Source organism: Melozone crissalis, unplaced genomic scaffold (assembly GCF_028551555.1).
Source record: "Melozone crissalis strain CALT ecotype California unplaced genomic scaffold, PUWL_Pcris_2 ptg000092l_1, whole genome shotgun sequence".
Lineage (NCBI taxonomy): Eukaryota > Metazoa > Chordata > Aves > Passeriformes > Passerellidae > Melozone > Melozone crissalis.
In genome coordinates this window covers 2,364,083-2,425,030 of record NW_026535869.1, presented here as the reverse complement: position 1 = coordinate 2,425,030, position 60,948 = coordinate 2,364,083, and the positions used below count along the sequence as shown (strand labels likewise).

Sequence of the window (60,948 nt, the reverse complement as noted above, 5' to 3'; positions counted from 1 at the left end):
TCTGGGCTCATCTCTGAGCTCCCCAGCAGCAGCAACACCCCGGCTGCTCCTCGGCGTCGCATTTTCTGGGCTGGGGATTTATTCCATGTGAAGCTGGAAGAAGTGAGAAAGGGCTGGAAATATGCAGGATGTGCAAGGCTGTGTGGATTAGTGGGCAGAGCATGGAGCAGCAATTACCAGGCAGGTTCTCTGCTCCTGCTTGGCTCAGAGTTGTTGTGAGAAGCAGGGCCAGTGAATCATGGGCTGGTTGAGCTAATTCTCCCTGACTCCCCATGACTTCATCACTCGCTGCTGTTTGAAAACCTGCTCTGGAGCCTGTCTAAAGGAGTGCCCCGGGGTTGGCTTAACTGTTTCTGTTCTATTTAGTTTGAAGTGGACCCAGTTTCTTTCACTTTTTCGTCCTGGGGAGATTGGTTTCCTGTCACTATAGGACACGAAACAAAACGACGCGAACTCGCTGCTCCTTTCACGGTAAAAAAGGGACTTTTAATTTCTGACTCCAACATTTATAGATTTCCAAAAGTGACAGTGGAATGACAAAGACATTGGACAAACCAACAGTCCAGCAAATTTCTCCTCCTCCATAAAAGAATACAAAACAATCAGTTATTTACATAAAGTGTATGAGAAAGTTCATTACAACAATGTAAACATCAGAAGGCTTAGAAAAACTTAAAAAATCAGGGCGACAGGTTTTCCAACACCAACCATGTGCAGCAATGTTGCAGAGTGGAAGTGTTTTAATAAAACATCTAAACTTTTTGGTAAGTTCACAGGAAAATGAAATTCTAAAGAACCAACAGTAGCATCATGAGGTATTCATAAAAAAGAGCAAGGATTTAGAGAGGTCACAACCATGAAAAATAAGATGTGAAAGAGGAAAAATAAGAGAAAGCCAAAAGGCTGCACAGATATTTCAGGAGGGAAAAACCTTTCCTTTTGCTGAAAAATTTGCCAGCTCCCCAGTGCATGCCTCAGTTTCCCTAATTGCTACCTGGGGTTACCAGCCCAGACCTATTTTGCAAAGGTGTTGTCAGGTTTAATTTGCGAACCTTTGAAAAGCTCTGCCGAGTCCTGGAGATGAAAGGCCCTGCAGATGCCACCCGTGGGTGTGTGCTCTGAGTCACAGGCACAGCCAGGGCCCTGGCTGCTGGGACAGGGGACACTTGTCCTGAGCAAAAATCCCAAGGGATGCTCCTGCAAAAAATGAACTCATGCTGGAGGCAGCAGGAGCCACCTCTGGGAGGGGCAGAGATAAGGAGATGGCCAGGCTGGGCTGTGTTTTTGGCTCCTAAATTGCCTGGAAAATGTGTGTGTGCACAAATTGGCACCTGGAATGTGAGGTCCCCAACACAAGGAGGACATGGAAGTGTTGAAGCAGGCCCAGAGTGAAGAATTTCTTCCAAACATCTGTTCCAGCCCTGCCCTCCTTTATTTAGTGTAAAACCACTGTCCTGTTGTTATCTATCCATCCAAAAAAACCCTTTCTCCTCTTTTTATAAACCCTCTTGACACTGGGAAGCCACAGGGAGGTGTCCCTGGAGCCTTCATGCAGAGTTGGTGTGAGATGGTTCATAAAGGGGCTGGAGATGGGCTGAGAGGTGGGAATGTTGGGAATGGAGAAGAGAAGGTTGTGTGGAGACCTCAGAGCACCTGGAATATGAGGTCCCCAACACAAGGAGGATGTGGAAGTGTTGGAGCAGGTCCAGAAGAGGCCACGAGGTTGACAAAAGGGCTGGAGACAGGCTGAGAGGTGGGAATGCTCAGGCTGGAGAAGAGAAGGTTGTGTGGAGACCTCAGGATCTGGAGAGGAAGCTGGAGAGGGACTCTGGATCAAGAACTGGAAAATGGGAAATGGATTCAAACTGCAAGAAGGGTAATTTGGGTTGGATGTTGGGCAGGAATTGTTCCCTGTGAGGGTGGGCAGGTCCTGGCACAGGGTGCCCAGAGCTGATGTGGTGGATCCCTGGCAGTGCCCAAAGCCAGGTTGGAGCACCTGGGACAATGGGAGATGTCCCTGCCCATGGCACTGGATGGGCTTCAAGGTCCCTTCCAACCAATCCCATGATTCTGGGATTTATCTGCATTTACATCAGTAAAACCAAGATCTAAAAACTCAATCCTTAACCTTTTATCTGCCTTACCCACCCCAAAATCTTCTCAAAGCATCAGGAAAACAAACCAAGGCCACCTTTGTCCAAGCTAGACCTCTTCCTTGGGATGTTTTCTGCTCCTCAAGGATTAACCTTGGCTGGAGCAGCTCTGCTGAGTTTCCTCAGCACACGTGAGAACAGGAGCCTCCACCCTGCAGTATTTTTAATTACTTGGAGACTTACAGGAGTGTTGATGTTCTAAAGAACGGCTCAGCCCAGCAAGCCAGGGGGAAAGAAATGCATTGATGTCAGTCGAATTCTTCCTTTATGAAATCGGGTCTTAAAAAATGGCATTGCCCTTTCCTGGGCTGGGGAATGAATTCTGACTCATGAAAGGCTGTGAGCCTGTTAATAAAAAATTATTAATGAAAGAAATGTCCTTTCCCAACGACTACTACCCAAAAAAATGCAGAATGCCGAGGCATTTCTCATAAAGAGAGAGTTGTGAAGAAATGTCTTTGAGCATGTCTATGAGCCAAGAAAAAGAATTTCACTTTCTTTTTCTCTCATTTTGCACAGAAAAGACCTTGAAAAATTACATTTGTAAGACAGGTTCTTTCCTTCTTCTATCAGATCCAGAATTTATGCTGTTCCTGCTTTGCCTCTGCTTCCCCCACACCTCAAAAAAAGGTGGGAAATGCAGAGCTGGATTTTTACTCAAATCCCTTCCAACAGGGGGTTCTGGTGGATGTTTAAGATTTTTTACAGGTAAAAATCACCTCCAGCAGTGCCACTGGGGCGTTCTGAGAAAACTCAATTAAGCACAAATCTCTGGCGTGGTTAATTTGCACCCTGGGCATTCATCTCAGAGAAATCTCACTGAAATTCCGAGTATAATCTGAAGGGATGTGGAAGGAAGATCAGCCTCATCCTTCGGAAGTCGCTGGAATCCACCAGTGCTCATAAAGAGATTTTTTTCTCCTGAAATCATCTGTGATTCCAACAAGTGAACATTTCCCAGGAATTCAGCTGCTGAAAACAGATAATTTTTAATTCTTTTGTCACTTATTTTCTCTGGCAAGAGAGATTTTGACCATCTGAGCTGCACCATGTTCCTCTTCCAGGTGTGTTCCAGTTCTGAGGGCATTTATGGGAAGAGCTACACGGGATACACCTATCTCAGAGCACACAGTGGAGGTTTTATTTCACCACTCATCTTTTGGAGGTTGCCTGGCCTGTGGGAAGAGCAGGGCCAGACAATTTTGACCTGTTCTGATCCGTGGCTGGGTTATTTTCAGGTCTAGATGGACAGACCTTGCCCAAACCCAAAATAAAACCAAAATAAAGATAATAGGGCAGTTTAAACCCAGCATTAACCATGAATTTCTCCTCCCTCCTGAACGCAGCAAGCCCCGGGGGGAGCCTGCTTGAAGAATGCTTTATTCTAGGCGTTCATTTTAATTACAACCCTAATTATTTTGGTGCACGGCTATGACCCAGTTAACAAACCCACCTTGGGCATCTTGTGGACTCCCCGACCCTGCCCATCTCTGCAAGGAGGGAACCAAATTATTTTTGAAACAAGTGGTGGAACTGGTTGCTACATCTTAATGAAAATGACTTTTTTTTTTCCTTTTCTTTTCTCTTCTTTTTTTTTTTTTTTTTTTTTGAAGGAGACATTTCTATGTATATAAACAGCCCTTCCTCCCCAACCTGGTTAGACAAGAATGTTCCTGGGTGTGGACTGCCTTGTATAATTAACTGCACAGCTGGAGCTCTTCTGATCCCTCCACGTCTGCTCCTTCCTTTCCTCCTTACTTTCTTTCCCCCTTGCATCCACCTGGGCGCGATCCGGGCGCGCTGCTCCTCCTCGGGGAGCGTCACTGGGGCAGGAAGGTTCCCTGAATTCTGCATTCCAGAGCCATTCCTGGCTGGGAGCAGCACCAGGCAGAGCCTGCCTGCCTTGAAGGGGGCTGACAGCCGGGAGCTGGAGCAGAGAGCGAGCAGAGAAACCCCTACAAACCCCTGTTCAGGCCATGGAAACGGGGAGTGCAGCCAGGACAAACGGCACCGCCAGCAAGCCCGAGGACGTGAAGAGCCCAACTACCCCCAAAAAAGAAGAGGAGGCCAAGAAGGCCACGAGCCCTGGCGGAGGCGAGAAAGAAGCTATAAAAGGCACGGGCGGCGCTGCGTTGGAGACAGGGCAGATCAAGAGCTCCCTCTTCTCTGGGAGTGACTGGAAGAGGCCCATCATTCAGTTTGTGGAGTCATCCGACGAGAAGAGGTCAACCTACTTCAGCATGGACTCGGCCGACTCCAAGAAGATGCAGTTCAACAGCGGCCAGATCGGAGACATGAGGAGACCAGGCCTCAACTTCCCGGAGAAGGGCGACCTCAGGAAATCCCTGTTCTCCTTGGATTCCAAAAAGAGCTTCCTGCCCGCTGACGGGGAAGGGAGGAAGTCCCTGTTCTCCGCGGGGGACCTGAAGAAATCCTCCCTGCCCCTGGTGGAGACGGGGGACCTGAGGAGACCCTTCAACAAGGCCGAGCGCGCGGCGGGCTCGCGGCCCCGCGTGAAGCTGGAGGACGTTCTCTGCGACTCCTGCATCGACAACAAGCAGAAGGCTGTCAAGTCCTGCCTGGTGTGCCAGGCCTCCTTCTGCGAGCTGCACCTCAAGCCCCACCTGGAGGGAGCGGCGTTCCGGGACCACCAGCTGCTGGACCCCATCAGGGACTTCGAGGCCAGAAAGTGCCCCGTGCATGGCAAGACCATGGAGCTGTTCTGCCAGACGGACCAGATGTGCATCTGCTACCTCTGCATGTTCCAGGAGCACAAGAACCACAGCACGGTGACAGTGGAGATCGAGAAGGCGGGCAAAGAGGTAATTTTATTCTCCTTTCATTCCTCCTTTCATTCCTTACGTTCCCAGCAGCCTGCAGATGTCACAGCACAGCCTTTGCTCCCCTGCTCCCAGGTCATTTTTGGGCTGGAATCCTGGATGCAGTGGTGCTGGTGGGAAGGGTTTAGTGGAGAACTGATATTTCCTGGCTGCTGGTGGGAAGGGTTTAGTGGATACTGATATTTCCTGGCTGCTGTTTCCATGGGATTGGTGTTCTCCTGATCCTGGCTGCAGCAGCACAGAGCTGGGGTTGGGCTGCAAGCTGCATTTAGGGATGGAGAACCTGGCTGCCAGCACACCTGACTTCCAGCAGAGGCTGAATCAAAGCCCTAAATGACAAGTTTTTAAAAATATTCTTGAGTTTTGGCAGTGTTTGTGTGGTGTTGCCCACAGAAAGTCAGGATCAGCACCTCCAGAATACAAATTGTCAAATCAGTGGCTGCTAAAGTTACTCATGGGTGCTAATGACTATTGGAAAATTGCTATCTCAGCTCATTAGAGTGAGATTAGGTTTTGTTTTTTTTTTTTTTCTTTTCTGTTGAGCCACACCTATGGAAAAAAATCTTTTGAAGTTTGGATGGGAAAAAAAAAAACAAACAAAACAAACCCTGGTGCAAGCACAAAACTTGATCATTTCCCCTGAAGTGTTGCTGCAACAGGTTCAGAGGATGGACACCCAGGGAGATTTCACTTTTGTTTGCTCAAAGCCTCCTGTTGTTTGCTTTCTGGGTGGACGAGGAGGATTTCACTTGTTCTAGCAAAAAAAAATCAGGGTCTCACCACGTCTGTTTCTGTACATCCCCGTGGTAAAAGGAAGAAACTTTCTAAGCAGACAGGACAGGGGAGATGCCAATAAAAAGAGCTGTAAAATTTTAATTATATAAAACAAGGTGCCTGGAGTCACACAGTCAGGAGCAGGAAGGGCACTAAAATCTCCTAAACCCCAAACCAGTGCTGTGATGTGGTGACCAGGCAGACACAGGTTCCTGCTGGGAGAAATCCTTGAGTTCCCTTCATGGGAAGAGCAATTTTACTCTTCCCAAGGAGCTGGGAAGATTCACCTCATCAGGCTGAGAGAGCATCTTGTGCAGAGCTTATCTCTGGCTCCTCTGGTCTTTTCTTGCCATGTCATCTCCAGTTTGCAGCCCTGCTGAAACCAGACAAAGCCTTTTCCACGTCTCAGACAGCCTTTCCCAAATTCCTGCAGGGCCTGCCAGCCTTGCTGTTTGTTCCATAATTGCCTGAACTCGTGGTTTTGATGTCAGCCCTGACATAAAGCCGTGCCTGGTGTCTGCCAAGGTGTCCAATTCCTGCCTGCAACGAGGTGAGCAGCTGCTTCCTGAGGAAGCTAAGCTGCTCAGATCCTTCCTCCTGTGCTGGAGACACCTCCAGCACCTTGGTTTTAAAGGCACAGCCATGGATGAGCAGAGAATGGGATTTTAATGCTGTTTGGTTCCTTGTCTCTTTTTGCCACCTTCAGCTCTGCTGCTACTCAGCCTAGAGGATTTAGGATTTATCAACATGAATCATGCCCATGTGTGAGTTTCTCCTGACAGAGTTTGATCGTGTTGTAACTCGAGCGAGCATTCACTCAGACAAAAACAATTAGCAGCAAAGCTGTTGCCTACAAATGCTTGTGCCCAGCCCTGATTTATTCACCAGAGGTGGAGCCTCAGCAGGAGCCACAAAGAGCAATGAATATTTCCAAGCCCCTGGTGTTTAACACCTCTCCTTATCACATCAGCCCAGCTGGAATTTGTGACCACGGACTGGGAGGGTGCCTGGTGCTGCTGCCCTTTTGGGAGGGATAAATCACAACCGGGTCACCCTATCCCTGCCCTGTTCTCCCAGTTTGGCATCCCAGCAGCTCCAGAGGGGCCTTAAAACCTTCAGATCCATCCTGCTGCTGGAATAAAGCTGTGTCCTGACAGAGCTTTTCACTTTAAAACCTCAAAAATCCATTCTGCCACTGGAATAAAGCTGTGTCCTGGCAGAGCTTTTCACTTTAAAAGCCCCAAATCTTGTGCCACTGGAGTGGTGACCAGAACACTGCTGCCCTTTTGGAAGGGATAAATCACAACCAGGTCACCCTATCCCTGCCTGTTTCTCCCAGCTTGGCATCCCAGCAGCTCCAGAGGAGCTTTAAAACCTCAAAAATCCATCCTGCCACTGGAAAAAGCTGTGTCCTGGCAGAGCTTTTCACTTTAAAACTCCAAATCTTGTGCCACTGGAGTGGTGACCAGCACAAAGCTGTGTCCTGACAGAGCCTTTCACACCTTGCTGGGTGTCCAGGGTTTATCTGCAAGGATTTCCTCACCCCTGGCTGCTGTGTGGCTCCAGAACTGGGGAGGGTTCCAGAGCTGGGGTTTTGTTTTGCTGCACTGCCAGCCTGGGGGCTCAGCGATTTGGTGGCACAAAAAGTGTCACAGAATAAGCTTGGTTTAGGTGCATCTGCCCTTCAGACCTGCAGAATTAATGCGCATTTCAGCCTGGCTTTGCTGCGGGGAGGAGAGGGGCTGTGCTGTAGAGAAAGGAATTAGGAAACGCTGCTTGTCTCACGGAGCAGACGGAGCAGAGGAATGCAAACAAGCCAGAACAGACACCTATAGTTAGGGCAGTGCAAACCTGATATCTCTGCCCCAGACAGAGAGCACAGCCCCATCTTCCACTTTTCAGCAGCCTGGGGTGAGAGTCACTCACCCCCTGATCCTGCTGAGCAGACACAAGTGAGAGAAAGGTACAGGGACCCAGACACAGACATTTGTCCTGACTTCCCACCCAGTGCTATTTGCCTATTTTACCCAGCAAACCTTTAATGCTCTCCCCAGATCCACTTTGCATTCATTTCCTGCTGCAGCTTTAAAGGAAAAGTAACAGTTTGAACCAGAACTAGCACAAAAAACCAGCCAGGAAAAAAAAATCTGTGACGCTGGGGAATAACAACTCACACCTGAAAAGTGAGAATGCTCCACAGCAGCTTGTCCAGGCCAATAAAACCCTGATTTATCAGCAGAGCCCCCCTTGGAGCCAGCATCCTTCATCCTGAAAGGGGATCCTTCATCCCAAACCTGTTTTACAGGGCTGCTCTCCAAAGGAGACAACTTCACCTCTGCCTGCCAGTCCCAGAGCTGGAAACAACCTGGCATTGCCTTCCAGCTCCAGCCCTGGTGCTCAGCATGCCAGGTCAGCTCTGCTGAAAACCGCTTTGATCTGGTTGGTTTTTTTGCTCTAATTCTTTATCTTTTAAAGCAAAGCTCGCTGTGGGTACAGGAAGGGGAGCTGGGTGTTCCTCCTTCCCACAGAGCTGCTTTGAAAAGGGGCTTTTTTACAAAGGCTTTGAAGAAAACCATCCACAGATATGGATCCAGAGGGGTTCCCATCCCTGCATCAATGGCGCTGAGCAGAGAGCAAACAAAATTAAATTTTGGAAGGGTTTGGGGGCATTTCTCAGTGCTGCAGCGTGGCTGTGAGGTTTTACCCACACCAGCTGTGGCTGCCCTGTGGACACAGCTCAAAATAAATTTGTCTGTTTGCCTGAATTCTGCATTAATCCTCCACACTGAGGACAGAATCCAGGCAAAATCCACTTGTTTTGAAAGCAAGGAATTCCGCTCTTGGAGAGAATTCCTTGCCTTCAAACACGTGGAATTCCAACAAATTCCACTTGTTTGCAAGCAAGGAATTCTCTCCAAGGACTCAGCTTTTCCAGGGGCATTTTATGGGATGCTGGCAGAGTTTTCAGGGGTTTCAGCCTTCTCTGCTTAACAGAAAATGAGAGGGGAAAATGCAGTTGTGCACTCTGAGATGGATCCAGAGGGGTTCCCATCCCTGCATCACTTGCACTGAGCAGAGAGCAAACAAAATTAAACTTTGGAAGGTTTAATTCTATTTAATTCCAACAAAGTCCACTTGTTTGAAAGCAAGGAATTCTCTCCAAGGACTCAGCTTTTCCAGTGGCATTTTATGGGATGCTGGCAGAGTTTTCAGGGGTTTCAGCCTTCTCTGCTTAACAGAAAATGAGAGGGGAAAATGCACCCAGCAGGAATCATGTCCCAAACACCCCCCTGACTTTCCAGCCTGGCCCTGCACTGGGACAACGAGCTGGAGCAGCACTTTGTGCAGCTTTCCCTTGGTTAATGAGCAGAGCTGGGGACACAGGGCTGTTCCCAGGGTGTTCAGGGCATGATGCTGCTTGTGCTGCTGCTGCCTCCTTGCACAAAGCGCTTGCATCATCGCGCAGGGCTCTGTAATCTCCCATCTGCAGCTCCTCCACAGCACCAGGGCTGGGTTCAGCTCCTTGGATGTACACTCTGAACTTTCACTGAAGCCTCTTAACTGCCCTAATTAGCTGAGACTCTAATAGGGGATCCAATCTGAGCGTGGAGGTTCTCAGTGCCTTCATTTCTCAGCCTGCTGTGCTCAAAAAATGGTCTGAATCTGGATTTTCTGGCTTTTCCCACACTATTCCTGTTATTTCTGCTCTGGGGGGACCCCCACCATGGGGGTGTTGCTGTTTTAGCTCTCATTAGGATCTTCTGAACCCCAAATCCTCCAATGGATTTGTTCTAGAAGGTCCATCAAGGATTTCTGAGCCTGGAAAATCTGAGGAATGTGAAGACAGATGGGAGTTTTCTCTTGGGGAGTGAAGCTGAGGCACTGCCTGTCCCCAACCCCTGTGGCCCTCATATTGTGATTATATTTCTGTCATACACATGGGCAGCCAAAGCAACCTTCCAGACAGAAAAAAGGCATTAAAACCATCATGAAATCACCTATTGAACCCTTGGTGTTGTGCTTCACCTCCAGAGAACCCTTCTGCCCATGCCACCAGTGCTTCCCCTATTCCAGACTCTCCCTGCACCTCTATTTAACATTTTTTTCCTATGTTTAGGGTGTTTTTTTGTAGTATTTATTTAATTTCATGCAGCACCCCACAATCCCACCTCCCCTCACCTCCCCTGCCCCTGCTGCACGCTGTGCTGGTGTTTCCCCTTTGCCAGATCTGGCTGAGTGTGGGATTTGCATCCTGGCCATTGGGACCATCTCTGTAATTTCCATTTGCAAGTCATAAACCTGCTCCAAATTGTTGTGTGCCTCTGCTCCTAAGTGGCTGTTCCATCCCACACCACCTTTCTGGGGGGTGTTTGAACTGCTGGGAGTCACGAGCACTTTTACAAATAATAGTTCCCAAAATTCCTTGGAGACCCATCTTAATTAAAAGGAACCATAAAATCATAATATTGTTATCACCACCTTCCAGCCATCACCTGATATTTTTTTTTCCTGTCATTTCCTCTGCAAATCCCTTGAGTTTGGGAGTGTCTATGTGAAAGTTCTGCTCTTCCCCAAAAATTCCTTTCAGTCTTTCTCTGTAGGATTTTACTCCTATTCTTATAAAGATGTCCTGATTTTTGGGGATGAGGAGGGAAATAATTGCTCTGGAGATGAGCTTTTCACTTCACAAGCAATCAATGCCTGCTGGATGCAGCTCTGGGGCTCAAGGAAATCCCTGGAATTTGGGTGTAATTTCTCACATTGGTTAATGCAGTGGATAAAAGGACCTAAACCATTTTCATCTCATTGCATTTCCCTGCTGTGCAGAGTCCCCATGCACAGGACATCTCCCCCTGCACGTGTCAGTGCAAACCAGCAGGAGTTCCTCCAAGCTACTGTCTTGAAAATGTGAAAATTGTGGGATCAAACTCCTCTCTTTGTTCTTTCCATCAGTAGCAGGGCAGATTTTCTCATCTGGAAGCCAGTGTGGGCTCCCTGGTGAAGCTGTGCCACAAAATCCTTCCCTGTGTGCCCTGAATCCCTGCAGAGGGTGAGAATCAGCTCGTGGCAGCGTTCAGGCCTCTGCTGAGGGTGTGTGGGTGATATTTACAAATCCAGTGCTGTCCTAACTCCTAAAAGCAATCTGAGGATGCACTGAGACACCTCTGAGCACGCTTCCCTTTTTTCTGCCCACTTTTCACGTGTTTTATAAGGCAACAAAACCGCCATCCGGTCCTTGTCCCTCCACCAACAGAGATTTTCTGGGTTGGAGCAGCTGGGGCTGTTGGCTCTCAGAGCAGCTGTGCTGGATTCCAGCTCCAGAGGCTGCTCAGACGCTTGGCTGGCATCAGGACAGCAGCTCCTGTCTGGGCTGGTTCACAGCTCCTTCCCTGCTCTTCATTCCCAGTGCAGAACTGGAAACCCTCAAACGCTGATCAATAAAAACCCAGATTTTCATGTTCCACCGCATTCTTGGATGGACAGCTGGAGTGTGAGAGTGGATTTATCCATCCGTGCCTCTAACTGTTGGCCTGAATTTCAGTGGTTTGGGTGAATTTAATGATTTTGCAGAAGATCCCACGCGACCAGCAGGTTCTCAGGACTCTCCTGACATGGCAGAACATGGGATTTCTGCCAGCTCTGGAATTCCTCAACAGCTCTGGGCTGGGTGTCCCACAGCCAGATTGCCTCCAGCCATGGCTGAGACCAACTTGCACACACATGAAATGCAGAAATGCCCCAGCAAAGGCTGGGGAAGGATCTGTGGGACAGGGATGGAGAATGGGAACAACCCAGGGAGGGATTGCTGGAGTTAACAGGGCAAAGATTTGACAACATCCAGGTCCAGGGCTGATCCAGGGAAAAAATGATCCAGGGGAAAAATGACCCAGGGAAACAGTGCATGGTCTGCACCTCCACAAATTCCTGTGCAGGTCCCAGCTCTGAGCTTCTCTGGGAATCCACTGCACAACAAAATGCAAATAATCCCAGTGAAATTGCTGATCTCAGCCCAGCAGGTTGACTACACCCCTTCCCTCCTCCTTTTGTGGCTTTTTCTTTTTTTCCTTTTCAATTTTTTTTTTTCCAAGCATTCCCCAGCTCCATCGCTACATGAAAGCTCTCAATTCAGAGCAAATTAATCCACAATCCTGTCTAAACAGAATTCCTGCTGGAGGCATCGTCCTCTTGTTGCAACACTCGTCCAACGTCATTCCGTAATTACACGAAAACTGTTATTGCTGCACAGGCACACCCTGGGCTGGGCCCTGCTCTGCACACACAGCTGAATTTTGAAACAGCTCCCTTCCCCTGCAGCTCATGACTCCCATGTGATTAAAGGCAGCCTGGGAGGTGGGTGCTGCTGCTTTGCTGAATCTGCTGGGTCGGTGCCCGCTGGCAGCACGTGATGCCAGCTGGACCTCCCTGCTGCTCTGCTCAGCACAGCAGCGTGGATTTGTGCCCTGGTTTAGGGCAAATTGGGGAGAAAACCTCCAAAAGGGGGCCCCTCCAGAAAGCAAGCCCACACCAACCAGTCTGGGAGGGATTCCTCGGAGAGAAGTGGAAAGAACCTGTTTATTTAATGGGAAAACACCCCCCAGCACACAAAATGAGCAAATGACACCACTCTGTCACCGCTATGAAAAAGATGACAAATTCAGAAAGTCTCTCCTGTGGGTGCTCACTGTGTTATCAATCCCTCGACCACTGGGAAAGGCTGCTGCAGCCACAAGGTGCAAACTCTCGGTGTTCCCAGGTCCCAGTCCGGAGCAGGTTCAAGTTGGTCCAAAACAGGGAAAGGAAAACAGTCCAGGGAAAGTTTGGACTGCTTAGCTAAACTAACTAATGAGCAGGAGCAAAAAGCAAAGCAAAAAGCAAAAGCAGCACCATGTACTGCCCTTCTCTGTGTCCCACCAGCCATGGGGGAGTGGCTGATAGCAAAACCAAAACAAAACTTCACTTTTCAGAGCCAGTCTTGAAGGCACAGAATATGATATTCAGCATAAACAGCACACACAAATGGGGGTACAAGCATCACAACGTCACCCTAGGACAGGGTGCTGTGGGACAGAGAGAGAAACAGCAAGGGTTTCTCACAGTGGCTTGTGAGAACTTTCAGGGAGTTGTGAGGATGTCAGAACTTGTTAAGCACAAACAATCTGCAGGTGGTGTTGTTCTACTTTGTCTTTCTGTTCTTCTCAAGGACGGTGTGTGAGAAAGGTGCTTTTGTTAAACAGCCAATCAAACAGAATCTATCCTATCACTCTATAAAAACCATGTGGTTCTCTTGAATAAAACCTTCTTTGCTCTTTTTACGATCCTGCCTCTCCCCTGTTCCTGTGTCATTCTCTGTGCAAGAGTGACACAGCAGGGCAGGCTGGGGCTGGTGGAAGGGGCCACCAGCTCACCAGGCTCCCTCCTCTCTCATCTCCTCTCCTCTGCTCTCCCCACAGACCGAGCTGTCTCTGCAGAAGGAGCAGCTGCAGCTGAAGATCATCGAGGTGGAGGACGAGGTGGACAAGTGGCAGAAGGAGAGGGACCGCATCAAGGTGCGTTGGAGGCGTCCAGTTCCCCTCTCCCTCCTGTCAGCCCCAATTCCTGCTCCCCTCCTCTCCCACATCCCTCCATCCCTTCCTCACTCCATCCCTTCCTCACTCCATCCCTTCCCCAGCCCTTATCTCATCCCCAAACTCCCAGCCAAATCTTGGAAACAACAACTCCCACTGAAGTCATCTTGCGACATTCCCTGCGGGGAGATGCAGCCCTGATACAAAACCAAGGCACCTCCCTGCTCTGGCTCCTTTTTAGGTCCTTTATGGCCCTTCCATCACCAGTAGCCAGGCAGATTTAGAAACAAAATCCACAAATAACCTGCAGGAGGGCTCTGGGTTGCCCAAACTGAGATAAGACAGCGGGAGCAGATGAATTTACCCACACAAACATCTTATTTATGGTGGAACAGCTTATTTCCATGCTGAGAAAGGGCTCCTTTGTAATTCTTGCACCGTGGTAAGGGTTGGAATAGAGTCATGGTATTATTTTTTTCATTTATAGCCTAACTGAATAAAGCAGTGAAAGCACAAGTTGGAGACACCCCAGAAAATTTGCATAATATTAACAGGCAAAGCCATTCTTCTCCCTTTTATGTGGTGCAAGCACATTGGCTCACCAGCTCTGCTTTTCATCTGCTTTATTATTACTATTATTACTATTATTATTATTATTATTGGAAACCTGACCTAGAAATTCTGACTCTCAATATAGTTACATCCCCAGTCCTTCTGAGGAATATTTCAGAGGCACCTCGAGGTCAGGCTTGTAAAAAGAGTTTCAGCACCTTTCATCCTTTGAAATGGTGGGAATTTGGTCCTCAAATAATCCAGGAGCCAGAGCCCTGATTTAGAAGGTGACAGAGTGTTTTTAAATGTCACCTGTGAGTGCATGAATTGAAATTGGAGATCTGCTCTTACCTCTGGGAAGGCAGTGGCCCTTTTGGATTGCATCCATGTGAATATTGCAGGAACAGGTATTGCTTCTCTTGGCACAACTTTCCTGCAGCTGAGACTTGCCTAGCTGGAGTTTCCATACCCTAAATGCTGAATCCTTGGATTTATCCCCCTCTGTGTCTCTCTGTTAGCAAAGAACTCAGTGAAATTTTAATATTTGTTTGCTCCTCTTTCCCGCTGCCTCCTTCTCCCACCCAGAATTACACCACCAACGAGAAAGCCACGGTGGACCAGCACTTCAAGGAGCTGATCCGTGACCTGGAGAGGCAGAGGGATGAGGTGAAGGCTGCCCTGGACCAGAGGGAGAAGATTGCCTCGGAGAACGTGAAGGAAATTGTGGATGAGCTGGAGGAGAGGGCAAAGCTGCTGAGGGAGGACAAGGAGAACAGGGAGCAGATCCACCAGATCAGCGACTCCGTGCTCTTCCTGCAGGTGACACAGACCTCATTTCCCTTCCCTTTGTCCTTGTGAGGACAAGATTTGTCCCAAAGACAATCCCAAAGAAGTGTGAGATGTATGAACTGTCATGGTGAGATGGTGAGAGAGACGGGGAGACTGAAGGGTGATCAGAATCCAAATTTATTGTGGCCTACATGTGCTTATATATTATTATATACCCTCATTTCCCTTTCCTTTGTCCTTGTGAGGACAAGATTTGTCCCAAAGACAAGCCCAAAAAAGTGTGAGATGTGTGAACTCTGTATATAAACTGCCGGTGTCAAGAAGGCTTGCAAGGAAAAAGTGGAATGGAATGATAATAAAATCCTGTGACTCTCAGACAGACTGATACAGCTAGACTGTGATTGGCCATTAATAAGAAACAACCACATGAGACCAATCCCAGATCCACTGTTGCATTCCACAACAGCAGATAACCATTGTTTGCATTTTGTTCTTGAGGCCTCCCAGCTTCTCAGGAGGAAAAATCCTAAGGAAAGGATTTTTCATAAAACATGTCTGTGACACCTTTCCACTTTTGGATTCCAACACCAACCATCTCCCTCCCATTCAGCCTCCACACCTTTATGCTCCTCATTAATGCCATCCCTTTCTCTGGCAGGAATTTGGGGCTCTGATGAGGAATTATGTGCCCCCTCCATCCCTCCCAACCTACAGCGTGCTGCTGGAAGGGGAGAGCATGAGCCCATCCATGGGGCTGCTCAGGGATGATCTCCTCAACGTCTGCATGAGGCACGTGGAGAAGATCTGCAAGGCAGACCTGGGCCGCAACTTCATCGAGAGGAACCACATGGAGAACGGTAAAACATCCCCAAAATTCCCCTCCCTGCTTTCCTGGAGGGCAGGGTCAGAGTGGGGTGAGGATGGTGAGCACTCCTGATGAAGAGGAAAGCAAGCAAAGACTTTGGGGGAAGGTGGGAGTAGCAACTCCTGTAGCTGGAATGAATTCTGGAAGGAGCCACATAGAAACGGTAAAACCACATGGAGAACGGTAAAACATCCCCAAAATTCCCCTCCCTGCTCCCCTGGAGGGCAGAGTCAGGGTGGTGAGGATGGTGAGCACTCCTGGTGAGGAAGAAAACAAGCAAAGACTGGGGGAAGGTGGGAGAAGCAATTCCTGAAGCTGGAATGAATTCTGGAAGATGAGAGTTGTTAGAATGTGAGTTCTGGAATATCAGAGTTATTCTGCCACTCCTGTGTGGGGATGGAATCAGCTGAACTGCCAGGGATTTAGGGTATCTCATACAGAAAACCAAAGTAGCCCCACTTCCCTGATTTTTGGTTCATTGTAGAGTTTCATGTTTAGGGTTTAATGTGTGGAGTCAAGAGCAGCCACCCTTCCCTCCTGCCCTGTGCCAGGCTCCAGCAATCTCCTGGAAATTTAGCAGGACATTTTTCAGGAGGGAAAACTCCACAGATCTGCTGAGGCAGCTCAGTGAAGGGTGAATTCACACAGGTGAAATGTGGGATGGCAAGTTTGGAACCCCATTTGTACACTCAGTTAGCACATGGAGGGTGCTGGTGTGGCATCAGATATTACAAGTGCAGGGTTTCAGCACTGAAATACCCTGCAGGCACCTGCCACTGAGAAGGAAATATTTGAAAATGTAATTTTCCAAATAAAAAAAGGCTCAATTTGGGTGTTCAGTTATAACTTGAGCTGGAATGATTCTGATAATATTCCCTGTTCCACCTGGGACAGCTTTCCTGCCTGCCCTGACCCAGGCTGTTCACTTCAATGGTGTTTAGGTGAACAGAGAGGTCACAGCCACCACCACATCAGCAAAACCAATCTTTTAACTTTATAGCCCACTTCCTCACAATTAGCTGTGAATAAAGGACTTGTCTTGCATCACACCTGAGGTCAGGACATCCTGCTCACTCACACCTGAGATCAGGACAGGGCACCACAACAGGGCTGTGCTGTCTGCACTTCCCAGACCTCTGTAACCCTGGGCACGTTGCCTAATCCCAGGAGATGACCTCTGGCAGCAGGGGTGGGAATCAGTGGTGACCTCACCTGGATGGTTCTCCAGGAGAACAGGGATGGAAATCACTGGTTATCTCACCTGGATGGTAATCCAGGAGAACAGGGATGAGTGGTTATCTCACCTGGATGGTTATTCAGGGATAGCAGGGATGGAAATCACTGGTTATCTCACCTGGATGGTTACCCAGGAGAACAGGGATGAGTGGTTATCTCACCTGGATGGTTATTCAGGGATAGCAGGGATGGAAATCATTGGTTATCTCAGCTGGATGGTTCTCCAGGAGAGCAGGGATGGAAATCACTGGTTATCTCACCTGGATGGTTACCCAGGAGAACAGGGATGAGTGGTTATCTCACCTGGATGGTTATTCAGGGATAGCAGGGATGGGAATCAGTGGTTATCTCACCTGGATGGTTGTCCAGGACAGAGGGATGAGTGGTTACCTCACCTGAATGGTTATTCAGGGATAGTAGGGATGGAAATCACTGGTTACCTCACCTGGATGGTTCTCCAGGAGAGCAGGGATGGGAATCAGTGGTTATCTCAACTGGATGGTTGTCCAGGGACAGTAGGGATGGCAATGAGGTTATCTCACCTGGATGGTTACCCAGGGAGAGCAGGAATGAGTGGTGATCTCACCTGGATGGTTATCAGGACAGCAGGGATAGGAATGAGTGGTTACCTCACCTGGATGGTTCTCCAGGGATGGGAATCAGTGGTTACCTCACCTGGATGGTTGTCCAGGGACAGCAGGGGTGGCAATGAGTGGTGATCTCACCTGGTTATCTCACCTGGATGTAATCTCCCAGCCACTGAGGAAGCCGAATACCAGGGCAGCAGTGGGTGATATCAGGATAAGTGGCACCCTGCTCTTCCAGGAGGATGTGGGAGGCCAAAAGGTGCAGGAATAACCTCAAGGACAGCTCATGCAACACAGGAGCTGAGGAGCTCTGCTGCAGATCTGCAAAATTGCTGATAATCCCCTCAAACTCACAGTATTTACTGGAGACCCCTCCTGTATCAATAATTACAGAGCCATCATTCTCCATCAGACATGAATTAAATGGACCAGATCCTTCTGGACCAACCTTTCAGGAAGGTCAGGGATCCCAAAGTGCCCACGATGCACAGCTAGATGCAGGTTTTAAAACTCCCCCTGCCTTAAAGTAGCACCAGAAATTGAACATTACTCATCTTCCATCACTGCAACATTCCTGTTTAAATTCCCAACCCTCCACATGCTCCAGAATTACTGAGAAATTTGACAACAACTCAATATCAATAGATGACAAACAGATGCAAAAATCACTTCTGTGCATTTTTCTTTCTTTGTTCACCTGAAGCCGTGCAGAATTCCCATCTGCTGGGTTTTGCATTTTCCTTGGGCATTTTTAAAACCCAACAAGGTTCCGCGGCCACTCAGTTCTGGTAGATCAGGATAAAGCCTGATTACTTCTTTATTATTTTAATTGGGGTCTCCTCCATGTTATTGATGCCAGAAGCCCTCATTTTTATTTGAAATTCATATAATCCAAGTGCCAAAATATTTTTTAACTCCTGCCAGAAACCTGGGTGCTTCCAGGTGCTTTACCAGGGACTCAGCTTGGATTCTGCCCTAATGAAAAGTTGGGAAATGTTATTTATGGCCAGTCCCAGGAGCTTCAGAGCTCTCCCTTCTCCAAGCCATGGTTACAGATGAAAGAGGGCAGCACTCTGCATCCAGTGGCTGCCAGGGAATTAAATCCATTAAGGAACTATGGAGTTATTAACTCAGACTCCCCCTGAGTCACTGCAACAAATTCATTTGCAGCTGGCTTGATCTTCCACTGTAAAAAAACTTCCCAGGAAGAAATAGTATATTAATGGAATGAAAGCTGCTTAATAGCAGACTCCAAAGGGAATCCATGTCCTTTTAGTTGTCATAACAGGTACCTGTGTGGTGAGGAGGCAAACAATCAGGGAGCTTAAATAGCATTGAAAGAAATGGGAGAAATAAAAGAAAAGTTTGTTCAGTGACTTGAGAATCAAAGAATGGAGCTATTTAAACACAAAAACTGAATTTACTTCCTTGCAGGGAACAATAGGTTTGTAGAGGCCTCCAAAGAATGTTTTCATGAGCAAGTGTGGTGATAAAGCCTCATTGCCTGTGAATCAGTGTCAGAAACCCAAACCCAGGCTGTGTAGGAGTGAGTTTGATCCATGAAAGCTGAACCAGCCACCCTTGCCCAAGAGTTTAGAGCTGTTTGCAGCTCAGCTTTAGCAGCTGTCTATAAAAACTGGAGAAGCCAACCCATGTAACCCCCCCAGAAGTGATTCTGGGGCTTTAAAGAGTGGCAGTTCTCCATCAGCCAGGCTGTGCTCAGGCTGAACACGGTAAAGGAGCCAAACTCAAACCTTTGGAGTCATTTTTAGCCACACAACATCATTTTGGTAAAAATGCCTCAACTCTCAGGTCCTTATGGATTTAAAAGATACTGTGAGGTTGAATGCTTCACCTGAGCTTTGCCTCAGAAGAAATCTTTTATTTTAGACCCTGGCCAGCTCCAGAACTGCTTTAGCTCCCAGGCAGAGATGCTCCAGGGGGATTGAAGACCCCCAAAGTGCATCCTGTGCTCCCTGGACCTGGGGGTGCTGGTTGAAATGAGCCAGCAGAGTGCCCTGGTGGCCAAGGAGGCCAATGGCTCTGCCTGGGTCAGGAATGGTGTGGCCAGCAGGAGCAGGGAGCTCATTCTGCCCCCGTACCTGGCACTGGTGAGGGCAAACCCTGAATGCTGTTCTGGCCAGTTCTGGTCCCTCAGCTTGGGAAGGACGTTGAGATGCTCAAACACAAGGCTGGAGAGGGGCTTGGAACACAAACCCTGTGAAGAACTTTTGAAGGAGCTGGGGTTCTTTAGCCTGGAGAAGAGGAGGCTCAGAGGTGCCCTTATTGCTCTCTACACCTTCCTGAAGGGAGGCTGCAGACAGGTGGGGTTGGTCTCTGACAGAAGCAGAGGACACAGGCTCCAGCTATGGCAGGGAAGGGATAGGTTGGATATTAGGAAGGAATTTTTCACCAAAAGAATAATAAAGCACTGGAATGCTCTTCCAAGGGAGGTGGTGGAATCACCATTTCTGGATGTGTTTAACAAAGACTGGACATGACACTTTGTGCTATAGTTGAGGTGTGAGGGCACAGGTTGGACTCGATCTTAGAGGTCTCTTCCAACCTCATCATTCTGTGATTCTGTGAAATTTCTGTGTCTCTGAGATTCTCTGATTCTGCAATTCTGTGACTCTGTGATTCAGTGATTCTGTGATTCTCTGACTCTGTGATTCTGCAATTCTGTGACTCTGTGATTCAGTGATTCTGCAATTCTGCGATTCTATGTCTCTGTGTCTCTGAGGTTCTGTGATTCAGTGATTCTGTGATTAATTCTGTGATTAATTCAGTGATTCTGTGATTCATGCCCTGCTCTCCCTCCCCAGGGGATCACCGGTTCATGATGAACAACTACGAGTGGAACCAGCCTGACAACCTGAAGAGATTCTCCATGTTCCTGTCTCCCAAAGGTAAGGATGGCATCCCACAGCTGGCCAGGCTCCCTTCCACCTCAGGAAAGGAACTTCACATGATCCAGCCCAAAATTTGCTCTTTTTCACATCAGATCCATCCCTCTGCACGTTTTCTCTCTAGTTACGGAGCTTTGACAAGGTTTTGCCTCAAAGCAGGCAGAAAAGGTTCTCAATTTTATGGGGAAGAGCTGGAGTGGCTGAACACTATCCAAGAGTGAATATAGGGAAGTTTTGACATGGGTTTCCAGGATAAAATCAGTGTTTTTCTCCACCCAAAGCTTATCTCTCTGTGCTATCAAGTGAAAGCTGCATTCAGATTTTACTTTCACGACCAAACATAATTTTTCCTAACAGTGAAAGGACAGAAGAAGTGAGGAATGTGTCCTTAATAAAAACCCCAAAACCAAGAGTTTGGAGCTCCTCTGTGAGCTCTGACGAGAGCCCTGGTGATTTGTTTATGTCCCATTTGTAGTGTGGCCACTGCAGGGCCAATATTTGGAGTGAACCAATGTTTCCAACACATCCAGCTGTAAAATCACAGCTGGCATTCCCAAACTGGCATCCGGAGCAAGGAGCTGAGAGTGCTGAAAGCCCAGGCAGGGTGAGGAACAAAAATATAGGAAGAGTGGCACAAAACCACCCTGGAAAAGTGACCAAATTTCAGCCCTGCTGGGTTTGCCAGGTGTTTCCAGCTGCTGCTCTGGGCAGGGACAGGGCCATGGCAGCAGGGACAGTCCCTGAGGGCACATTCCTGCCCTGTGCTGGTGTTTCCTGAGGATAACCCAGACCCCAACACTGAGCCCTTTGTCTGCATTGCCAATTTGCCCTTTTCTGCCCTCAGCCCACGCCTGGCAGCTCCCTGACGATGTTTGGAGCAGGGCTGGCATTCCCATTTCAACTTGGCTCTTCCCAAGTTCAGGGGCAGAGTGGCGTATTTTAGACTTGAGTTTGTTTTTCTGCTCTCCTTCCCCAGGGTTTGCAGGCCCTGTGCTGAGACCACAGGCTCAGCCCTGCACCCAAAAGTTTCCAACCCTGAGGGAAGCTTGAAAATGAATTTTAACCCAGCACAAGCTGAGCTTATCTCTACCCAAAATCTGGAGCTTTCAGGTGGAAACAGCCCCGAAGGCTTTAAAGGGGTGGGGCAGGGAGGAACACCAGGCAGTGTCATCCCCTGGGATGGGGACAGTGCCCAGCCTGGCAAAAAGGAAGGGGAAAAAGAAGGGATCCTGCTGATCCAGGATTGCACCCAGAGCCTGTGCTGGGTGGGGATGGAGCAGAAAAAAGGCTCAGAGAGGATCCAGGTGATCCAGGATTGCACTCAGAGCTGTGCTGGATGGGGATGGAGCAGAGAAAAGGCTCAGAGAGGATCCAGATGATGCGAGATTGCACCCAGAGCCCATCAGGGCCAGGGCTCAGGGAGGATCCAGCTGATCCAGGATTGCCTGTGCCAGATGGAGATTTTGCAGGGCCAGGGCTCAGGAGGATCCAGCTGCTGGAGCCATTCTAGAGGGGAATTTAGGAGCAGGGTGAATCAGTAGGCAAAGCAGGAGACGTGACCCACTTGGCTTGCAGGCTGGCTGGCCAAGGATCACCCCATGAGTAATGCACCATCCTCATCCTCACTGAACCCTCCTGAGCTCTCTGTGCCCTGTCCCTGTGGCAGCCAAGTCCAGCAGTGCAGTTGATTGCATCTCTGCTCAAGAATCCCAAAAACAGGAGGGGAAAAAAAACCGAGGACCACCCTCTGCATTGTGTCACACCCTTGGAATCTCCAGTATCTCATGGCAGCTTTGCTACACACCCTGTTCTCAGGCTGGGTCACTGCAGATTCTGCCCCAGGCCACAGTGGAAATTCTGTTTGCTGGATTGAGGAATGCTCTGTGCTAATTACAGCAGCCCAGACTGGGGAACTGCTTGGATTCCAGCTGAACCTTCTGGGTTTAAACCCTGCCTAAATTCAAGACTTCCACTGCTCCTGAGTTTCATAATAAATGGCTTCAAGCTGAAAGAGAGGAGGTTTAGATGGGATATTAGGAAGAAATTCTTCCTGTGAGAGAGGTGAGGTCCTGGCACAGAGCAGCTGTGGGTGCCTCTGGATCCCTGGCAGTGCCCAAGGCCAGGTTGGACAGGGCTTGGAGCAACCTGGGATAGTGGAAGTTGTCCCTGCCCATGGCAGGAGCTGGAATGAGATGATTTTTAAGTTCCCTTCCAACCCAAACCATTCTATGCTCCAATATTTCCCTGCAGGGATGACAGGATGAGGCAGAGGGGCATAAAACACTTCAAACACTGCCCCAAAGACAGAGGCGCAATCTGTCCAGCTGCTCCATCCTCAAACTCTGTCCCAGAGACAGAGGCACAATCTGTCCACTGCTCCATCCTCAAACACTGTCCCAGAGACAGAGGCACAATCTGTCCAGCTGCTCCATCCTCAAACACTGTCCCAGAGACAGAGGGACAATCTGTCCAGCTGCTCCATCTTCAAACACTGTCCCAGAGACAGAGGCACAATCTGTCCACTGCTCCATCTTCAAACACTGTCCCAGAGACAGAGGGACAATCTGTCCACTGCTCCATCCTCAAACTCTGTCCCAGAGACAGAGGCACAATCTGTCCACTGCTCCATCTTCAAACACTGTCCCAGAGACAGAGGGACAATCTGTCCACTGCTCCATCCTCAAACACTGTCCCAGAGACAGAGGCACAATCTGTCCAGCTGCTCCATCTTCAAACACTGTCCCAGAGACAGAGGCACAATCTGTCCACTGCTCCATCCTCAAACACTGTCCCAGAGACAGAGGCACAATCTGTCCAGCTGCTCCATCTTCAAACTCTGTCCCAGAGACAGAGGGACAATCTGTCCAGCTGCTCCACGCTCCTTTCTGTCCTCTCCCACTGAGCTTTCTTCTCCTGGTGTGTCAAACAGTTTGGCCAAAGCCAGGAGGAGGCTGGAAAAATCATCTTGGAATGAAGCGTAGAAGGGACTTGAGCACACAGAGCGAGAATTGTGCGCACAGAAACTGAGAAGCAGCCCACAGGATGGCAGCAGAGCAGCTCCAAGGATCCTTCTTTTTTGCTTTATTGGGTGCTCAAAGGGCTTTACTGCCTTCCCTACACACCAGTCTGTGTCCTGGTGGGAGCCTGGAGCGCACACCTGGCACAGGGCTGGGAAATGTTCCTGTCCTGGGACACACACAGGGCTGGGAAATGTTCCTGTCCTGGGAAATGTTCCTGTCCTGGGAAATGTTTCTGTTCTGGGGAGCACACAGGGCTGAGAAATGTTCCTGTCCTGGTGCACACACAGAGAGCAGGGAAATGTTTCTGTCCTAGGACACACACAGGGCAGGAAAATGTTCCTGTGATGGGCAATGTTCCTGTCCTGGGACAGGCACAGGGCTGGGAAATGTTCCTGTCCTGGGAAATGTTCCTGTCCTGGGATACACACCTGGCACAGGTCAGGGAAATGTTCCTGTCCTGGTGCAAACACAGGTCAGGGAAATGTTCCTGTCCTGGGACAGACACAGGGCTTGGAAATGTTCCTGTCCTGGTGCCTGTGGAGCTCTGAACACCAAGCTCTGCCTGCAGAGCTCTCGCATTGAGTCCCCAAACCCAAACCTGCAGCTCTGTGGCACTGGCAGCTCTGCTCACTGCAGGAGAAGAGTTTTTCTCTCTCTGTTCCCCACTCCCCATCACCCATTGGTAAAACCCAGGCTCTCCTCTGCTGCCTGGGCCCAGATTTCTGCTCTGGGGCTGCTCCCAGCTCGGTGGGCACCTTTCCTAGAGCAGTGCCAGGCACAGCCTCGTCAGGAGCCCGCTGCTGAACTGGATGCTCTTGTTTTTACAGCCAATTTCAACCCACGGTCATGGGAATTTTCCTCCTTCCAAGCGACCGAGGAAACACTTGGTACGGGTAATTCTGCCTGCAGCCTGAGAGGATCTAACCCCCCGTGCCACAGCTTTCTGCCTCACTAACCCACCCCTCCTGCTGCCCTCTCAGCTGCCCTGGCACCTAAAAACCCCAGAGCCAGCTCCTGCTGGGCTATCACACACTGCCCAGCCAGGGAAAGGCGCCCCTGGTTCTGCTTGGTCACAGAAAAATGAGGTGCAAAACTCCTTTTTTTGTGTGTTTGTGAAGGAGGCAGTTTGTAAAGATCCCCAGAACACTCAGAGCACCCCGAGGAGGTGGTGGCAGAAGCAGGAGGAGACTCCAAGTGCTCCCAGCCGGTCTCAGAAGCACGAGGTGCTTCGTTCTATCACACCTTTTGTTAATAAGAGGTGTTAATACCTCTTAGGTATCCTTATTCTCTAAAGAGGATATTCCTAACTGGACATTAAAATCCCCATTTTTTTTACCTGAATTCCGTGGTTATTCCTTCAGTGATGGGGGGATATTAAAATCCCCATTTTTTCCCTGAATTCCACAATTATTCCTTCACTGATTCGGGGATATTAAAACCCCATTTTTTCCTGAATTCCATGGTTATTCCTTCACTGATGGGGGGACATTAAAACTCCCTTTTTTCCCCTGAATTCCATGGTTATTCCTTTAGTGATGGGGGATATTAAAACCCCCATTTTTTTCCTGAATTCCATGGGTATTCCTTCAGTGATGGGGGAATATTAAACCCCCATTTTTTTTCCTGAATTCAGTGGTTATTCCTTCAATAACAGGGGGATATTCCCAACTGGAGTATCCTGTGTTCTCAAGGACACAGCCTGGCCCACGTCCATGCCTTTTCTTCCCAGATCCCCATCTTCCTTTCCCTTCCCATTTCCCTCCATTGCTTCGTTCCTACAAGGTCCTCCAAGGTCCTCCAAGGTCCATCCTTTGCTGCTCCCTGGAATCAGCCAGGGCCACCCAGCCTGGGGAGCTCTGGTGACTCAGAGCCACACCTGAGCCAGGGCTGGCTCCCTCTCATCTCCCTGCTCTCAGGAGGGCAGCAGGGGAAGCTTTGATGGTTTTTGGAAGGAGCCTGCAGTGCTGGGAGGAAGGGCAGTGCTGGAGTCATCCCTCCTGCCTCAGGGAGCTGCTCTGCAGCCACACCTGCACTCTGGGGCTCTCAGGAGCAAGGCTGGGCCCTGCCTGGGGGCTGGCATCACCTCACACCCACACAGAGCTCACAGGGGTCCCAGGGTGAGGGAAGAGATGAGCATCTGACCCCATGTTTCAGAAGGCTTGATTTATTATTTTATATATAAATATTATTCTTATATATATTTAGATATATTTATGTATTTATATATTTATATATTTTATATTTCTATATATTTTATATCTATCTATTTATATATACTTATCTATATTTTATATATTTATATATAAATAGATATTTTATATATTTAATATCTATCTATATATTTTTATATATTTAATATATTTAAATCTATTTTTATATATCTATTTATATATATTTATATATATTTATATATATATATATATATTTATGATATTATATTAAAACAATACTAAAAGAATAGAAGAAAGGATTTCTTCAGAAGGCCAGCTAAGAATAGAAAAGGAATGAAATGGCTCTCGGACAGAGAGTCCAAGCCAGCTGGGCTGTGATTGGTCATTAATTAGAAACAACCACAGGAGACCAATCACAGATGCACCTGTTGCATTCCGCAGCAGCAGATAACCAATGTTTGCATTTTGTTCCTGAGGCCTCCCAGCTTCTCAGGAGGAAAAAAATCCTAAGGAAAGGGTTTTTCAAAGAATATCATGGCTGCACAGAGCTGCCTGCCCTCACCTGCCTCTGTTCGTGAGAGAGAAAAGGGACAAGAGGCACAAGGGACTCGTGGCAGTGTCACGGGGGTGTTTGGAACTGTCCCCCTGCAGCCCTGTGGAATAACAAAAACCTCTTTATCTTCCAGTAGGCAATGGCACTAAGCTGCCTTTTCAGTTCTCCTCGGTGGGACAGAATCCGCCCGGTGACTTCAGCAAACAGTCTGATGGGAGCCTCTTCACTAAGACCGGTACTAGGAACTGACTGTCCCCCTTCCTCCTGTCCCTTTGAGGCGCCAAACCCCCCTAAAATGCCTTCCTGCCCCATCTGAGGTGCCAAACATCCTAATCTGCCTTCCCGTCCCATTTGAGGGGCCGAACTCCCCTAATCTGCCTTCCTGGTAATAGGAGGTATTAATACCTCTTGGGTGTCCTTATCCTCTAAGGAGGATATTCCCAACTGGACATTAAACGCCCATTTTTTCCCTGAATTCCATGGTTATTCCTTCAGTGATGGGGGATAATAAAATCCCCATTTTTGTCCTGAATTCCGTGGTTATTCCTTCAGTGATGGGGGGATATTCCCAACTGGGCACCTTTTGCCACCTTTGAGGTGCCAAACCCCCTCATCCTGATCTGCCTTCCTGCCCCATTTGGGGTCCCAAACCCCCCAGTCCTGCTCTGCCTTCCTGCAGCAGTTCCACACCTTGGTCTCACTTTCAATCTCTGAGGCACCTGCACAGGAGAGACTCTGCTGAAGCAGGGCAGAAGAAAGTGTTAAAAATAATGAAAGTTTTATCTAGGGAACAGGTGGAGGGATTTTAAATTTTGTGTGTAATGGGCAGGGATAAATTTTAGATGATTCTTGAGGAAGACACCATTTGCCCCTCTAGTTTCATGGCTGAAAAATAACACAAAAAAAAAAAAAAAAAGAAAAAGAAAAAAGAAAAATATGCAGGCGCTGCCTCATCAGAACCAAACCCTCATTCACCATCTCATCACCCTGCTGTCACTTCCCACCAGAGGTGGGATCCAGGATTTTAAATTTTGTGTGTAATGAGCAGGGATAAAATTTAGATGATTCTTGAGGAAGACACCATTTGCCCCTCTGGTTTCATCACTGAAAAATAACACAAAAAAGGTAAAAAAAAAAACAGGAGCTGCCTCACCAGAACCAAACCCTCATTCACCATCTCATCACCCTGCTGTCACTTCCCACCAAGGGTGGGATCCAGGAGCTCCAGAACCTGCCAAGCAGAGTCAGGTGTGATTAACTGGGGATGCTGGGCCACGGTGACATTGGCTGTGACATTTCTGGGGGGCTGCAGAGGGGGTCAGGGCTTCTCAGGCTGCCAGAGGAGCTGCAGGAGGGCCAGGCTCAGCTCTGTGCACTAATTAAACAGCCTGCAGCGCTCTCTGCAAGAGCCCACAACGCTGACTCTGGGACTCGGCCTGAATTTAATTGGGCTGATTGCATTCCACCTCTCTGCATTCCTCAGACGTTTTAATTAGCCAGCCCTCCTCTCCTGCCTTTTCCTGCCTGATGGGGTGGTGGCAGAGGCATCTGTCTGACGGCTGTCTGTGTGTCCCACCCCGGGCACGGCTGCATTTCCATGTTGAGCAATGCAAAACTAATGAGGTGGCACTTCCAGTCCTGCTGCTGCTCCTGGGGACACCACGGGGGTGGCAGTGGCAGGGGCTGCTGTGTGTGTGACTCTGTTTTGTGTTGTCACAGCCTACCCTTCCATAGTGAGGCACCAGTCTGCGAAGGTGACGCCACAGACGTGGAAATCCTCCTCCAAGCAGTCTGTATTGGTAAGGAAAAGAAGAATTTTTATTCTTGGGGGAGCTTCAGGAATAAGGATGGGAGCATGGAAATAAAAGTTTCGGTCCCGCTGCTCCTGTTCGGGATCATGGAAATAAAAGTTTCAGCCCCACTGCTCCTGTTCAGGATGCAGATTAACCCCCAGCTCTAATCAATGCTGCAAAAACCATGTTTTGAAAAGGTTTTGGTCTAAAATATGATGCAGAAACAGGGACAGTGCAGATGCTGTAAAATGGTACTGATAGCACTTTTCCCCGTCACCCACTCTGTCCTTTGGGAGTGTGGAAATTAAAGTTTCAACCCCACTGCTCCTGTTCAGGATGCAGATTAACACCTCCCAGACTTTCACAGCACTGATCAGTGCTGCAAAAATGATGTTTTAAAAGGTTTTGGTCTAAAATATGATGCAGGAGATAGGGGCAGTGCAAATGCTGTAAAATGGTACTGATAGCACTTTTCCCCGTCACCCACTCTGTGTCGCTCTGTGGCATCCACAGAGTGTCAGTGACACCAGAAACAACCACAGCAAAATGGTCATGTCCTGCAGGATGCCAGATGAGGGTCAGAAATGCCCACAGCATCTCTGAGCCCCTGGTTTCACACTGACCATGATAAGAGGCACAGGGCAGTGACCTTTCAGGGCTTGTAGTCTCAAATAAACTGCCCTAGGAGCACTGAATTAATCTGATTTTATTCACACTGTGCTGCATTAAGGCCTTGCATGATCTGAATTAAGATTGTGGAGCTTTTTGTCAACAGAAATGAAACTATTTATTTATTTATTTATTTTGTCATTCTGACGTTTGTGAGAGATGATTTAGTGTTTGGTGGGAGTGAGCAGAGATCATTCCCACACTGAGGGAAACCACAGCAGGTAGAAATTGAGGACTGCAGCTGGGCCTGCCCCATTCTCAAGGCTCCCCAGGAGGAGATTTCCTGTGGAAGGGATGTTCCTTGGAAATCCAGCCTGGAGCCTTTGAAGGTGCTGCAGCAAACCAGCAAAACTCTGCCATCCCTTCTGCCTTGGGTTTGATTTAAAACCATGGTGTTCCCAGGGATTTTTATTTAATCCTCACAGAGAAAATCTGGGTGACTTCACCCACCAACCCTTCCCTGTGTCCCTTCCTCTCCTTTTTACACATTTATAATGACCATTTCCTTTTTATAGCCAATATTCACCACACAGCCCTGAACCCAACAACTGAGCTGATAAACATAAGCATTTCAAAGCACCAAAATAGAAAATACATACTGCAGTATCTCTGCAGGAGCTTTTATGGTCTGTTGGGCCAATAATCTGGCTTTTAAACCAGCCTTTAAATGTGTATTTAAGTAATCTACACCCTAAAAGGTCTGTAAATATGAATTTTCACAAAGGACTGGGCTGTTTAAGGAGGAAGGTCTTTTTCACACCCAGGGAGCTGTTTTAAATGCAGCCCCCCTCTTTTATATTTTAATTCTGCTGGAAATGAGAGCCATAAAATGAAAAGAATCTCGACAAAAGGGAACATTGAGCAGGGAGATGGGCTGGGCTTGCTCTGCTGTTTCCTGCTGTTCAATGGGGCTGCACCAAAAGGGGCCTCTGGGGTTTTCCCACCTTCTGCACCTGAGAACAAACCCAAGGCAGAGTGGGCTTAAAAACATCAATTTTTCCTAAATTCCATGATTATTCCTTCAGTGATTGGGGGATAATCCCAAATTGACATTAAAACCCCTTTTTTTTTCCTGAATGCCTTCAGTGGTGGGAGGATATTCACAGCCACGTTGGAGACTGTGCAGCCAGGGATAATATTTATATATATATATATACATATACACACATATATATATATATATATACACATTTATATGTATACTATTTACATATATTTATATATGTATATTATATATTTTTATATATATACTATTTATATATTATAACATAATGAATTAAAATTATAGTACAACGTAAATATATAACATAAAATATTTTAAAAATTAAGTTAAAATAGGAACATTTTATTCTATAGTATTTTATTAATTAATACATATTTTTTAAGTCTTATAATTAAAAGTGTAGTGTTAAATTAGTATACTTTAATTAAGTATATTTAAATTCATTTAAATTCATTTAAAATTTAAATTGATTTAAAATCTTTACAATTAAATTATAAAAGTACAGATTAGACTATATAAAAATAAATAAATAAAATTATTTATTATTAATTTAGACTATCTAAAAATAAAATAAATAAACCACATACAGATTAGACTATATAAAAATAAATAAATAAAATTATTTATTATTAATTTAGACTATCTAAAAATGAAATAATAAACCACATACGGACTAGACTATATAAAAATAAAATAAATAAGTCATCAAAACCAATTCAAAAATCCAATTCCTTGCAGCACTGAGGCGGGAATTAGTGAGCTGAGGGTGGAAGGGAGGGGAAAAGGAGGGGTCAGACTGACGTGCCCCAAATTGTCCCTTGCAGTCCCATTATCGCCCCTTCTACGTCAACAAAGGCAACGGAGCCACCTCCAACGAGGCGCCCTGAGCTGCTGCGAGAGGAGAGCTCAGCTGAGGATTGTCACAGATGTCCCCGCTCCTGCCGACCCTGCTGCTCCCCAGGGCAGGGCAGGCATGGCCCTGCCCTCAGCACACCAGGACTTCTCCCTCCTTGTCCCCTCCCTGTCCCCTCCCTGTCCCCCCAGCTGCTCTGCCCCTCTGGGAATTGTGGATGCTTGGGTGGCACCCCCTGCTAGGCAGCTGTCCCCTTGTCCCCAGAGCTCATAAACCCTTGTGGATGCCCCAAAGCTCTTCCCAGGCTCCAGATTTCCTCTCCACCCTTGTGTCACATCCCCTGGTGGCATCAGGCTGCTCCATCAGCTCAGCTCTGCTCCTCATCTCCCAAAAAACCCAGCAGGATTTTCCTAGAGATGTGGGATGTGGCACCCCTTGCTAGGCAGCTGTCCCCTTGTCCCCAGAGCTGTCAAACCCTTCTGGATGCCCCAAAGCTCTTCCCAGGCTCCAGATTTCCTCTCCATGCTGGGGTCACATCCCCTGATGGCATCAGGGTCCTTTCAAGCTCAGCTCTGCTCCTCATCTCCCAAAAAACCCAGCAGGATTTACCCCGAGCTGGAACTGTGTCACCCCTGCTAGGCAGCTGTCCCCTTGTCCCCAGAGCTGTCAAACCCTGCTGAGTGCCCCAAAGTTTTTCCCTCTCCACCCTGGGGACACCCAGCTCCTGCTTGTGTCACATCCCCTGATGGCATCTTATGTCCCCAACGTCCTCCAAGCTCAACCCTGCTATTTACCTGCCCAAAAACCTCAGCAGGATTTTCCCAGATCTGGAATTGTGTCACCCCTGCTAGGCAGCTGTCCTCTTGTCCCCAAAGCTGGATGCCCCAAAACTCTTCCCAAGCTCCAGATTTTTCTCTCCACCCTGGGGACACATCCCCTGGTGGCACCTCATGTCCCCAGGGTCCTCCATCAGCTCAGCTCTGCTCCTCACCTGCCCAAAAACCCCACCAGGATTTTTCTAGAGATGTGGAATGTGTCACTCCCTGCTAGGCAGCTGTCCCCTGACCTCTTAAACCCTGCTGGACACCCTAAAACCTTTCCCAAGCTCCAGATTTCTTCTCCATGCTGGGGTCACATCCCCTGATGGCATCAGGGTCCCCAGGCTCAGCTCTGCTCCTCACCTGCCCCAAAACCCCACCAGGGTTTTCTCAGAGCTGCTGGAGGTTTCCCAGCCCGTTCAAGTGCCCCTCCAGCCACCTCTTGGAATTAAGAAATAAAAAGCAAATCCATCCTAGTGATACAAGATTGAATAGATGCCATAGGTGCTGGGTGCTTTTCTAGCTTGTGGTGGTTTTTCTTAATTCCCTTAAACCAAAATTGATTTATATGCTGTAGTTCATGTATTTTATATATTTTTTCCCCTGCAGTGAGAATTACTGCTACAGCTTTTTTTTTGCTCAGGATAATATTTTTATATTTGCCCCCTGGACAGATGAATCACATCCAGGGCTGGAGAACCATTCCATGATCTCCCTGAGGGGATTTTCCCTCTCCATGGACAAGCTGAGGGGTTCAGTCCATGCAGTGCGGGGAGAGAAATGGAAATGAGAGCTCTCAAATGCTGAAAACCAAGGCCCAACAGCTCCTTTTCACAATTTGCTCTATTCAAGCAGCTTTGGAATGGCTTCCCCCCACGTTTTCCTGCTTGCAGCCCCTTGCTGAGGGAGGTCCCACCTCAAAACTCCTTCCTGGCTCATCCCTTTGCAAAGATACTCCTGGCTTTTAACCCAACACCTAACCCAAAACTCCTGAGGCTGAATGTTGCTTGTCCAGAGCACTTAAAATGTCACTTTATGATGATTTTTAATTTTTTTTCCCCCCCATAAAGACCAGAGGGGGAAGGGGCAGGCGTGGTAATGCAGGATGTGACAAAAGGCATGTGAAAAAAGGGATGGAATTGCTGGGAGAAGATGCGAGGGCTTTGAGGATGTGTGTGAGAAGATAAAATCAGCCCCCTCCAGGTCTCACCATTTTGCCATTGAGCAAGTCCAGTAAAACATTGCACCACCTCCTTTTTATGCTCCAAATCATGGAAATATTTTCCTTTTCCTCCTCCTCAGCTTGGATGTTAAATCCCCCCATCCCTGCGTGGTGCCAGCTGGACCCTCCTGAGGCCACCATTGTCCCCTCTTTGTTCCCCTTGCCCTCCCAGCCCAAATTCCCACAGGAATGGAGCTGCTCCCTGCGTGCCCCAGCCCTGGAGACACCAGAACCGCCTTGGGGTCCCCTTTTCCCCCCAGGATGGGGCTCAGGGGGGTTCTGGAACCTTCCCTGTGCTTCTCAAGGGTTTCCGACCAGGCTTTGGGGTGTGCAGGAACTGTTTGGATCCAGTCTTGGTCAGCAAAGCCCCAGCGATGATGGTGATGATGGTGATGATGATGATGATGATCATGATCATGATGATGGTGATTCCTCCTCAGACAGGACAGGGCTCTGCTGGTGATGTAAACGAGGCCCCTCACGTGTGCACCACGCTGCAGAAATAAAAAAATAAAGGAGAAAGCTCCATGTCTGACCAAACCCAACGGGCTCTGCTCTGTCTTTGGTGTTTCTGTGCTCTCACTGAGGCTGAGCCTCTCCAAATTATGCTTGATTATCCTTGATACCCTTGAATATCCAAATTATCCTTGGGCAGCAGGCTTGGAGAAGACATTTTGGCAGCTCTCTGAGGCCGTTTCGCTGCATTTTTGATATTTGAATCATTTGAATATTGGAATTTCCTTTGGAAATTCCTTTGGAATTTCTTTTTTGAATATTGGAATTTCCTTTGGTCAGAGGAAATGCCCACATCCTTGAGAGTCAAAATCTGATGTTCATTTCTAGTTTTGCTGCTTTTTGGATATTTAAGGTCAGAGGAAAGTCCCACACCCTTGAGGGCCAAAAGCTGATGTACATCTCCAGTACCACACACCAAAATTACCCAGTTAGATCCAGCTCCCAAGCACTGGTGCCACAAAAGTCCTTCCCTGCAAGGGCATTTCTGACAAACCCCTCAGCCTGTGCCAGAGTTGAACCTCCCCAGTTCCCTCTGGAGGGAAATGCTTGTTCCTGTAGTTATTGGCCAAAATCAGATTATTTTGGCCCAGCCTTGACCTGGATCTCTCCATGAGGTTGGTTCTGGGACCCTCCACCCTCTTGAGCCCTTCTGGTTGTGCTCAGCTCAAAGCTCTTGGGTCCATCAGAGCTTCTCCTTCCCCTCAAGGAGAAACAAAACCCCTGTGGGGTGCTGAAAATGCAGATTCAAGGCCAAAACCAAGTAGGTTGTTGCTGAAAGGAGCAATTGTACATCCCTCTGTGTGGACAAGGGTTTTGCACAGATTTCCAGAGGATTCCTGGCATATTTTTTACTGCCAGCCATTAAATACCAGCTATTTTTCCCCACCACTCATGCTCAAGAGCCAGGGTGCCACCAATCCACTGGAGGAGCTGGCAAATCCTTTTTGTTTACCCCACAAGGGAGCCAGCAGAGGAGAGAGCTCAGCTCTTTGCCATCAATTCCACTCATTGCCTGCGTTACTGTTATTACTGTGATTAAAAAGCAATCAAAGAGAGAAATCTCCTGCCCGTCCTGGAGCTGCTGCACAACGCCTCAGTTCCACCACTGGAGCAGCAGAAGGGAGAATTTCCAGCACCCCCTGAGCTCCTGGGCTCGGTGACAGCTGGAAATGATGATGGAGCTCCTGGCCTGAGCAGGGAGCAGGGCTGGAATGGAGAAATGAATGTTTTTAATGCAGGGGGTTGGGTTAAATGAGGTTTTTTTGGGTCTCTTCTCACCCAAATTATTCCATGATCCCCTAAGGAATAGGGGTGATGGGTTATGGGTTTCCCTGGCCCACCCAGTGGGAAAAGCTCTGAGGGCTTTGAGGATGTGTGTGAAAAGACAAAATCAGGCCCCTCCAGGTCTCTCTGTTTTTCCATTGAGCAGGTCCAGTAACGCCTTGCACCACCTCCTTTTTATGCTCCAAAACATGGAAATATGCTTTGGAGCATAAAATATGCAGGGGACACTGGGACACATGAAGGGGCTGTCAGAGCAGGGCTCAGTGACACCCACAGGGTGACTTGGGGTGACACCAGCAGCTGTGACAGCCCTTTGGGGGCCTGGATCAGGGAATCGCAGCATGGTTTGGGTTGGAATGGACTGTAAAGGTGACCCCATGGCAAACCCTGGGGACAGGAGGTGGCTGTAGGATTGGTCCTGGGGCAGGAGGTGGCCCCAGGATGGATCTGGGGACAGGAGGTGGCTCTGAGGCTGCTCCTGGGGCAGGAGGTGGCCCCAGGATGGATCTGGGTACAGGAGGTGGCTCCAGGATTGGTCCTGGAGTAGGAGGTGGCTCCATGCACAATTCCAGGGTGGATCCCAGGGGCAGGTGGCGGCTCTGGGGTCATTCCTGGGTCCAGTCCAGAGGAGGAGGTGGCTCCAAGGACAGTCCCAGGGTGGATCCTGGGGACAAGAGATGGCTCAGATGGGTCAGTTCTGGGGACAGAAGGTGGCTCAGATTCATGGGTCAGTCTTGGGGACAGGAGATGGCTCAGGGCTGGTCCATGGGTCAATCCTGGGGACAGGAGGGTCCCGGGGCTGACCCCAGAGTGGATCCCGGGGCTGGAGCCAGCTCAGCACCGGTGGGAGGGACAATCCTGGGGCTGTGCTGTGTCCCTGGACAATGGCAGGAACAGTCCCAGGGGAAGTGCTGGGTCCCTGGACTCCCTGGACAATGGCAGGGACAATCCTGGGGCTGTGCTGTGTCCCTGGACAATGTCAATGACATTCCCGGGGCCAGGAGGTGGCTCAGGTCCATGGGACAATCCCGAGGACAGGAGGTGGCCCTGCCCCAGGTCGCTGCTGCCAGCAGGTGTCACCGCTCTCCTGCTCTGCATGCAGAATCCCGGCTGCCCGCACCTCATCCTTCCCTTTTTACCCCAAAACCGACAACCCCCGGCTCCATCCTGCTCCCTGATGGGGACAATGCCAAGGAAATTGTCACTACCCGGGCACAGAGCCTCTGCTGGGGTAAATTCCCGAATATCCAGCTGAGGATCAAGGCAGCCACTTCCAAAGCTTTTTTCTCTCCTAATCCATTCAGCTCACTCAGCCACTTGACTTCAGTCACCAGAGCAACGCAGGGCACTGTTTTATCTCGGTACATATTAACTATAAAGTTTTAAAATGAACAATCCTTCAGAGGCATAAACAAGAATTACAAAATCTAATTGCCTGCAAACCTTTAAATTCTCGCAATATTTTATAATGCCATAAATTTGCCACTCTCTTGCACAAAGATAACACGGAGATAAAGTGTTTGAATTTGCTAATTAGCAAACATAAAACGCAGGGACGAGGCCTTAATGAAACTATTGGGATGTTCAATCAAAGGCTATGATAGCTCCTGAATTTTCATTGCCGGGACTCACATCTTTGGGCTTTCAGCTCTTCAGGCTACAGACCTGGATAGAGCTTCCTACAGGTTAATATTTCCCTTAACCTGGAAAAAACCAGCCCAGCATTTAAGCCAGCTAAAGCACGCTTGGGTAGTTATGGTAATTAATTTGCACATTTTAGTGCTTTTAAACAAATAATCTTACACTCTGCCTTCGTATCTAGACCTGGAGCAGTAAAGCTTCTTATATATGAGAGCAATGAAGGATGAATATTTTGTCCTTTCTGTTTGTTATTACCAGGTCTTCAGTGTTTTGTAAATAAGAGTTTTAATGTTGTTGTGACTGAGATTTTCAATGCCCGCCCCCTGAGAGGCCAGGCAGCATCAGGACACAGGTGCACCAAGAGGAGCAGTGCTGATCCTGAACCCCCTGCTCTGGGATGTGTTTTGGGGAGGATTTACAGCAAATTCTGTCAAACTCTGCCTCAGAGGGTTTGTTTACCCTGATAGGACCCAATCCCAGTCAGTCTCTCCATCAGAAATCCAGTGAAACAATCACTGGCTAATTTATTATTTTATGATACTATATTATATTAAAGAATACTAAACTACATTGTACTAAAGAATACAGAAAAGATACTTACAGAAGGCTAAAAAGATAATAATGAAAACTTGTGACTCTCTCCAGAGTCTGACAGCTTGGCACTGATTGGTCAATGCATCTAAACAATTCACATGAAACCAATGAAACAATCACCGGTTAATTTATTATTTTATGATACGATATTATATAAAGAATACTAAACTACATCATACTAAAGAATACAGAAAGGATACAGACAGAAGGTTAAAAAAATAATAATGAAAACTACTGACTCTTTCCAGAGCCCTAACACAGCTTGGCACTGATTGGCCAATGAGTGAAAACAACTCACACCAGAATCCAATGAAACAATCACCAGCTAATTTATTATTTTATTATACTATATTATAATAAAGGATAGTAAACAATACTAAAGAATACAGAAAGGATACAGACAGAAGGCTAAAAGATAACAATGAAAACTCATGACTCTTTCCAGAGTCCTGACACAGCTTGGCCCTGATTGGCCAAAGAGTGAAAATAATTCACATCAGAACCCAATAGAACAATCACCTGTGGATAAACATTCTCCAAACCCATTCCAAAGCAGCAAAACACAGGAGAATCAATCAGATAATTATTTCTTTATTTATTTTCTGCGGCTTCTCAGCTTCCCAGGAGAGAAATCCTGGGTGAAGGGATTTTTCCAGAAGATGTGACTGCCACGTGCAGGGTCACTCCCAGGGGTGTTTTTGTGGGATCCTTGGCCCCAAACCCCAGCAGGAGCTCTGGCACTTTGCACCCAGCTCTGCTCCAGCAGTCTGACCCACCCCATCACCCTTTCCCTGCCCTTGGCCCCTGTCAGGAGCAGGAAATCTCCTTAACAGGGGCACCTTGAAAGGCCCAGCCTGCCCATGGTGCTCTTTAGGCAAGATTTACTTCCATCTCCTCCTCCTGGCTCCTCCAGGGGACGACAGCTCCACAGCCCTGCTCTCCCTGCTGCTTGTGGATTCTGTGAGTGCTTTGCCATTGCAAATCCTGCAGGATTTAATATCCACTCTGTAATCTACTGGCACCAACAGGCATTATCTAACTAAAGCTTAAATTGAAAATGCTCCTGTGCTCATTCTCCCCCGGCCGCGCTGAGCAGGATGGGCTCGCTGAGTCTCACTCTAATTAAAATCCAGCAGCTCTGCCCAGTGTGACACTCGGCTGGTGCCACCAGTGTCACAGGGGCTGGGACAGCAGTGCCAGACCTCCGGCCTGACCCTGCTTTACCTCACCTGCCCCTGCCCCATCTCCCATGCAGCATGGGCTGAATTCTGGGCTTTATTTCCCTCTGCTCAGTCAGTTTTGGGGGCCAGTTTGTCATTGAGGGCATCCAACTCCTTGTCCCAAGATATCACCAGAACTTAGTAACCAGGGCCATTCTGTTTGATCCAGTTTGTCACTGAGAGTGTCCAATTCCTTGTCCCAAGCCATCACCAGATTTTAGTGATCAGAACCATTCTATTTGAGCCACAGCTTGTCATTGAGGGTGTCCAACTCCTTGTCCCAAGCCATTATCAGACTTTAGTGACCAGGGCCATTCTATTTGGGTCATAGTTTGTCACTGAAAGTGACAACTCCTTGTCCCAAGCCATTACCAGACCTGAGTGATTCTGTTTGGGCCAGTTGGTCACTGAAGTATCCAGTTCCTTGTCCCAAGCCATTATCAGGCTTTAGTGATTCTGTTTGGACCAGTTGGTCACTGAAGTATCCAGTTCCTTGTCCCAAGCCATTATCAGGCTTTAGTGATTCTGTTTGGGCCAGTTTGTCACTGAGGGTGTCCAACTCCTCATCCCAAGCCATCACCAGGCTTTAGTGATCAGCAAGGACATTTTTCAGAGTCCTGTTTGGTTCCACAAGGAAAGGGAACTGAGCAGCATCCTCAGATCCTCCCTCCAGCCCAACGACCTGGCTGGGCTAGAAAATCTCCCAGCTGAGCTGGCAGAGGTGAGCGATGTTTAGGATTTTTAGTTTTATTAGGGGGAAGAAAAGGATCTCAGTCCCAAGCATGACTGCTGTGTGTATCAGATGGATTGGTCCCCACTGACACCCTGCAAAAGGAAAAAATTCTGGGGGGTGAAAATCAATCAGGAGGTGCAAGAGCAGAGCAGGGGAGAGGCAGAGCAAGGGCAGCTGCTTGAGGAGCACATCTGGAGGAGCAGCTGCTCCTGAATACCCCAGATGTGGGGGAACCGCCTCTGGAAGGGTCCCATCAGTGAGCACTTGGCTTGTGGCCCTAATTAATGCCACTTTTAGCACTTTTAATGCCACTTTTAGCACTTTTAAATCCTCTTAACCACACACCAGAGGTGGCTGCCCCTTGGCAGAATCAGCATCTCCACTGGATTGATTTCCCAGCAAATGTGAGTCCCCATTTTACTACCAAACACAGAAAATTGGGAATTTTATCCTCATTGCTCATGTTTCCCTGGCAGGACGAAGGAGGATAGCATCTCCTGGTTCATCAGAGTGTGAAAATCCCTCTGCCATTCTTACCCTGAGCCTTTATCAGGTTCTCTGCCACCTTGTGAAATTCCCTTTTTGCCCACGGCAGGGTGAGGAGCCACCAGTGGGGCTGAGATTTGTGCTGCTGGCACAGAGATCCCACCCTGGCATTTTGCTGTTCCAGAAATAAACTTCAGCTTGGGATTTTCTGCTCTTGGTGAATGCCTCAGGAAAGCAGCCAAGGAAAAGCCCTGAAGTGCTGTGGACTGGCCCAAGGGGAAATAATAGCTAAAAACAGCTAAAAGCCAGAGAAATTCTGGCTCCTGAGCCCTGTCCTATTTGTTTTGTGAAATTTGGAAGCCAAATCACTTTGATTTTTGAGCTCAGAGATGCCCCAGGGATACGCATTGGCTCAATTTCACCTTGGAGTCACCACTGGCACGTGAAGTTTGGGCTGCACCGACCCAGAGCTGGAATTTGGTGAAATCTGCCCAAAAATCTGCCCAGAAAACTCTCAGCCCTGGGGGGATTGTGGTGGGCACAGAAATCCTCTCTGTTCCTGCTTTTCCTGCCAATTTAAAGTTCACTTTCTGCCCCCAAAGCCTCTCTGAATTGTTATTCTCCCTGACCAGGGAGGGATGGGATGATCCTTGCTCCATCTTTGCCACCTTTTCTCTGTGCTGGGAATTCTCTTCCCAATTATCCACCTTGTCCCCATAAATTGGGATCTTGCTGACCCCTAAACAAGGGAAAAAATTTAGTAATATAGGAATCCTTGTGTATTTTGGGATTTTGAGGGCTTCAAGGAACACAAAGCAGTGAAATCCTGACCTCCTCTTCCACCGAGGGGGATTGCAAAGGAGAGAGCAGCATTAATTATTGATCCCAAATGGAATTAATAAAGAAAGAACATTTCCTACAGCTGATAAAATACTCTGTGCCAGATCCTTATCCCCGGGTCAGCGGCAGGAATGAGACAACAGTGACAAACAAGATGTGAATCCTCATTTTTCCCAAAGGAGAGAAAAAACCCAGGAGCTGCTGAGGACACAGAGTGAGTTTCAAAGTTTGGGATCAGGAAAAGCTCTTCAGGCCCTGTTACTGCTGGGACAACCATCCCCAAATCCTGTGGGAATTTGGGATTTTTTGGAGTGCTTTGCTGAGCTCCCAGGAGGAGCTGCCTCTCCCTTTGCTGTGGAATTTGAGCAGCAAAAAAAAAACCTCTTGGAATTACGACAATTCAAGGCTGTTTTTATTTTCTCCATGCTGAGTTTAAGATGGTTCCTCATGTCCAGGATTATGGAATTCAGCTTGGATGCTGAGCCCCTCCAAATGCTCCCCTCACTTTGGACACCTCTGAAAATGACACAATTTCCCCCTTTTTTCATAATAAATACTGCCAGGGTGCATAAATCTGCATCAATTAGCACCCCTCAATATTAGGAAAGCTCTAATCAGCAGAAAGAAAACAGATTAAAGATAAAGGACTCGCAGCAAGTCTGTGCAAGTCCTGGGATTTTGTCACACCTGATGGAAGAACACAAAAGCAGAGGATGGCCCAGGTATAAACTGAATTTTAATTTTAATTCATTTTATGCCACAGTCAGGATGTTTTATGACCTACTTGCATTTATTTGCACCCCCAAACTCACCTGCGTCACAAATTATTGGCAAAGAGAGAGGGATTTTTTGTTGTTGATTGTGATTCCATAAATAATCAAGGGTAGTGCTGAGATGCAGAAGAAACCCACCCAAATTATGCTAACGAGCAGGATTTGGGGAAAGTTTAACCCAAATTGTGATTGGGAGCCACAATCAGCAAAAAAATTGCTGGATTTAAAAAATAAAAGCTGGATTCTGTCATCACAAATCCTGTAAAAACAGAGAGAAGCGGAAGGTTCAAAGGTTGAGTGTTGGAAATAAAGGCAGGGCACTTTTCTCCTCTAAATATTCTGAATTTGCATTGCCAGCAGCAGCATCAGAGCAGTAAAATGTGATTTTTAAACAGTAAAATGTAATTTTAAAGCAGCAAAGTGTGATTTTAAAAGAGTAAAATGTGATTTTAAACAGGCCCGTTGGGAGGAGGGAGTTCAGGACAGGATAAAGGTTTGGATTTGTGATTTATAACAATGATGGCACAGCCAGGAACAGCAGCAGCTCCTGGTTTGGGCTTTTCCCTTTAGCCTGAAGCCCCAAAAATCAGCTCAGTCCCAACCCATCCTTCCCAAAACCAGTTTGTCCCCAGCATAAAAACCAGCACCCAGTGAGGTGGTAAAACACCAGAATTATGAGTGGGTTTGCAAACAATTCACCTGCTCAAAATCTGGGATTTTAAGGCCATTTTAAGGCCATTTTTAGGCCATTTTAAGGCCATTTTAAGGCCATTTTTAGGCCATTTTCCTGCCTCCTCCCAGGGCTCCTCTCAGACCCATCTCAGGAGTTTCATGGAGCAGGGAAATGAGGAGGGAGCGGAGCTGGAAATTCTCAGCAGGAAAAGCAGGAACACAGAGGATTTCTCTGCCCACCACAATCCCCCCAGTGCTGAGAGTTTCCTGAGCAGATTTTTGGGCAGATTTCACCAAATTCCAGCTCTGGGTCGGTGCAGCCCAAACTTCACGTGCCAGTGGTGACTCCAAGGTGGAATTTGAGCCAATGCACATCCCCGGGGCATCTCTGAGCCCAAAAGTCAAAGTGATTTGGCTTCCAAATTCCACGAAACAAATTCAGGAGCCAGAATTTCAGCTGGAAATTCTCAGTGTTCCACAGCACCCTCAAGGAAAATATCCCAATCCTCCAATGAGGATCTTGCGACAGCTCCCAACTTTCTGAATCCCATTCCAGAAAATTCCAAACTGGCCCAGTTATTCCTGCTCCCAGCCCATCAAATCTCCCAAAACTGCCCATTCTACCTGTCCTTATTTCACTTTTCTTCTGGAATTGCTCTTCCCTCCCTTCTCCAGCACATGGAGAGCACCACTGGAGGGCCCACAAGTTGTTTGAAGGAACCTCTCCTATATTTGCCACCCCCTGGAGTTAAAATATAATGAGCTCTATAAATAATAAATAAATCAGCGATTCTTTTTCATGTCTTTGGAAAGGCTATTCTCTAAGGCTACAGAGCTTTTCGAATTTTTAATGGCACTGCAAGGCTGGGGGGAGCCAGAGAGTTTTTCTTTTTGATTTTTTCAAGATAAACACATGATTCATGGAGGTGAAGCTTTAAGAAAAGCCCTCCCCCCCCAAAAAAAGAAGGAAATCTGATGAAATCATCTTTTTTTTCAGTTCAGTGGAAAGACTGGGGAAAAGTGGACTAAGTTTTGCTTGGAACCTCCTAAGAGAAAACATTTCCTCCCACCAGACAAACAGATCAAGCTTTTTTAATGCATCTACACATGGTATTTTGAACAACTCCTCTACATGAGCACGGTGCTTGAAAGGATCAGTGTCTGACACATCCCCAAAAAGGGAGACACTAAATGGGGAAGAGGAGACTGAGCTGTGCTTGTTTATTTGGAATTTTTTTGTTGGTGTTGTGACAACATTTCAGATTGTCTTTAGGGTATTAATAAGAGAAACCCCTCAAATTTGGGGGATTGCTATTATTAATATCCTAATATCCTATATTACCTTATCCTTAATACCCCAAATATCATATATTATATACAATATATCATATATCATATATTCAACCCAAACATCCTTGGTGAAAACTGAGTTTCACAACCACAGCTGAGCAAAAATCAAAAATCAAAAATAAAAATAAATAAATATTCCCCTGCTAGGTCCTGTCTCAGCAAAGCCTTCCCTGCCAGGTTTTCCTTCCTAATGAGGCATTTTCCAGCCCTGAGGAGAGAATTCCCTGTGGAATGGGAGCACCAGGATGAGAATGTGCTGGAATTTACAGCAGGGCTGCAGGGAAGGGGGCAAAGGGATGGGAATCAAAATAACTCACACAAACTTTGATATTTCCACTCTCTCTGCTTCTATCTCTGCCCCAGAGAAAACCCCAAACCCAAAACCTGTGGTGGAAAACATCCCCAAACTCCTCAGCTACCCCTGGTCCAGCAGGGTTTTATTTTGTTTCCGTTTTCTCAAAAATCAAAGCAAACCCTCCAGAGCAATATCAAAATAATCAATGTGAATAAACAGCCACGGGAGCATAGTCAAAGGGAGCCAGGGATGGAACAAAAGCAAGGCCAGGGGATTATTCTGGGATTTGTTTTGTTCTTCTGTCATTCCCTATCCATTTCCCCCCACGGAAAATAGAAGTGGAACAGAATTCTTGGGCATTGCCAAGGAAAAAACAGATTTTAGCTGAGCCTAAAATACCCTGGGTAAAAAATCTCTTTTCTTGAGGCAGTGGGAAATACATCCCAAAGTTATGACCCCAGGAAGGGGTGTTCAAATTTCCTGTCAGTCAGATTTTGGCTGCTTAATTACCTGTCTAATTACCTGTCTAATTACTTGGACACTGCCTGTCTAATTAGCTGTACCACTGTGGCAAGGGAGGATGTGTGGGCAGCAATTCTGCTGTCCCAGGAAAAGCTTTTCCAGGTGGGAATCACAGAGCAGAGGCTTCACCTGCATCTTTTCCATTTGAGGAGCCTCACAAAACCAACACAGCACAAGCAGAGCACCTGAGACTTCCAAAACGCTTCCCACAAAACCCTAATTAAGGCAGGTTTTTTTTTTTAGTGCTTTCTCATACCTGGATGAGAAGCTGAATATTTCTGAGTCTATATTTGTGGGATGAGTCATTTCCTGCCAATTTGGGAAAACCTGGGGCTTGCTTTGAAGGGGGGGAGGTTTTGTTTCTGCAGAGCTGGGAGCTGTGGGAGGGGGATTTGTCTCAAATCGAGCTGCGTCTGCAGTTTGGGTTGCCAGGCAGGTTCTACCAGAGTGATCACAGCTCACAGCAGCAAACTTTGGGGGAAAATCCCCATTTTTTGCGGTCAGCATCTCCTGCTCTGCACCAGCAGCGCCCTTGTCTCACTTTAAATCTCAAATAATTGTTCTAAAAGCTCTGAGATGGTCCCCAGAGGCCAGATGAGAAAACAGGAATTGAAGGAAGGCTAAAATGCTGATTTAGAGCTGCTGATGTCCCTCAGGAGTTCCACAAACATCCACTTGGAGCGGGGCCCATCTGGATAAGAGCAGGAATTGCACAGGAGCAAACCCTGAAGGTTAATGAGCAGACCAGATTCCCTCTAGAACTTGGATTTTCTTCATTTTCACCCATTCCCTGGCCTGGGACCACTTCAGATCTCATTTGGGATCCCTGGATTTGGGATTTTATCTGGATTTTATTTATTTGGGATTTTATGAGGGTGTGGAGAATTCTGGATGTTCTTGGTGCCATCCCTGACCTCCCTGAGCCTGTCAGTGAAGGATGAAGGGAGGAATTCAGGGCCATCTTAAACCTGTTCAGGTTCAGATGGCTCCTCATGTCCAGAATTATGGCATTGAGCTTAAAAACCCATTTTTAGGAAGGGTTGGAGCAAAACCTGACCTCCCTGACCTCCCTGAACCTGTCAGTGAAGGATGAAGGGAGGAATTCAGGGGCATCTTCACCTGTTGAGGTTAAGATGGTTCCTCACGTCCAGAATTATGGAATTGAGCTCAATAACCCATTTTTAGGAAGGGTTGGACCAAAACCATGCAAGAAGCAGGCAGAGCTCATCAGGAGAATGGGAGAATTTGGTTTTCACCTTAAAGAGCACCAAAAATGAAGGGCAGGGTTCAGCTGGGATTGATGTACCCTGGCCCTGCGCTCATTGTTTCTGTTTCTCCAGGCTCCCTTTCAAGGCAGGCAGGGCTGGGAGCTGAAGAAAGCCTCGGATGCCTTGGCAACCTCTTTTATCTCCCCTTTGATCCCTCCCCGGCCCGTTGCAGCATCAATGCCCACTTTGATCTCAGCGTTTCTCGCCTCTCCCCATTATCTGCCCTTCCCTCGGCAGGAACACGCTGATTTCCCACCAATTCTGAATTTCCCCTTCTCTCCTTGGCCTGCCAGGCTCACCCTCCGCAGAGCCCACAGAACATTTTTGATTATTTATTTTTGTACTCTTCATTTTTGTACTCTTTATTTTTGTACTCTTTATTTTTGTATTCTTTATTTTTGTATTCTTCATTTCTGTATTCTTTATTTTTGTATTCTGTATTTTGTATTCTGTAATTTTTATTCTTTATTTTTGTATATTCTTTCTATATTCTTGATTCAGTCTTGGTTATCCTCAGTCACGGGGATACACAATCCTCATCCTCCAAAATTTGGGTTTACAGAGCCTTGAGTTTAATTGAGAAATTCTGGATTAAAAAAATCTTCTCAGCTGCCCATTACTGCCAAGAGCATCACCAACACTCCCAGCACCAGCAGCAAGTGTTGAAGGCTAAAAATGTCATTTTTTCCTAGCAAGACAGGACCAGGAGGGGAGATTTCCTGGGAGGAATCTTTTTATTTTTTCCTCTGATAAAAAATAACTTGTGGCCCTAAGCCTGTCCTCCTTGGAAAGGTCAGGCTGCTTTCCAAAAAGGGATTTTTAGGTGCTTAAAGGTGTGAGGAGAAGAAGTGGCAGCTCTTTGTTCTCAGGCTGAGCTCTGGGAGGTTCTTGCCCTCACCTCCAGCTCTCTCAGAGTTGTTCTCCTCATCAGTGGAATGAGGAATTTGGATTTGTCTTTCCAAACCAGCTGTGGATAAAACCAGCACTGGGAGAGGAAAGAAACAATGGGGAGGATTCCACTGATTGGTGAATGGAAAAACATAATTGCTTTTATAAATAAATTTTAGGTTTGCTGATAAATGAGATTGGATATTGAAAGATGAAAGAAACAATGGGGGAAAATCCCTAAATTCAAGAAGAATTAAAAATTAAAAGGGAGGGTTATACACTAGAGGGGAATCTTTGGGATCAGGTGTAGCATGAAGCCTGAACCTCTCAAGTACCTCAGAAATGGTGAAAACCCCCTAAAATCCATAAGAATTTAAAATTAAAAGGGAAGGTTATACATTAGAAGGGAATCTTTGGTATCAGGTGTATTGGGGAGTCTGAACATCTCAGGTACCTCAGAAATGAGGAAAAACCCCTAAATTCAGTAAGAATTAAAAATTAAAAGAGAGGGTTATACATTAGAGGGGAATCTTTGGGGTCAGGTGTGTTGGGAAGTCTGAACCTCTCAAGTCCCTCAGAAATGGGGAAAGAGAGAAGGGAAATGTGGCTGGAAATTGGGATAAAAAGGAGGCTGCACCCTCCAAAAATTGGAGAGACCCAGGGGATGCCCCATGGCCTCTGCCTTTATTGGAATAAAGCCAAAGGACTCCTCTGTCTCCTTTTTGGACATCAACCTCTGGTGTTTGTGGATTAATTTTCCTAACATCAGTTAAGGATGTTCTCAATATCTAAATTAAATTCTGTCTCAATCCCACCTTGACACAAGGATTTGAAGGCCAGTGTGGTATTTTCTTGAAATATTTCCCTTTTCTTGCCCATTTCACAAGTGCCAATCCCAGTGAAATACTGAAATATTTCCCTTTTTATTGCCCCTTCACAAGTGCAAATCCCAGTGAAATATTTCCTTTTTCTCCCCCCTTTTCCACGAGTGCCAATCGCAGTGAAATATTGAAATATTTCCATTTTCTTCCCCCCTTCTCCACACTGAGAGCTCAGCTGGGTGCACAGGGAGCTGATTAAAGCAATCAGCTGGTGTGTAATTAGTGCCCAAAGCGGCTGCTGAAGGCCCCTGGGATCCAATAACCACCCATGGATCAAATCCAGGATTTTCCCACCCTGTATTTATGGTTAAGAGCCAGGAATGATCCTCCAAGCTCAGTTTTGCTGCTCTCTGAGGCCTTCTGAGGGCACACCAAGAGCCCATTGCTCCCTGCCCTGTTTGGGTCACAAAGGCCACAGAAAAATAGAACAACTCTTCCTCAAACCCACCCTGCAATTCCCACTCTTTTCATTTATTCCCATTATTTTCATTTATTCCCATTTTTATTTATTCCCATTATTTTCATTTATTCCCATTTTTTATTTATTCCCATTTTTTTATTCATTCCCATTATTTTCATTTATTCCTATTATTTTTTTCATTTATTCCCTTTTTTTCCATTTATTCCCATTATTTTTTTTTCATTTATTCGCTTGGCTTTTTTTTTTTTTTATGGACAAGAGTTTCATTTGCTGGTGCCATGGGAATCAATACATAATGATAAATTCTCTGTGCCTCAGCAGCTGATTCCCAATCTTTTATCTGAATTACTGCATTGATCCTTGGGTAAAAAAAAAAAAATAAGAATTGCAAATAAAAATACAAGACAATTAAATGCTGGGCAATTAGCACTAAGCCTCAAGGTAAAAATCACTTAAATATAAAGGGGAGAGCTCAGTAATCTGCTTTTATTCCTATTTTTTTGGAGGCTATCAGTCCTCATGTTAGGAAGAAGAAACAGAGTCTTGGAGAGAGAAGCTCAGGAAAGTTGCTCTGAAGATTCATTTTTATTCCAGAGGGATTTTTCCTTGTCCACAGCAGCTTTTTGATGTAAGGGAATGACCTGGAATCATTTCTTGCCTGGCCAAAGTGGCACTGACAGCTCAAACTGCAGGCCTGGGTTGTGACACCCATCAGTGGCAATGTGGGGACAGAAACAGAGGAAAAACTGTCCTCAACTGTGCTCTGGAATGAAAAGATCCAGCCTTACAGGAAAACAAAAATATAAATAAAAAATTAAAGACCGTTTAAAACCATTGAAGACCATTTAAGATATTTTTTTCCTTCTTCAAGCTGAGGAGCAGCAAGAGCCAGGCTCAGTTTGGGCTATCAGGTGAGCCTTCCCCATCACATCCCCTACAAAAATTATTTCATAATAATTAATTTTTTTTTTTAATTTCATAAAGCGCCAGAATGGTTTGAGGTGGGAGAAACCTTAAAGTTCATCCAGTTCCAACCAACCCTTCCACCACCCCAGGCTGATCCAACCTGCCCTTGGACACTTCCAGGGATCTCTGGGCACCCTGTGCCAATTCCACCTCACTCTTATATTGAAAATATACTGAAATATTTAGGTGGGACATTTCTTCCCAATGTCCCACCTAAATATTCCAGTATATTTCACTCAATACACTGAAATATTTCTTCGCAATGTCCCACCTAAACCTAATTTCCCCAGTGCTATTTATTAGCAGAACAGACTCCTTTTATGCTGGAAATTTGTGTTCACATGGGGAGATAAATGCTGCTGAAAAGCTTCTGTGATCTCGACCAGAATTAAGCACGATTGGGATAAGTAACAAACAAATGTAGGCAATGAAAGAAAATGGATGAAAGCTCTCGAGATAAGAAGTGTCCAGAGGCTCTTCATGTTGGTTTGGGTTTTTTTGTAAAGAATCAAAGTAAATTGATTGCTTTAAAAAAAAGTGTCTTTGACACCGTTTTAAGCAGAAAACCAAATCTGAGCTTGATAATCACAAAAGTTTCTACAGGAAATGATTTATGCTCATCCAATCAGAGATTTAAAACATGCCACCAACAAGAATCAAAGCTGCTCCAAATACTCTTCCCAGACACCCAGAAGTGACAAGCTTTAGGCCAAGATTTATCAGGAGAAACTCTTTTTTGGAAGCTGTTGTTGCCAACACAGACACGTCTGAGAAAGTTGCAATCACGGAGTATTCACAGAAAGCAAAGTGTGTGAAACTGCCACTAAAAAATTCATTTCCAATCAAATGAATGAGCAGCTGAATGGGGCCTGTTTTCCATTTGAAAATGTCATTCATCCCCAAGCAAATTATGTTGTGAAATTGTGCTAATTTTGACCAGAGGGGGATAAAAGAATATTGACAATGATGAGGTGTTCTGCTTTGGCAGTTTTGGAATAATTTCTCTGCTGCGGCTCTGGGAGATGATTTAAATTGCAATTTATCATCTGAGAGGTTACAAACACCAACACTGAAGCAAACCTGTTCCCTTTTGAAAGCTGACCAATTTTTACCTAAAAACAGTCGAGGGTTTGTTGTTTTTTTTTTTTTTTTTTAATCTGCTCCTGTTAAATCAGTGCTTATAAAAACCTCCTCATGTTTGAGCTAAATGTATGCATGGACCCATCTGCTGGCTCCTTTTTTAGCTGCAAGGAGCTGACATGGGCTGGGACCTGCAAAAACTCATCTGCAGGATGAGCAGCACCTCACCAGGGCTGGCTGAAGGGGGGAATCCATCCTGGGAGAGGTTCTCAAAGGGATTTTGCCTCCAAAATCCAAGTATTTTGGGACTTTCATTCCCTTCGTCTCCCTTCCTCCACTTGGAAACACTGAGGTGGAATTTGAGGGATGCTTTGTGTGTTTGCTTTGCTTGTGCTGGGCTGTTCCTCCTTTTCACAGCCTTTAACCCACAAAATGTGATATTTACACTGAAAAACATGATATTTTTCCTGACCTAAATAGCCACTGTGGCCAAATGCTTCAGTAAAATGGGAAGGGACTGACTTGACTCAGTCTTTGGTATTAAATAACTGTGGTTTGGGAATCCCACTCTCCCATTTTTCCCTTTTCCCCCCTTATTTCTGAGCTTCTCCTTCCCCTCCTCCTGCCCTGGGGATGAACAGCCCCTTCAAAGGTACAGAGGGAGGGAAAAAATAAAAAAACCCTTGAAAAGTGCCAAAAATGCTGAAATAAATGGGATGTGGAAAGGGCAGAAGCAGCTCAGGAGAGATTCCCCCAGCAGAGCTTAGGGCTGGTCCCATCCCAACTCTCTGAATTCACCCCTTGGGGCAGGGAGAAAGGAAAAGTTCCTGTCTAGTGACAATTCCTGTCCCCGGTGACATTTCCTGTCCCTGGCGCCATCCGTGGCCACCCAAATTCGTGTTGCCTCTCTGGGAGCTGTCACAGTGTGGAATTTTTGGGGTCCCCAGAATGAAGGAGGAACTGAGAATCTGATTCCATGTTCTTAGAAGGCTAATTTATTATTATATTATATTATATTATATTATATTATATTATATTATACTAAAACTATACTAAAGAATACAGAAAGGATACAGACAAAGCTAAAAAGATAATAATGAAAACTCATTACTCCTTCCAGAGTCCCAACATATCTTGACCCTGATTGGCCAATTAACCAAAACAATTCACATGAAAGCAATGAAACATTCACCTGTTGGATCAATAATGTCCAAACCACATTCCAAAGCAGCAAAACACAGGAGAAGCAAATGAGATAAAAAATGAGATAAAAAACCATGAGAGATGTTTTCATTTTTCTCTGAGGCTTCTCAGCTTCCCAGGAGAAGAAATCCTGGCAAAGGGATTTTTTCAGAAAATATGACAGTGACGTCGCAATGCCAGGAAATATTCCCAGGCCATAAACTCCAGAAGGAAAAGCTCTGCTGCCCTTGAACATCCAAATTAAAAGATGGAGATGTGCAGAGAGAAGTGTCCTGGATGTCCCTCCCTGTGTGACACCACCTTCAACCTTGCAGAGATCAGGGTCATTTTTAGGAAAGAGAATAGAAAATCTCTGTTCTGCAGCACAGTGGGATTGGGAAAACAAGGAAACAAAAAAAAAAAAAAAAAAAGGAGCTGGGTTTTGAAAAGTAAGGCAAAACTTTGGCATTTATGGAGCAAATTATGTGTTGAGTGCCTGAATGTCTGTGAGGGATCCTAGAGAGGGATTGGGATAGTTGGGATGCTCCAAGGGACAGCAGGAAGGAGCCACACAAAGGTGTGAATTCAGCCCACACAGCCAGTCCTGCTCATTCCCTCCCAAAATAGGCTCCAAACGCTGTGAATCACCCAATTCCCAATTTAATTCACCAAGTCATTCAAGGGAGGGACAACAACAGAGCAACGTCTGTGCTGGTGAGATACACCAGGCCCCAGATATTGAACAAGGATTTCGAGCAAATTAAACTTTTTTTCCCTCTCCTCACTGACAAGGATCTCCAAACAACAGAGTGGCAGGAAATAAAAGCATTTAGCAACACCTCAGTGGTTGTTTTTTCCCAGCCAGCTGCTCGAGCAGGGTTTTGATCTGCCCAGAGGTTACAGCTGACTGGTTGTGCTAATGTCATCTCCAAAAAAAAAAAAAAAAATATCCCATCAAACCAGCTCTTCTGGAAAACACAAACATCCATTTATCCCCTGCTGGTGTCAGGGAATGGCCTGGCTTGGAAATGACTTCAGAGATTTCCTTTTTAAAGGGACACCTTCCACTACACCAGGCTGCTCCAAACCCTGTCCAACCCGGCCTTGGACTTTTCCAGGGATGGGGAAAATCCATTCTGGGCCTCCCCAGCCTCACAGGGAAGGATTCCTCCCCAATATTCCACTTAAGACCCTCCAGTTTAGACAGTGGGGAAAAGAGGATGGGTGAGGGAAGGCTGTCTGCAGCTTTAGGGTTCTCCTGGATCCCAATCCCACCCTGGCAGCTCCTCAGGACTGGGACAAGGCCTTGCCTTGCTGCCAGCACAGCCCAGCACAGCCCAGGAGGATCTCTGTACTAAAAAATGGCTTTGTGGCAACAAATGCTGCTATCCCACCTAAAAACCTCCAGTTTGGATGGTGGAGAACTGAGGATGAGTGAGGGAATTCTTCCTCCCTCCATGAGGGAAGGCTGGCTGCAGTTTTGGGATTCTCCTGGATCCCAATCCCACCCTCAGGACTGGGACAAGGCCCAGCACAGCCCAGGAGGATCTCTGTGCGCAAAAATGACTTTGTGGCAACCATGCCTTGACAAAGTGCCTGCCAAAAGCCAGGGATTCACACCCAGCAGCTGGATTTCCACAGGAATTCCCAGGATTTGAATCAGACAAAGTCCTTCCCGATATCCCACCTAAAAACCTCCAGTCTGAATGTTGGGGAACTGAGAACGAGTGAGGGAAGGCTGTCTGCAGCTTTAGGGTTCTCCTGGATCCCAATCCCACCCTGGCAGCTCCTCAGGGTTGGGACAAGGCCCTGCCTTGCTGCCAGCACAGTCCAGGAGGATCTCTGTGCTAAAAAATGACTTTGTGGCAACCATGCCTTGACAAACTGCCTGCCAAAAGCCAGGGATTCATACCTAGCAGCTGGATTTCCACAGGATTTGACTCAGACAAAATCCTTCTCAGGGAAGGATTCCACTCCAATATCCCACAAAAAATTGTCCAGTTTAGACAGTGGGGAACTGAGGATGAGTGAGGGAAGGCTGTCTGCAGCTTTGGGATTCTCCTGGATCCCAATCCCACCCTCAGGACTGGGACAAGGCCCAGCACAGTCCAGGAGGATCTCTGTGCTCAAAAATGACTTTGTGGCAACCATGCCTTGACAAAGTGCCTGCCAAAAGCCAGGGATTCACACCCAGCAGCTGGATTTACACAGGATTTCCCAGTATTTGACTCAGACAAAGTGCTGGGGAGGCCACATGGACTTGCTGCTTCTCTGCATGGGCTCATTAATTAAGGGCTCATCTGAAAGCATCCCATGGCTCTCTCCCGTGGTGCCTGGGCTGTTCAGAGCTGCTGCTGCTTTTCCAGGGTTCTTCCTGAGCTCCCAGAGCCATGAGCAGCTGCTGGGATGTGGGAGAGCAGCTCCAGCACGTCCCAGCTCACAGTGCTGCAGCAAATTCTGCTTTTTTTCACTGCCATCACTCCCCTCTGATTGATCAAACAGCAGCAGCTCCGAGCACTGCGGGGTTTTTTTGGGAATGTTTGGTTCATTCAGAGGCTGAGTCACGCTGGGGAGAGGCAGCTCTGCTGCTGGGGATGGGGAGGAATAAGGGGGAGGCAGAAATATCCCCTTAAAAAGAGCATTTCAGGCCAAAAAAAGGGTAATTTTCCGTGACGGTGCTCCATTTAGGATTATATACTGAGGCAAAAATAAGTCCCTAAATACCAGGCTGGGGCATTTACAGCCTGGGTTTGGAGATATAGATCCCCAGAGCAAGGCAAATCTTCGTCTGCCACAATTCCAAGCACAAAATCTGCACAATCCTAGACTTTCCTCTCAGTGCTGCTCTTTTTTTTCCAAGCCCTCTCACAAAAATCAGATTTTTAGTTGCAATTTTGGGGTAGTCAGGGATCTCTCCCTTCCCTCCTACAGAAGGGATGCAATTTTTTTTTGCTGCTTTCCCTCCCTTTTCTGCAGTAAAATTGGCTGCAAACCCAAAAGCAGTCGTGATGTCACCTGGGTGGGACTTTCAGCCATCAGGGGCTTGAACATTCCTTCCCTCCTGTCCTTAGCAAGAAATTTCCACTTATCCAGCATTTCCCATCTCTCTCTCCTCCAAATGTATCAGACAGATGCTGCTGGGAGTGAATTCCTAAAAAAAACCCCAACCCAGCTCCTTCATTTTTGGAAGCTTTGAGCTTAATTAGGCTCGTTCTGCACCTGTCTTGATGACACGTGAAGGAAATTAATGGGACCAGCAGCCATTCCAGAGTTCCCTGTGGCCTGTGGGAGCTTCCAATGACTTCCAGGATTGGGCTGTGTCAGGGAGAAGAAGAAAGGGCTTTAATTATTGACCCTGCTGTGCTGGGGGATGGCAGGGAAATGGAGATTTGGCTCCGTGACACGATCAGCACTTGGAGGGGGACATGGCAAGGGCTCTCAGGAGCCTTCCAAAAAAATCACAGCTGGAAAATGAGCCAAAGCAGTTCAGGGGAGAGCTGGTGATGCAAAACCCAGCCCTAAAACAGAGCAGCCACAGCCACACCTGTCCAGGTAAAACTCCTGAACTCCCTCCGCTTGGCTTTCATCCCACTGATTGTGGTGGATGCACGACCTTGAGGGTGAGAGGGAAGAGGGATGATGTGCAAGAAAGAGCACAGATGTCGATATTTTTCCCATCAAAGATGCTTTCCTCCAGTAAAACCCTTTTTCATCAACACAAGAAAAGAATGAGGTGAAAAATAAAAGCCAGAGGTTTGTTACGCTGGATTTTTATGGGTGTCTGGGGAAGTTGGATGGGAAGTGTTTGGCTGCTGATGCAGCAAGGCAAGAGAGGAGGGGATCAGGCAGGTCTGTGTTCCAGCACACAGGTCCCTGAGCTGTTCCCCTGCAGGGCAGGGCTCAGGAGGGAGCTCTGGCTCCTCTGTCGTGCCTCACATCCCCGGGGCTGTCACAGCTCCCAGCCAGGCTGCGTGGGCTGGGCCATATGGAGCCAGGCACAAACATCCACCCAGGGCTGCACTGAGCAGGACTCAGGCTCTTCCTTCCCCCTCCCTGCCCCAGATCTTTCCCTGGGTCAGCTCGTGGTGGCAAATACAAATATTGTGTTTGTGGGGTGCCCAGATGAAGGGAGAAATGATGAATCTGACTCCATGTTCTCAAAAGGCTCATTTATTATTTTATGATTCTCTATTATATTAAAAGATACTAAACTAAACTACACTAAAGAATACAGAAAGGATACTTACTCAATGCTAAAAAGATAATAATGAAAACTTGTGACTCTCTCCAGAGCCCTGACACAGCTTGGCCCTGACTGGTCAATAAATCAAAACAATTCACATGAAACCAATGAAACAATGACCTGTGGGTAAACAATCTCCAAACACATTCCACATATGAGCACAACACAGGAGAAGCAAATCAGATAATTATTGTTTTCCTTTTTCTCTGAGGCTTCTCAGTTTCCCAGGAGAAAATCCAAGGGATTTTTCAGAAAATGTGACAGTGGCAGTGTCCCAGCCAGCTTTCCCCACTCTCTTGGAGCACAGGAGAGTTAAAACCAAGATCAAGACAGAAGCTCTGTGGTCATGAGCATCACCTGCACCAGGAAGGCAACTTCACCCTGCACACCCAGAGATCCACAGGCCCAAACTTTGTACCTTTAATTAATTATTGTTATTATCTCCAAATGTGGCCATCACCTTCTCTCAAAGCTCAGAAGGAAGGTGGAGATGAGACCATTTCCCATTTTCCCAGATCCCAGAATGGTTTGGCTTGGAGGGAGCCTGGAAGTTCATCTCATTTCAAGCCCCTTGCCATGGTCAGGGACACCTAAACCAGGATTCTCCACCCCCTGTCCATGAACACCTCCAGGGATGGGGCAGACTCCCCACTGCAGTAATAGATCCAAATTCTGCATATCCCAGTTCCCAGGTCCTCCCTTCCCTCCTGGAACAGAGAGAAAATGTTTCCATTTTTTGGGCTTTTTTTGGCTGGAATGAAGTTGATTTTCCCTCAGCACATGGAGCTGGAGGAAGGAGAAGGAGTAGGAAAAGGAGGAGAAGAAAAAGGAGAAGGAAAAGGAGAAGAAGAAGGAGAAGGAAAAAGAGGAGAAGAAGAAGGAGAAGAAAAAGGAGGAGAAGAAGAAGGAGAAGGAAAAGGAGGAGAAGAAGAAGGAGAAAGAAAATGAGAAGAAGAAGGAGAAGAAATAAAAAGGAGAAGAAGGAGGAGAAGGAAAAGGAGAAGAAGAAGAATAAAACAACGACACAGGGGATGTCCAGAGCCCATCCTGGCTGAACACCTGACGATGGAATGTGCAAAATTAATTCCTTGTTTTCCTTTGCTTTCCTGGCTTTTGCTGTACCTATTAAACCATCTCTAACTCATCCCACGAGTTTTCTCACCTCTCCTCCTCCACCTCATCCCACCCTGGGGGCCAAGCTGAGCTTCTGCCTGGGGTTAAACCACGATGTGTTTTTTGGAGCCACACAAAAACAATGAAGGCTGGCAGGGTTTGTAGGCGGATGTGACATGTGAAGGACAATTTCACTCAATCCTCCAGCTGAATGATGGCTCTTTGGATAATTAGCAGCAGATATTTTTAACCAGATTGGTCCCTCTGGCTGAGGGCAACTCTGAGGTTGAAATCAATCCTGTACAAGCGTTATATTAATTTGAGAGATCTTTGTCTCTGTGGACAAAAGCCCCACTGTCTTCCTGTGAGCGTCGTGATGATGAGACCATTAATATTAGATAATTATGGCTTTGAAAGATTAAATGAAAAACGGTAGTGAGGAGGAAAAGGCATCATGTTAAATAAAACTGCTGCACATGTAGGCTGCTAATGCTCCTCTGTTGACAGATTCACAGTGAAACAATCAAAGCAAGGAGAAGGGAGAGGTGGCTCCTGTGTCTGTCCAGAGAGACAGAGGTGCAGCTCTGAGGCAGGGAAAACAGAGTTAATCACACAGAAAAGGCATTTCACTGATCCCCAGCAGAAATTCAGCCCCTTTTCCCCACTGCTGCTCATCCTCAGAGCCTGCTCTGGGTTTTGATTTGCAGGGCATGCTCAGGGTTTTGATTTGCACCAGACACAGAATCTTCCTCTCAAGGACCTCGCAGGGAACATCTGTGATAGGGAATATCACAGATATTCCATCTCCCTGAGATGGGAGGGAGCCCCAGGGATCATCAATCCGAAACTCCCCCTGTGCCTGGGAGTGGTGTCCAAACCCTCCTGGAACTCTGGAGCCTTGGGGTCGTGACAGAGAAACCTTTCCTGATGTCCAACCTAATCCTCCCCTGGCACAGCTCCATTCTCCCTCCAACCCTGTCCCTGGTCAGGCTGGGCAACCCTTGGAACCAGAGCCCAGCACTGAATTTGAGGCAAATGCAGCACCTTAAACTCCAAACAAAACCCTGACCAAGCCCCAGAGCTGTGGGGATGAAGGGAGGATGGCAGAGGGGAGGATGAGGAGGTGGCTCTGGATGAGGCTGAGGTGGGAAGGAGAATTTTCACAGCAAGGAGCAGGAGCACAGCCCTGCCCACAGCTCCTCTCTTCACCCAGAGCTTGGCAAAGGGAGAGTAAAGCTTATAAAATAAAATAAAAAAAAGAAAACAGGAAGCAAATCCCAGATCATTCCAGGGGTGTCCCCCCTTGCTTTGAGTATCCTTCACCCCCTTTCTCTCTTGACCAAATCTCAGGGCTTCTGCTGCTCACAGTGACCCTGAGATGTGTTAGAAAATCTCTTTTCCCAGCCCAGCAGTCGAAGGAGGAGTCAGAACTCTTCAGTTCTCATTCTCAAGGTTGTTTATTGTTTTTTATCTATAAAATTCTTTCTTCTGCCCTGCTGAGGTCCATTCAGCAGGTCAGACAGAGGCACTCTGCCTGCCCCTAGGACAGTGTTATCCTTTTATACTAAAAACTATCTGTACAATATTTACCATAACTTCTCAATACCCATCACCTGTGTTAGACAGTGAGCTTCTACTCTAAACCAATCCCAAAGTGCCAACATCACATCAGAAGATGGAGGCCAAGAAGAAGAAGGAGAAACCTGGACACGCCCAGATCCCTCCATCTTGCCCCCTGAACCCCCATTCGAAAAACCCCAAAAATCTATTTTTTCACCCCATGATAAATTCATTATCATTCTACTTAAACTTTTGTGGCTTGTAATTCTTCACATAAGGTTGGTAATTGTTTTTTCCAAGGGCTCAATCAAAGGCACAGGGATCTTGAGACTCTGTGCCAAGGTCTCTGAGCCCCCTGGGCAGAGGCTGGAGCCCTCCAGGGCAGCCAGAGGAATTTCCTGGGTTCTGACACCAAACTGGCTCTGCTGCCTTGGATGGCTCCTAACACCCCAAACACCCCTGGCATGGCCACGTTCCTTCCCTACAATTCCAGATTTGTTCAGGATTGTTGCCTGGCTCCCCTTGGATATGCCCAAACTCGGTAAAATCCTCACTTCAAAGAGGCCCAGCCCAACCTGTCCACACCTGTGTCTTTTGCCAGCACAGGGCAGGATTTTAATTGCCAGCCCAGCCCCATTCCAGGGCAGCTTTTCCTTTTCCCTCCCTCTTTTTTTTTTTTTTTTTTTTTTTTTTTTTTTGGCTCTCTCTGACGGAATTTTATGAATATAAAAACATTACCAGTGTGTAATAAGCAGAATCCTCTTAGAGCAAATCTGACAGGCACTGAAGGTGTCTTAATGGATGTATTATTTCAAATGCTGCCTTCTGTTTTGGAGCTGGCAAGCAGAGGGAAGCAGAATTACAGGGTGCTGGGGACACTGTGCAGCTGCCCTTCCTTCCCACCTCTCCTATCCAGATTATTTCCCCTCTGTGACTTTTATAATCTTGCTCTGATCTGGATCTGAGCGAAAATTTGTGACCCTTTGATGAGCAAGGTAAAAGAGTTTGTGTGCGCTAAATTCATTTTCTTCTCCTTTAAAAAAAAAAAAAAAGTTCTTAAATAAGGCTCAACCAAATCCTTTAAGCCAGTTGCTTTTATCTATTTTTATATGGAATTTAAGGATTTGTGCCTTTTTTTTCCCCACCTCCCTGTCGGTTCCTTTTTGATTGAATTACATCAGGAGCTGGGAGTTGCAGCATTCACTGGAGCTGTAGTAAAACTCCAAAAATCACAGAAGCTGTGACAATTTCAGCGGGTGAGGATGCAAAATCCTCCTCCACCCTCCTCATCATTAATATTTCAGTGCACATGTGGCTTCCAGGCTGCATTTTTTCCAGCCAGGAATGCCCAGCCTACCCATGGTCAGTCATTCCTTCACCCCTGGATGGAGAAAATTCTGTTTTGTAACAGATTTTGGAGCTTCATGAATTGGGCAAAGCTCCTCCCTTGAGGAACATTATGTCAACAGAGTCTCATCAAGGCCCTAATTATAATAATTAGAGCAGGATGATTTGGAGTTAACAAGCATGGAGAAACCACTTCCTTCTCCTCATCCTCCTCACAGCAGCCCCCGGCAGAGAGGATTCCTCTCCTTGTCCTTCTTTCTCTTTCCTTCTCCTTCTCCTTCTCCTTCTCCTTCTCCTTCTCCTTCTCCTTCTCCTCCTCCTCCTCCTCCTCCTTGTCCTTTTCCTCTCCAAAAAAAGGAAAAATCTCAAAACTAAAATAAAAAAAGCACCTTTTCTCCATTAAGGCTATTGATGGTCTCAGACCACAGCAAGATCAAAGAGAGAGAGGAAAAAGCTGCAGCTAATTAAAGAAATGACCCAAGATGAGATAAGAATCAGGAAAGAAGACAAAAGTCTGACAGAGATGGGGACAGAGCCAAGCCCAGCTCACAGAGGGCAAAGCATTTGCAGGGAGCAAACATTGGGCTGAGAACAAAATCTCAGCCTAAACCCCATCCTAGGGTTAAGCTAAGCCCTAAATCCTAAATCCTGCACCAGGAAAAGCTTGGACAACAGGAAATGTGACAATTCCAGATCCAAAGGCTGCTCCACTGCTCACCAATAATCACAATTTCAGCCTCCCCTCCCCTCAGAGCTGCTTTACCCATCCCTGCTTTGGGATCAGACATTTCCAGAGATATTTGGGATGTGCCAGGAGGACCCCACTGCAAGGGAATTGTGCTTTTAGGGCCATTTCTTCAATTTTGGTTCTTTCAGAGGTGCCAAACAGCTCCTGCCCCCTCAGAAAAAATCAGGACAAGGAACATTGTGTCCCTGCAGCGCTGTGGGGGCTGTGTGAGGATGAACAGAACAAGCTGAGGAAGAGGGCAAGGCTGCTCCAAGGTGTTTGTAACTCCTGGCTATTGGCAAACACTGGCACATCCCTCTTGAAATAAATCCATCTCACTCACAGCTGCTCTCACACATGGATAAACCTGCACAAATGCTCAGAGAAATTCAAATGAGGGGAAAGGCTTTATTGACATGACAGGCACTACAAGCGCTGCCAAAACATGAGGGGAGAAACCTGGCAGGGGGAGATAGGATTCAGCAAGCCAGGCTGAACGTGCAGCCCCTCACCTGCCTTGGGAATGGGGGAAAATGGTAAAAAAGGGGGGAAAAATGTGAGAAAATGGGGAAAATGGCAAAAAAAAAAAGGGGAGAAATGGCAGAAAAAGGGGGGAAAATGGCAAATGGGAGAAAAGGGGGGAAATGGGAGAAAAAGGGGGGGAAATAGCAGAAAATGGGGGAAATGGCAGAAAAAGTGGGGAAAATGGTAGAAAAAGGGGAGGAAATGGCAGAAAAGGGGGAAATGGCAGAAAAAGGGGGGGAAATGGGAGAAAAAGTGGGGAAGTGGCATTAAAATGGGGGCAAATGGCAGAAGAAGTGGGGAAAATGGCAGAAAATGGGAAAAGTGGCAGAAAAAGGGGGGGAAATGGCAGAAAAAGGGGGTAAATGGAAGAAAAAGTGGGGAAAAGCAGCCCTGAGTCACCCTCTGTGCCAGGCCGAGCCGGGGCAGAGCCCTGCTCTCCTCATCCCTGGCACCCAACGGGTATCCCATGCCAAGAGCACCTTTCCTTGTTCTGGAATGCTCTTTCCTGCCTCCAGCACATCCCTCCCTGCCCTGAGGTGTGTTTGCTCCTCAGCCATCACACATTCCTGTCTGCTTCTGCTGCCTCTGCAGCCAGAGCAGCTCCAAACCTTGGCCAGAGTATTTCCAAACCTTGGTCAGAGCATCTCCAAACCCTGGTCAGAGCTTCTCCAAACCTTGGCAGAGCAGCTCCAAACCTTGGTCAGAGCCTCTCCAAACCTTGGCAGAACATCTCTAAACCTTGGCAGAGCTGCCAAAGGGGCACCCATGGGTTCTGCTCTCTCTGCACCCATCTGAGGGCAACATTTTGGGAGGGTTGAGTGCTCCAGGCTGTGGGTGGGAGGAGCTGGGAAGAGTCCAGCAGCTCGGGAGTGAATCACCCAGGAATGGGATGGAATTTGCCCCCAGGATCTGAGGGTGCAGCTGAAGGAATCCTCCCCAAGGGACCTTGGCAAGGGAAAGGAGGGCAAAGCCAGGAATTCAGGGAATGTGCTGGTGCTCGCCTTCATGGAAATATTCCCTCAGATCAGTCCTGAGTCCCTACAAACACCAGTGCTGCCTTTTGGCCTCCTGAGCTCCAGGAGATTCATGGATGAGCAGGGGAACCCTGAGGGTGCCTTTGCTGACCCCTCCAGCTCCACATCAACATGAAAACCCCTGGACTGGGTCAGGCTGTGAGCCCTTTGAGCCATTTTTTCATCCCCAAAAGGCCTTCAAGAACCATGGAACTCAACATGTGAACAATTATTCCGTGGACTGTGGAGAGCCAAGAGATTTCATCTCGAGTTGAGTGGAAGGGGTCCCTGCCATGGTCCTTAAAGTCTCTTCGAACCCCAGCCAGTCTGGGATTGTGATTCCATCCCAATTCCAGCTCAGCCCAGCAGCACAAGGAGAGCATTTGATGCTGCAAGGAACAAAATCCACTCCTGCCTGCTCTGTTAAGGTAGAATT

General features: G+C 47.2%; 1 protein-coding gene across 1 annotated transcript; it reads left to right on the top strand.

The window, feature by feature from the left end:
• The first annotated feature begins 4,129 nt into the window (after positions 1-4,129).
• On the top strand, positions 4,130-30,366 carry TRIM29 (tripartite motif containing 29). Its single transcript, XM_054291504.1, has 9 exons — positions 4,130-4,975; positions 13,219-13,314; positions 14,470-14,703; positions 15,332-15,530; positions 20,187-20,270; positions 24,118-24,177; positions 26,148-26,249; positions 27,734-27,813; positions 30,304-30,366. The coding sequence occupies exons 1-9, from the start codon at positions 4,130-4,132 to the stop codon at positions 30,364-30,366; spliced, it is 1,764 nt and encodes a 587-aa protein (XP_054147479.1).
• Positions 30,367-60,948: the final 30,582 nt, after the last annotated feature.

Excerpts from the sequence above, each read along its gene's own strand:
- TRIM29 (XM_054291504.1), top strand. The coding sequence starts at position 4,130 with ATGGAAACGGGGAGTGCAGCCAGGACAAACGGCACCGCCAGCAAGCCC. Across the intron at positions 14,704-15,331 it reads ACTCCGTGCTCTTCCTGCAG|GAATTTGGGGCTCTGATGAG; the intron begins GTGACACAGACC and ends TTTCTCTGGCAG. Across the intron at positions 20,271-24,117 it reads CATGTTCCTGTCTCCCAAAG|CCAATTTCAACCCACGGTCA; the intron begins GTAAGGATGGCA and ends TTGTTTTTACAG.